The sequence below is a fragment of the Camelus bactrianus genome, chromosome 11, assembly GCF_048773025.1.
Source record: "Camelus bactrianus isolate YW-2024 breed Bactrian camel chromosome 11, ASM4877302v1, whole genome shotgun sequence".
NCBI lineage: Eukaryota > Metazoa > Chordata > Mammalia > Artiodactyla > Camelidae > Camelus > Camelus bactrianus.
This window is the reverse complement of record NC_133549.1, coordinates 87,371,748-87,443,836: the sequence shown is the minus strand read 5'-3', so window position 1 is coordinate 87,443,836 and position 72,089 is coordinate 87,371,748.

Here is a 72,089-nt window from a genome sequence, read left to right as displayed (position 1 = left end):
ACTCTGTTTCCTAGTTCCTGTTTGAAGTTCCTGCAGTTTTCACTGTAAAATGGAGTTGGAGCTAGTACCTCCACATATAAATGTATGGATTGTAGTTTGCAACTGAAAAGGAATTTTGTGTTCCTAACAAACTAGGTGAAGGACGGCTTTCACACTCACTTATCTCTCAGAACAGAGCATGTGGAGAAACGTTCGTTCATCTAGCACAAGAGGAACGGTTTGCAGGAGAATCTTTTACTCTGGTTTCTCTGTATGTTTCCTAGTGTTGGTAAGAATTTCCTGCATTTTTCACTGTAAAACCGAGTTGGAGCTAGTACCAACCCATATATATGTATGGATTGTAGATTGCAACTGAAAAGGAAATTTGTGTTCCCAACAATCTAGGTGAAGGACGGCTTTCACACACACTTATCTCTCAGAAATGAGCAGGTGGAGAGACATTCGTTCATCTAGCACAAAGGGACCTGGTTGCAGGAGAAACTTTTACTCTGGTTTCTCAGTTTGTTTCCTAGTGCCGATTTTAAGTTCCTGCAGTTTTCACTGTAAAGCCGATTTGGAGTTTGTACCCCTCATATATATGTATGGAGTGTAGTTTGCAACTGAAAATGTATTTTGTTTTCCATACAAACTATGTGAAGGACGGCTTTCACACACACTTATCACTCAGAACAGAGCATGTGGAGAGACGTTCGTTCATCTAGCACAAAGGGACCTGGTTGCAGGAGAATCTTTTACTGTGGTTTCTCAGTTTGTTTCCTAGTGCTGTTAGAAGTTCCGGCAGTTTTCACTGTAAAACCGAATTTTAGCTAGTACCACCAGATATATATTTATGGAGTGTAGATTGCAAATGAAAAGGAACATTGTGTTCCCAACAAGTTAGTTGAACAACGGCTTTCACACACAGTTATCTCTCAGAACTGAGCATGTGGAGAGACGTTCGTTCATCTAGCACAAAAGGAAAGGTTTGGAGAAGAAACTTTTACTGTGTTTTCTCAGTCTGTTTCTAAGTACCGGTTTGAAGTTCCTGCAGTTTTCACTTTAAAACCGAGTTGGAGCTAGTACCTACCAATATAAATGTATGGAGTGTAGTTTGCAACTGAAAATGAACTTAGTGTTTCCAATAAGCTAGGTGAAAGACAGCTTTCAAACACAATTATCTCTCAGAAATCAGCATGTGGAGAGAAGTTCTTTCATACAGCACAAAGGGAAAAGTATGAAGGAGAAACTTTTACTCTGGTTTCTCAGTCTGTTTCCTAGTGCCGGTATGGATTTCCTGCTGTTTTCACTGTAAAACCGAGTTGGAGCTAGTACCTCCCCATAAAAATATATGGACTGATGTTTGCAACTGAAAAGGAACTTTGTGTTCCCAACAAGCTGGGTGAAGGACGGCTTTCACACACACTTATCTCTCTGAACTGAGCGTGTGGAGAGTCGTTCGTTCATCTAGCACAAAAGGAACGGGTTGCAGGAGAATTTTTACTCTGGATTCTCAGTCTGATTCCTAGTGCCTGTTTGAAGTTCCTGCACTTTTCACTGTAAAACAGAGTTGGAGCTAGTACCTCCCCATATATATTTATGGAGTGTAGTTTGCAAATGAAAAGTAATTTTGGGTTCCCAACTAGCTAGGTGAAGAACGGCTCTCACACACAATTATCGCTGAGAACTGAGCATGTGGAGAGACGATCGTTCATCTAGCACAAAAGAACGGTTTGCAGGGGAATATTTACTCTGGTTTCCCAGGCTGTTTCCTAGTTCCGGTTACAAGTTCCTGCAGTTTTCACTGTAAAACCGAGTTGGAGCTAGTACCAAGCCATATATATGTATGGAGTGTCGATTGCAACTGAAAAGGAACTTTGTGTTCCCAACAATCTAGGTGAAGGACGGCTTTCACACACACTTATCTCTCAGAAATGAGCATGTGGAGAGACGTTCTTTCATCTAGCACAAATGGAACTGGTTGCAGGAGAAACTTTTACTCTGGTTTCTCAGTTTGTTTCCTAGTGCCGATTTGAAGTTCCTGCAGTTTTCACTGTAAAACCGATTTGGAGCTAGTACCTCCCCATATATATGTATGGAGTGCAGTTTGCAACAGAAAATGAATTTTGTGTTCCATACAAACTATGTGAAGGACGGCTTTCACACACACTTATCTCTCAGAATAGTGCATGTGGAGAGATGTTTGTTCATCTACCACAAATGGAAAGGGTTGCAGGAGAAAATTTTACCCTGGTTTCTCAGTTTGTTTCCTAGTGCCTGTTAGAAGTTCCTGCAGTTTTCACTGTAAAACCGAATTTTAGCTAGTACCACCAGATATATATTTATGGCGTGTAGATTGCAAATGAAAAGGAACTTTGTTTTCCCAACAAACTAGTTGAACAACGGCTTTCACACACACTTATCTCTCAGAACTGAGCATGTGGAGAGACGTTCGTTCATCTAGCACAAAGGGAAAGGGTTGCAGAAGAAACTTTTACTGTGTTTTCTCAGTCTGTTTCCTAGTGCCGGTTTGGATTTCCTGCTGTTTTCACTGTAAAATCGAGTTGGAGCTTGTACCTACCAATATAAATATATGGAGTTTAGTTTGCAACTGAAAAGGAACTTAGTGTTCCCAATAAGCTATGTGAAAGACAGCTTTCACACACAGTTATCTCTCAGAAATCAGCATGTGGAGAGAAGTTCTTTCATCCAGCACAAATGGAACGGTATGCAGGAGAAACTTTTACTCTGGTTTCTCAGTCTGTTTCCTAGTGCCGGTTTGGATTTCCTGCTGTTTTCACTGTAAAACCGAGTTGGAGCTAGTACCTCCCCATATAAATGTATGGACTGTTGTTTGCAACTGAAAAGGAACTTTGTGTTCCCAACAAGCTGGGTGAAGAACGGCTTTCACACACACTTTTCTCTCTGAACTGAGCGTGTGGAGAGACGTTCGTTCATCTAGCACAAAAGGAACTGTTTGCAGGAGAATTTTTACTCTGGATTCTCAGTCTGTTTCCTAGTGCCTGTTTGAAGTTCCTGCACTTTTCACTGTAAAAACGAGTTGGAGCTATTACCTCCCCATATATATATATGGAGTGTAGTTTGCAAATGAAAAGTAATTTTGGGTTCCCAACAACCTTGGTGAAGGACGGCTTTCACACACAATTATCGCTCAGAACTGAGCATGGGGAGAGACGTTCGTTCATCTAGCACAAAAGAACTGTTTGCAGGGGAATCTTTTACACTGATTTCCCAGTCTGTTTCCTAGTGCCGGTTTGAAATTCATGCTTTTTTCACTTTAAAACAGAGTTGGAGGTAGTACCTACACATATATATGTATGGAATTTAGTTTGAACTGAGAAGGAACTTTGTGTTCCCAACAAGCTAGATGAAGGACGGCTTTCACACACACTTATCTCTCAGAACTGAGCATGTGTAGAGACATTTGTTCATCTTGCAGAAAGGGAACTGGTTGCAGGAGAATCTATTTCTCTGGATTCTAGTCTGTTTCCTAGTGCCTGTTTGAAGTTCCTGCACTTTTCACTGTAAAATGGATTTGGAGCTAGTACCTCCCCATATATATGTATGGATTGTAGTTTGCAACTGAAAAGGAACTTTGTGTTCCTAACAAACTAGGTGAAAGACGGCTTTCACACACACTTATCTCTCAGAACAGAGCATGTGGAGAGACGTTCGTTCATTTAGCACAAGAGGAACGGTTTGCAGGATGATCTTTTACTCTGGTTTCTCTGTATGTTTCCTAGTGCCGGTTAGAAGTTCCTGCAATTTTCACTGTAATACCGAGTTGAAGCTAGTACCAACCCATATATATATATGGAGTGTAGATTGCAACTGAAAAGGAACTTTGTGTTCCCAACAATCTAGGTTAAGCACGGCTTCCACACACACTTATTTCTCAGAAATGAGCATGTGGATTGACATTCGTTCATCTAGCACAAAGGGACCTGGTTACAGGAAAGCTTTTACTCTGGTTTCTCAGTTTGTTTCCTAGTGCCTGTTAGAAGTTCCTGCAGTTTCACTGTAAAACCGAATTTTAGCTAGTACCACCAGGTATATATTTATGGAGTGTTGATTGCAAATGAAAAGGAACTTTGTTTTCCCAACAAGCTAGTTGAACAACGGCTTTCACACACACTTATCTCTCAGAACTGAGCATGTGGAGAGACGTTCGTTCATCTAGCACAAAGGGAAAGGGTTGCAGAAGAAACTTTTACTGTGATTTCTCAGTCTGTTTCTAAGTGCCGGTTTGAAGTTCCTGCAGTTTTCACTTTAAAACCGAGTTGGAGCTAGTACCTACCAATATAAATGTATGGAGTGTAGTTTGCAACTGAAAAGGATCTTAGTGTTCCCAATAAGCTAGGTGAAAGACAGCTTTCACACACACTTATCTCTCAGAAATCAGCATGTGGAGAGAAGTTCTTTCATCCAGCACAAAGGGAACGTTATGCAGGGAAACTTTTACTCTGGTTTCTCAGTCTGTTTCCTAGGGCCGGTTTGGATTTCATGCTGTTTTCACTGTAAAACCGAGTTGGAGCTAGTACTTCCCCATATAAATGTATGGACTGTTGTTTGCAACTGAAAAGGAACTTTGTGTTCCCAACAAGCTGGGTGAAGGACGGCTTTCACACACACATATCTCTCTGAACTGATCGTGTGGAGAGACTTTCGTTCATCTAGCACAAAAGGAACGGGTTGCAGGAGAATATTTACTCTGGATTCTCAGTCTGTTTCCTAGTGCCTGTTTGAAGTTCTTGCACTTTTCACTGTAAAAACGAGTTGGAGCTATTACCTCCCCATATATATGTATGGAGTGTAGTTTGCAAATGAAAAGTAATTTTGGGTTCCCAACAAGCTAGGTGAAGGACGGCTTTCACACACAATTATCGCTCAGAAATGAGCATGTGGAGAGACGTTCGTTCATCTAGCACAAAAGAACTGTTTGCAATAGAATCTTTTACTCTGGTTTCCCAGTCTGTTTCCTAGTGCCGGTTTGAAATTCATGCTTTTTTCACTTTAAAACAGAGTTGGAGCTAGTACCTACCCATATATATGTATGGAGTTTAGTTTGCAACTGAGAAGGAACTTTGTGTTCCCAACAAGTTAGATGAAGTACGGCTTTCACACACACTTATCTCTCAGAATTGAGCATGTGGAGAGAAAATCGTTCATCTTGCAGAAAGGGAAATGGTTGTAGGAGAAACTATTTCTCTGGTTTCTAGTCTGTTTCCTAGTGCCTGTTTGAAGTTCCTGCAGTTTTCACTGTAAAACAGATTTGGAGCTAGTACCTCCCCATATATATGTATGGAGTGTAGTTTGCAACTGAAAATGAATTTTGTGTTCCAAATAAGCTACGTGAAATACGGCTTTCACACACACTTATCTCTCAGAAATCAGCATGTGGAGAGATGTTCATTCATCTAGCACAAATGGAAAGGGTAGCCGGAGAAAATTTTACTCTGATTTCTCATTTTGTTTCCTAGTGCCTGTTAGAAGTTCCTGCAGTTTTCACTGTAAAACCGAATTTTTGCTAGTACCACCAGATATATATTTATGGTTTGTAGATTGCAAATGAAAAGGAACTTTGTTTTCCCAACAAGCTAGTTGAACAACGGCTTTCACACACACTTATCTCTCAGAACTGAGCATGTGGAGAGACGTTCGTTCATCTAGCACAAAGGGAAAGGGTTGCAGAAGAAACTTTTACTGTGTTTTCTCAGTCTGTTTCTAAGTGCCGGTTTGAAGTTCCTGCAGTTTTCACTTTAAAACCGAGTTGGAGCTAGTACCTACCAATATAAATGTATGGAGTGTAGTTTGCAACTGAAAAGGAACTTAGTATTCCCAATAAGCTAAGTGAAAGACAGCTTTCACACACACTTAACTCTCAGAAATCAGCATGTGGAGAGAAGTTCTTTCATCCAGCACAAAGGGAACGGTATGCAGGAGAAACTTTTACTCTGGTTTCTCAGTCTGTTTCCTAGTGCCTATTTGGATTTCCTGCTGTTTTCACTGTAAAATTGAGTTGGAGCTACTACCACCCCATATAATTGTATGGACTGTTGTTTGCAACTGAAAAGGAACTTTTTGTTCCCAAAAGCTGGGTGAAGTAAGGCTTTCACACACACTTATCTCACTGAACTGAGCGTGTGGAGAGACGTTCGTTCATCTAGCACAAAAGGAACGGGTTGCAGGAGAATTTTTACTCTGGATTCTCAGTCTGTTTCCTAGTGCCTGTTTGAAGTTCTTGCACTTTTCACTGTAAAAACGAGTTGGAGCTATTACCTCCCCATATATATGTATGGAGTGTAGTTTGCAAATGAAAAGTAATTTTGGGTTATCAACAAGCTAGGTGAAGGACGGCTTTCACACACAATTATCGATCTGAACTGAGCATGTGGAGAGACGTTCGTTCATCTAGCACAAGAGGAAAGGTTTGCAGGAGGATCTTTTACTCTGGTTTCTCTGTATGTTTCCTAGTGCCGGTTAGAAGTTCCTGCAATTTTCACTCTAAAACCGAGTTGGAGCTTGTACCAACCCATATATATTTATGGAGTGTAGATTGCAACTGAAAAGGAAGTTAGTGTTCCCAACAATCTAGGTGAAGGACGGCTTTCACACACACTTTTCTCTCAGAAATGAGCATGTGGAGAGACGTTCGTTCATCTTGCAGAAAAGGAACTGTTTGCAGGGAAACTATTTCTCTGTTTCCTAGTCTGTTTCCTAGTGCCTGTATGAAGTTCCTGCAGTTTTCACTGTAAAATGGAGTTGGAGGTAGTACCTCCCCATATAAATGTATGGATTGTAGTTTGCAACTAAAAATGAATTTTGTGTTCCTAACAAACTAGGTGAAGAACGGCTTTCACACACACTTTTCTCTCAGAACAGAGCATGTGGAGAGACGTTCGTTCATCTAGCACAAGAGGAACGGTTTGCAAGAGAATCTTTTACTCTGGTTTCTCTGTATGTTTCCTAGTGCCGGTTAGAAGTTCCTGCAGTTTTCACTGTAAAACAGATTTTGAGCTAGTACATCCCCATATATATGTATGGACTGTAGTTTGCAAATGAAAAGTAATTTTTTTTCCCAACAATCTTGGTGAATGACGGCTTTCACACATAAATATCGCTCAGAACAGAGCATATGGAGAGACGTTCGTTCATCTTGCAAAAAGGGAACTGGTTGCAGGAGAAACTATTTCTCTGTTTTCTAGTCTGATTCCTAGTGCCTTTATGAACTTCCTGCAGTTTTCACTGTAAAATGGAGTTGGAGCTAGTACCTCCCCATATAAATATATGGATTGTATTTTGCAACTAAAAAGGAATTTTGTGTTTCTAACAAACTAGGTGAAGAATGGCTTTCACACACACTTCTCTCTCAGAACAGAGCAAGTGGAGAGACGTTCGTTCATCTAGCACAATGGGAACTTGTTTAGGAGAAACTTTTACTCTGGTTTCTCTGTGTGTTTCCTAGTGCCGGTTTGAAGTTCCTGCATTTTTCACTTTGAAACAGATTTGGAGCAGGTACTTCCACATATATATGTATGGAGTGCAGTTTGCAACTGAAAAGGAACTTTGTGTTCCCAACAATCTAAGTGAAGGACGGCTTTCACACACAATTATCTCTCAGAACTGATCATGTGGAGAGACGTTCGTTCATCTAGCACAAAGGGAACGGTTTGCAGGAGAAATTTTACTCCAGTTTCTCAGTCTTTTTCCTAGTGCCGTGTTGAAGTTCCTGCAGTTTTCACTTTAAAACAGATTTGGATGTCTTACCTCCCCATATATATATACGGATTGTAGTTTGCAACTGAAATGGAAGTTTGTGTTCCCAACAATCTAGGTGAAGGACGGAATTCACACACACTTATCTCTCAGAAATGAGCATGTGGAGAGACGTTCGTTCATCTAGCACAAAGGGAAAGGTTTGCAGAAGAAACTTTTCTGTGTTTTCTCAGTCTCTTTCTAAGTGCCGGTTTGAAGTTCCTGCAGTTTTCACTTTAAAACAGAGTTGGAGCTAGTACCTCGCCATATATATGTATGGAGTGTAGTTTGCAACTGAAAGGAACGTTGTGTTCCCAACAAGCTAGGTGAAGGACAGCTTTCACACAAAATTATGTCCCAGTAATGAGCATGTGGTGATAAGTTCTTTCATCTAGCACAAACTGAAAGGATTGCAGGAGATACTTTTACTCTGGTTTCTCAGTATGTTTCCTAGTGCTGGTTTGAATTTCCTGCATTTTTCACTGTAAACCGAGTTGGAGCTAGTACCTCCCCATATATATGTATGGAGTGTAGTTAGACACTGAAAAAGAACTTTGTGTTCCCAAAAAGCTAGGTTAAGGACGGCTTTCACACACAATTATTTCTCAGAACAGAGCATGTGGAGAGAGGTTCGTTCATCTAGCACAAAGGGAACGGTTTGCAGGAGAAACTTTTACTATGTTTTCTCTGTCTGTTTCCTAGTGCTGGTTTGAAGTTCCTGCAGTTATCACTGTAAAACCGAGTTGGAGCTTGTACCACCACATATATATGTATGGAGTGTAGTTTGCCACTGAAAAGGTTCTTTGTGTTCCCAAACAGCTAGGTGAAAGACGGCATTCACACACACTTATCTCTCAGAACTGAGCATGTGGAGAGGCGTTCGTTCAACTTGCAGAAAGGGAACTGGTTGCAGGAGAAGCTATTTCTCTGGTTTCTAGTCTGTTTCCTAGTGCCTGTTTGAAGTTCCTGCAGTTTTCACTGTAAAATGGATTTGGAGTTAGTACCTCCCCATATAAATGTATGGATTGTAGTTTGCAACTAAAAAGGAATTTTGTGTTCCTAACAAACTAGGTGAAGAACGGCTTTCACACACACTTATCTCTCAGAACAGAGCATGTGGAGAGACGTTCGTTCATCTAGCACAAGAGGAAATGTTTGCAGGAGAAACTTTTACTCTGGTTTCTCAGTCTGTTTCCTAGTGCCGAGTTGAAGTTCCTGCAGTTTTCACTGTAAAACCGAGTTGGAGCTAGAACTTCCCCATATATATGTATGGAGTGTAGTTTGCAACTGAAAAGGAACTTTGTGTTCCCAACAATCTAGGGGAAGGACGGCTTTTACACACACATATCACTCAGAACTGAGCATGTGGAGAGACGTTCGTTCATCTAGCACAAGAGGAACTTGTTTAGGAGAAACTTTTACTCTGGTTTCTCTGTGTGTTTCCTAGTGCCGGTTTGAAGTTCCTGCATTTTTCACTTTGAAACAGATTTGGAGCAGGTACTTCCACATATATATGTATGGAGTGCAGTTTGCAACTGAAAAGGAACTTTGTGTTCCCAACAATCTAAGTGAAGGACGGCTTTCACACACACTTATCTCTCAGAACTGATCATGTGGAGAGACGTTCGTTCATCTAGCACAAAGGGAACGGTTTGCAGGAGAAATTTTACTCCAGTTTCTCAGTCTTTTTCCTAGTGCCGTGTTGAAGTTCCTGCAGTTTTCACTTTAAAACAGATTTGGATGTCTTACCTCCCCATATATATGTACGGATTGTAGTTTGCAACTGAAATGGAAGTTTGTGTTCCCAACAATCTAGTTGAAGGACGGAATTCACACACACTTATCTCTCAGAAATGAGCATGTGGAGAGACGTTCGTTCATCTAGCACAAAGGGAAAGGTTTGCAGAAGAAACTTTTCTGTGTTTTCTCAGTCTCTTTCTAAGTGCCGGTTTGAAGTTCCTGCAGTTTTCACTTTAAAACAGAGTTGGAGCTAGTACCTCGCCATATATATGTATGGAGTGTAGTTTGCAACTGAAAGGAACGTTGTGTTCCCAACAATGTAGGTGAAGGTCGGCTTTCACACACACTTATCTCTCAGAAATGAGCATGTGGAGAGACGTTCGTTTATCTAGCACAAAGGAAACGGGTTGCAGGAGGATCTTTTACTCTGATTTCTCTGTATGTTTCCTAGTGCCGGTTAGAAGTTCCTGCAATTTTCACTCTAAAACCGAGTTGGAGCTTGTACCAACCCATATATATTTATGGAGTGTAGATTGCAACTGAAAAGGAAGTTAGTGTTCCCAACAATCTAGGTGAAGGACGGCTTTCACACACACTTTTCTCTCAGAAATGAGCATGTGGAGAGACGTTCGTTCATCTTGCAGAAAAGGAACTGTTTGCAGGGAAACTATTTCTCTGTTTTCTAGTCTGTTTCCTAGTGCCTGTATGAAGTTCCTGCAGTTTTCACTGTAAAATGGAGTTGGAGGTAGTACCTCCACATAAAGATGTAAGGATTGTAGTTTGCAACTAAAAATGAATTTTGTGTTCCTAACAAACTAGGTGAAGAACGGCTTTCACACACACTTTTCTCTCAGAACAGAGCATGTGGAGAGACGTTCGTTCATCTAGCACAAGAGGAACGGTTTGCAAGAGAATCTTTTACTCTGGTTTCTCTGTATGTTTCCTAGTGCCGGTTAGAAGTTCCTGCAGTTTTCACTGTAAAACAGATTTTGAGCTAGTACATCCCCATATATATGTATGGACTGTAGTTTGCAAATGAAAAGTAATTTTGTGTTCCCAACAATCTTGGTGAATGACGGCTTTCACACATAAATATCGCTCAGAACAGAGCATATGGAGAGACGTTCGTTCATCTTGCAAAAAGGGAACTGGTTGCAGGAGAAACTATTTCTCTGTTTTCTAGTCTGTTTCCTAGTGCCTGTATGAAGTTCCTGCAGTTTTCACTGTAAAATGGAGTTGGAGCTAGTACCTCCCCATATAAATATATGGATTGTATTTTGCAACTAAAAAGGAATTTTGTGTTTCTAACAAACTAGGTGAAGAATGGCTTTCACACACACTTATCTCTCAGAACAGAGCAAGTGGAGAGACGTTCGTTCATCTAGCACAAAGGGAACTTGTTTAGGAGAAACTTTTACTCTGGTTTCTCTGTGTGTTTCCTAGTGCCGGTTTGAAGTTCCTGCATTTTTCACTTTGAAACAGATTTGGAGCAGGTACTTCCACATATATATGTATGGAGTGCAGTTTGCAACTGAAAAGGAACTTTGTGTTCCCAACAATCTAAGTGAAGGACGGCTTTCACACACACTTATCTCTCAGAACTGATCATGTGGAGAGACGTTCGTTCATCTAGCACAAAGGGAACGGTTTGCAGGAGAAATTTTACTCCAGTTTCTCAGTCTTTTTCCTAGTGCCGTGTTGAAGTTCCTGCAGTTTTCACTGTAAAACAGATTTGGAGGTCTTACCTCCCCATATATATGTACGGATTGTAGTTTGCAACTGAAATGGAACTTTGTGTTCCCAACAATGTAGGTGAAGGGCGGCTTTCACACACACTTATCTCTCAGAAATGAGCATGTGGAGAGACGTTCGTTTATCTAGCACAAAGGAAACGGGTTGCAGGAGAAACTTTTATCTGGTTTCTCAGTCTGTTTCCTAATGCCGGTTTGAACTTTCTGCAGTTTTTACTGTAAAACAGAGTTGGAGTTCTTACATCGCTATATATATATATGGAGTGTAGTTTGTAACTGAAAAGGAACTTTGTGTTCCCAACAATCTAGGTGAAGGACGGCTTTCACACACATTTATCTCTCAGAAATGAGCATGTGGAGAGACGTTCGTTCATCTAGCACACAGGGAACGGGTTGCAGGAGAAACTTTTACTCTGGTTTCTCAGTCTGTTTCCTAGTGCCGTGTTGAAGTTCCTGCAGTTTTTACTGTAAAACAGAGTTGGAGGTCTTACATCGCTATATATATATATGGAGTGTAGTTTGTAACTGAAAAGGAACTTTGTGTTCCCAACAATCTAGGTGAAGGACGGCTTTCACACACATTTATCTCTCAGAAATGAGCATGTGGAGAGACGTTCGTTTATCTAGCACAAAGGGAACGGGTTGCAGGAGAAACATATACTCTGGATTCTCAGTCTGTTTCCTAGTGCCGATTTGGTGTTCCTACAGTTTTCACTGTAAAACTGAGTTGGAGCTAGTACATCCCCATATATATATATGGAGTGTAGTTTGCATCTGAAAAGAAACTATGTGTTCCCAACAATCTAGGTGAAGGACGGCTTTCACACACACTTATCTCTCAGAATTGAGCATGTGGAGAGACTTTCGTTCATCTAGCACAAAGGGAACGGGTTGCAGGTGAAACTTTTACTCAGGTATCTCAGTCTGTTTCCTAGTGCCGGTTTGAAATTCCTGCAGTATTCACTGTAAAACCGAGTTGGAGCTTGTACCTCCCCATAAATATGTATGGAGTGTAGTTTTCAACTGAAAAATAACTTTGTGTTTCCAACGATCTAGGTGAAGGACGGCTTTCACACACACTTATCTCTCAGAACTGAACATGTGGAGAGACGTTCGTTTATCTAGCACAACGGGAACGTTTTGCAGGAGAAACTTTTACTCTGGTTTCTCAGTGTGTTTCCTAGTGCAAGTTTGAAATTTCTGCATTTTTCACTGTAAAATAAGTTGGTGCTTGTATATCCCCATATGTATGTATGGAGTGCAGTTTGCAACTGAAAAGGAACTTTGTGTTCCCAACGATCTAGGTGAAGAACGGCTTTCACACACACTTATCTCTCACAACTGAGTATGTGGAGAAACCTTCGTTCATCTAGCAAAAATGGAAAGGCTGCCAGGAGAAACTTTTACTCTGGTTTCTCAGTGTTTTTCCTAGTGGCGGTTAGAAAATCTTGCAGTTTTCACTGTAAAACCAAATTGGAGCTATTACCTCCCCATATATATGTATGGAGTGTAGTTTGCAACTGAAAAGGAACTTTCTGTTCCCAACAATCTAGGTGAAGGACGGCATTCACACACATATATTTCTCAGAATTGAGCATGTGGGGAGTCGTTCGTTCATCTAGCACTAAAGGAACGGGTTCCAGGAGAAACTTTTACTCTGTTGTCTCAGTCGGTTTCGTACTGCCGGGATGAAGTTACTGCAGTTTTCACTGTAAAACCGATTTGGAGCTACTATCTCCCCATATATATGTATGGATTGTAGTTTGCAACTGAAAAGGAACTTTGTGTTCCCAACAATCTAGGTGAAGGACGGCTTTAACACACACTTATCTCTCAGAACTGAGCATGTGGATAGACGTTCCTTCATCCAGCACAAAGGGAAAGGGTTTCAGGGGAAACTTTTACTCCGGTTTCTCAGTCTGTTTCCTAGTGCCGGTTTGAAGTTCCTGCAGTTTTCACTGCAAAACACTGTTGGAGGTCTTTCCTCCCCATTTATATGTATATATTGTAGTTTGCAACTGAAAAGGAACTTTGTGTTACCAACAATCTAAGTGAAGGACGGCTTTCACACACACTTATCTCTCAGAAATGAGCATGTGGTGAGACGTTCGTTCATCTAGCACAAAGGGAACGGTTTGCAGGAGAAACTTTTACTGTGGTTTCTCAGTCTGTTTCCTAGTGCCGGTTTGAAGTTCCTGCAGTTTTCACTGTAAATCCGAATTGGAGCTAGTACCTCCCCATATATATGTATGGAGTGTAGTTTGCAACTGAAAAGGAACTTTGTGTTCCCAGAAATCAAGGTGAAGGACGGCTTTAACACACACTTATCTCTCAGAACTGAACAGGTGGAGAGACGTTCGTTCATGTAGCAGAAATGGAACGGTTTTCAGGAGAAACTTTTCTCTGTTTTCTCAGTTTGTTTCCTACTGCCGGGTTGAATGTACTGCAGTTTTCACTGTAAAACCGAGTTGGAGCTTGTACCTCCACATATATATGTATAGAGTGTAGTTTGCAACTGAAAAGGAACTTTGTGTTCCCAACAATCTAGGTGAAGGTCGGCTTTAACACACACTTATCTCTCAGAACTGAGCATGTGGATAGACGTTCGTTCATCCAGCACAAAGGGAAAGGGTTTCAGGGGAAACTTTTACTCCGGTTTCTCAGTCTGTTTCCTAGTGCCGTGTTGAAGTTCCTGCAGTTTTCACTGCAAAACAGTGTTGGAGGTCTTTCCTTCCCATTTATATGTATATATTGTAGTTTGCAACTGAAAAGGAACTTTGTGTTACCAACAATCTAAGTGAAGGACGGCTTTCACACACACTTATCTCTCAGAACTGAGCATGTGGAGAGACGTTCGTTCATCTAGCACAAGAGGAAAGGTTTGCAGGAGGATCTTTTACTCTGATTTCTCTGTAAGTTTCCTAGTGCCGGTTAGAAGTTCCTGCAATTTTCACTCTAAAACCGAGTTGGAGCTTGTACCAACCCATATATATTTATGGAGTGTAGATTGCAACTGAAAAGGAAGTTAGTGTTCCCAACAATCTAGGTGAAGGACGGCTTTCACACACAATTTTCTCTCAGAAATGAGCATGTGGAGAGACGTTCGTTCATCTTGCAGAAAAGGAACTGTTTGCAGGGAAACTATTTCTCTGTTTTCTTGTCTGTTTCCTAGTGCCTGTATGAAGTTCCTGCAGTTTTCACTGTAAAATGGAGTTGGAGGTAGTACCTCCCCATATAAATGTATGGATTGTAGTTTGCAACTAAAAATGAATTTTGTGTTCCTAACAAACTAGGTGAAGAACGGCTTTCACACACACTTTTCTCTCAGAACAGAGCATGTGGAGAGACGTTCGTTCATCTAGCACAAGAGGAACGGTTTGCAAGAGAATCTTTTACTCTGGTTTCTCTGTATGTTTCCTAGTGCCGGTTAGAAGTTCCTGCAGTTTTCACTGTAAAACAGATTTTGAGATAGTACATCCCCATATATATGTATTTACTGTAGTTTGCAAATGAAAAGTAATTTTGTGTTCCCAACAATCTTGGTGAATGACGGCTTTCACACATAAATATCGCTCAGAACAGAGCATATGGAGAGACGTTCGTTCATCTTGCAAAAAGGGAACTGGTTGCAGGAGAAACTATTTCTCTGTTTTCTAGTCTGTTTCCTAGTGCCTGTATGAAGTTCCTGCAGTTTTCACTGTAAAATGGAGTTGGAGCTAGTACCTCCCCATATAAATATATGGATTGTATTTTGCAACTAAAAAGGAATTTTGTGTTTCTAACAAACTAGGTGAAGAATGGCTTTCACACACTCTTATCTCTCGGAACAGAGCAAGTGGAGAGACGTTCGTTCATCTAGCACAATGGGAACTTGTTTAGGAGAAACTTTTACTCTGGTTTCTCTGTGTGTTTCCTAGTGCCGGTTTGAAGTTCCTGCATTTTCACTTTGAAACAGATTTGGAGCAGGTACTTCCACATATATATGTATGGAGTGCAGTTTGCAACTGAAAAGGAACTTTGTGTTCCCAACAATCTAAGTGAAGGACGGCTTTCACACACACTTATCTCTCAGAACTGATCATGTGGAGAGACGTTCGTTCATCTAGCACAAAGGGAACGGTTTGCAGGAGAAATTTTACTCCAGTTTCTCAGTCTTTTTCCTAGTGCCGTGTTGAAGTTCCTGCAGTTTTCACTGTAAAACAGATTTGGAGGTCTTACCTCCCCATATATATGTACGGATTGTAGTTTGCAACTGAAAAGGAACTTTGTGTTCCCAACAATCTAGGTGAAGGACGGCTTTCACACACATTTATATCTCAGAAATGAGCATGTGGAGAGACGTTCGTTTATCTAGCACAAAGGGAACGGGTTGCAGGAGAAACATATACTCTGGATTCTCAGTCTGTTTCCTAGTGCCGATTTGATGTTCCTACAGTTTTCACTGTAAAACTGAGTTGGAGCTAGTACATCCCCATATATATATATGGAGTGTAGTTTGCATCTGAAAAGAAACTATGTGTTCCCAACAATCTAGGTGAAGGACGGCTTTCACACACACTTATCTCTCAGAATTGAGCATGTGGAGAGACTTTCGTTCATCTAGCACAAAGGGAACGGGTTGCAGGTGAAACTTTTACTCAGGTATCTCAGTCTGTTTCCTAGTGCCGGTTTGAAATTCCTGCAGTATTCACTGTAAATCCGAGTTGGAGCTTGTACCTCCCCATAAATATGTATGGAGTGTAGTTTTCAACTGAAAAATAACTTTGTGTTTCCAACGATCTAGGTGAAGGACGGCTTTCACACACACTTATCTCTCAGAACTGAACATGTGGAGAGACGTTCGTTTATCTAGCACAACGGGAACGTTTTGCAGGAGAAACTTTTACTCTGGTTTCTCAGTGTGTTTCCTAGTGCAAGTTTGAAATTGCTGCATTTTTCACTGTAAAATAAGTTGGTGCTTGTATATCCCCATATGTATGTATGGAGTGCAGTTTGCAACTGAAAAGGAACTTTGAGTTCCCAACAATCTAGGTGAAGGACGGAATTCACACACACTTATCTCTCAGAAATGAGCATGTGGAGAGACGTTCGTTCATCTAGCACAAAGGGAAAGGTTTGCAGAAGAAACTTTTCTGTGTTTTCTCAGTCTCTTTCTAAGTGCCGGTTTGAAGTTCCTGCAGTTTTCACTTTAAAACAGAGTTGGAGCTAGTACCTCGCCATATATATGTATGGAGTGTAGTTTGCAACTGAAAGGAACGTTGTGTTCCCAACAAGCTAGGTGAAGGACAGCTTTCACACAAACTTATGTCCCAGTAATGAGCATGTGGAGAGAAGTTCTTTCATCTAGCACAAACTGAAAGGATTGCAGGAGATACTTTTACTCTGGTTTCTCAGTATGTTTCCTAGTGCTGGTTTGAATTTCCTGCATTTTTCACTGTAAACCGAGTTGGAGCTAGTACCTCCCCATATATATGTATGGAGTGTAGTTAGACACTGAAAAAGAACTTTGTGTTCCCAGAAAGCTAGGTTAAGGACGGCTTTCACACACAATTATTTCTCAGAATAGAGCATGTGGAGAGAGGTTCGTTCATCAAGCACAAAGGGAACGGTTTGCAGGAGAAACTTTTACTATGTTTTCTCTGCCTGTTTCCTAGTGCTGGTTTGAAGTTCCTGCAGTTATCACTGTAAAACCGAGTTGGAGCTTGTACCACCACATATATATGTATGGAGTGTAGTTTGCCACTGAAAAGGTTCTTTGTGTTCCCAACCAGCTAGGTGAAAGACGGCATTCACACACACTTATCTCTCAGAACTGAGCATGTGGAGAGGCGTTCGTTCAACTTGCAGAAAGGGAACTGGTTGCAGGAGAAGCTATTTCTCTGGTTTCTAGTCTGTTTCCTAGTGCCTGTTTGAAGTTCCTGCAGTTTTCACTGTAAAATGGATTTGGAGTTAGTACCTCCCCATATAAATGTATGGATTGTAGTTAGCAACTAAAAAGGAATTTTGTGTTCCTAACAAACTAGGTGAAGAACGGCTTTCACACACACTTATCTCTCAGAACAGAGCATGTGGAGAGACGTTCGTTCATCTAGCACAAGAGGAAATGTTTGCAGGAGAAACTTTTACTCTGGTTTCTCAGTCTGTTTCCTAGTGCCGAGTTGAAGTTCCTGCAGTTTTCACTGTAAAACCGAGTTGGAGCTAGAACTTCCCCATATATATGTATGGAGTGTAGTTTGCAACTGAAAAGGAACTTTGTGTTCCCAACAATCTAGGTGAAGGACGCCTATTACACACATATATCACTCAGAACTGAGCATGTGGTGAGACGTTCGTTCATCTAGCACAACGGGAACTTGTTTAGGAGAAACTTTTACTCTGGTTTCTCTGTGCGTTTCCTAGTGCCGGTTTGAAGTTCCTGCATTTTTCACTTTGAAACAGATTTGGAGCAGGTACTTCCACATATATATGTATGGAGTGCAGTTTGCAACTGAAAAGGAACTTTGTGTTCCCAACAATCTAAGTGAAGGACGGCTTTCACACACACTTATCTCTCAGAACTGATCATGTGGAGAGACGTTCGTTCATCTAGCACAAAGGGAACGGTTTGCAGGAGAAATTTTACTCCAGTTTCTCAGTCTTTTTCCTAGTGCCGTGTTGAAGTTCCTGCAGTTTTCACTTTAAAACAGATTTGGATGTCTTACCTCCCCATATATATGTACGGATTGTAGTTTGCAACTGAAATGGAAGTTTGTGTTCCCAACAATCTAGGTGAAGGACGGAATTCACACACACTTATCTCTCAGAAATGAGCATGTGGAGAGACTTTCGTTCATCTAGCACAAAGGGAAAGGTTTGCAGAAGAAACTTTTCTGTGTTTTCTCAGTCTCTTTCTAAGTGCCGGTTTGAAGTTCCTGCAGTTTTCACTTTAAAACAGAGTTGGAGCTAGTACCTCGCCATATATATGTATGGAGTGTAGTTTGCAACTGAAAGGAACGTTGTGTTCCCAACAAGCTAGGTGAAGGACAGCTTTCACACAAACTTATGTCTCAGTAATGAGCATGTGTAGAGAAGTTCTTTCATCTAGCACAAACTGAAAGGATTGCAGGAGATACTTTTACTCTGGTTTCTCAATATGTTTCCTAGTGCTGGTTTGAATTTCCTGCATTTTTCACTGTAAACCGAGTTGGAGCTAGTACCTCCCCATATATATGTATGGAGTGTAGTTAGACACTGAAAAAGAACTTTGTGTTCCCAAAAAGCTAGGTTAAGGACGGCTTTCACACACAATTATTTCTCAGAATAGAGCATGTGGGGAGAGGTTCGTTCATCTAGCACAAAGGGAACGGTTTGCAGGAGAAACTTTTACTATGTTTTCTCTGTCTGTTTCCTAGTGCTGGTTTGAAGTTCCTGCAGTTATCACTGTAAAACCGAGTTGGAGCTTGTACCTCCACATATATATGTATGGAGTGTAGTTTGCCACTGAAAAGGTTCTTTGTGTTCCCAACCAGCTAGGTGAAAGACGGCATTCACACACACTTATCTCTCAGAACTGAGCATGTGGAGAGGCGTTCGTTCAACTTGCAGAAAGGGAACTGGTTGCAGGAGAAGCTATTTCTCTGGTTTCTAGTCTGTTTCCTAGTGCCTGTTTGAAGTTCCTGCAGTTTTCACTGTAAAATGGATTTGGAGTTAGTACCTCCCCATATAAATGTATGGACTGTAGTTTGCAACTAAAAAGGAATTTTGTGTTCCTAACAAACTAGGTGAAGAACGGCTTTCACACACACTTATCTCTCAGAACAGAGCATGTGGAGAGACGTTCGTTCATCTAGCACAAGAGGAAATGTTTGCAGGAGAAACTTTTACTCTGGTTTCTCTGTGTGTTTCCTAGTGCCGGTTTGAAGTTCCTGCATTTTTCACTTTGAAACAGATTTGGAGCAGGTACTTCCACATATATATGTATGGAGTGCAGTTTGCAACTGAAAAGGAACTTTGTGTTCCCAACAATCTAAGTGAAGGACGGCTTTCACACACACTTATCTCTCAGAACTGATCATGTGGAGAGACGTTCGTTCATCTAGCACAAAGGGAACGGTTTGCAGGAGAAATTTTACTCCAGTTTCTCAGTCTTTTTCCTAGTGCCGTGTTGAAGTTCCTGCAGTTTTCACTTTAAAACAGATTTGGATGTCTTACCTCCCCATATATATGTACGGATTGTAGTTTGCAACTGAAATGGAAGTTTGTGTTCCCAACAATCTAGGTGAAGGACGGAATTCACACACTCTTATCTCTCAGAAATGAGCATGTGGAGAGACGTTCGTTCATCTAGCACAAAGGGAAAGGTTTGCAGAAGAAACTTTTCTGTGTTTTCTCAGTCTCTTTCTAAGTGCCGGTTTGAAGTTCCTGCAGTTTTCACTTTAAAACAGAGTTGGAGCTAGTACCTCGCCATATATATGTATGGAGTGTAGTTTGCAACTGAAAGGAACGTTGTGTTCCCAACAAGCTAGGTGAAGGACAGCTTTCACACAAACTTATGTCTCAGTAATGAGCATGTGGAGAGAAGTTCTTTCATCTAGCACAAACTGAAAGGATTGCAGGAGATACTTTTACTCTGGTTTCTCAGTATGTTTCCTAGTGCTGGTTTGAATTTCCTGCATTTTTCACTGTAAACCGAGTTGGAGCTAGTACCTCCCCATATATATGTATGGAGTGTAGTTAGACACTGAAAAAGAACTTTGTGTTCCCAAAAAGCTATGTTAAGGACGGCTTTCACACACAATTATTTCTCAGAATAGAGCATGTGGAGAGAGGTTCGTTCATCTAGCACAAAGGGAAAGTTTTGCAGGAGAAACTTTTACTATGTTTTCTCTGTCTGTTTCCTAGTGCTGGTTTGAAGTTCCTGCAGTTATCACTGTAAAACCGAGTTGGAGCTTGTACCACCACATATATATGTATGGAGTGTAGTTTGCCACTGAAAAGGTTCTTTGTGTTCCCAACCAGCTAGGTGAAAGACGGCATTCACACACACTTATCTCTCAGAACTGAGCATGTGGAGAGGCGTTCGTTCAACTTGCAGAAAGGGAACTGGTTGCAGGAGAAGCTATTTCTCTGGTTTCTAGTCTGTTTCCTAGTGCCTGTTTGAAGTTCCTGCAGTTTTCACTGTAAAATGGATTTGGAGTTAGTACCTCCCCATATAAATGTATGGATTGTAGTTTGCAACTAAAAAGGAATTTTGTGTTCCTAACAAACTAGGTGAAGAACGGCTTTCACACACACTTATCTCTCAGAACAGAGCATGTGGAGAGACGTTCGTTCATCTAGCACAAGAGGAAATGTTTGCAGGAGAAACTTTTACTCTGGTTTCTCAGTCTGTTTCCTAGTGCCCAGTTGAAGTTCCTGCAGTTTTCACTGTAAAACCGAGTTGGAGCTAGAACTTCCCCATATATATGTATGGAGTGTAGTTTGCAACTGAAAAGGAACTTTGTGTTCCCAACAATCTAGGTGAAGGACGGCTATTACACACACATATCACTCAGAACTGAGCATGTGGAGAGACGTTCGTTCATCTAGCACAACGGGAACTTGTTTAGGAGAAACTTTTACTCTGGTTTCTCTGTGTGTTTCCTAGTGCCGGTTTGAAGTTCCTGCATTTTTCACTTTGAAACAGATTTGGAGCAGGTACTTCCACATATATATGTATGGAGTGCAGTTTGCAACTGAAAAGGAACTTTGTGTTCCCAACAATCTAAGTGAAGGACGGCTTTCACACACACTTATCTCTCAGAACTGATCATGTGGAGAGACGTTCGTTCATCTAGCACAAAGGGAACGGTTTGCAGGAGAAATTTTACTCCAGTTTCTCAGTCTTTTTCCTAGTGCCGTGTTGAATTTCCTGCAGTTTTCACTGTAAAACAGATTTGGAGGTCTTACCTCCCCATATATATGTACGGATTGTAGTTTGCAACTGAAATGGAACTTTGTGTTCCCAACAATGTAGGTGAAGGGCGGCTTTCACACACACTTATCTCTCAGAAATGAGCATGTGGAGAGACGTTCGTTTATCTAGCACAAAGGAAACGGGTTGCAGGAGAAACTTTTATCTGGTTTCTCAGTCTGTTTCCTAATGCCGGTTTGAACTTTCTGCAGTTTTTACTGTAAAACAGAGTTGGATTTCTTACATCGCTATGTATATATATGGAGTGTAGTTTGTAACTGAAAAGGAACTTTGTGTTCCCAACAATCTAGGTGAAGGACGGCTTTCACACACATTTATCTCTCTGAAATGAGCATGTGGAGAGACGTTCGTTCATCTAGCACACAGGGAACGGGTTGCAGGAGAAACTTTTACTCTGGTTTCTCAGTCTGTTTCCTAGTGCCGTGTTGAAGTTCCTGCAGTTTTTACTGTAAAACAGAGTTGGAGGTCTTACATCGCTATATATATATATGGAGTGTAGTTTGTAACTGAAAAGGAACTTTGTGTTCCCAACAATCTAGGTGAAGGACGGCTTTCACACACACTTATCTCTCAGAATTGAGCATGTGGAGAGAATTTCGTTCATCTAGCACAACGGGAACGTTTTGCAGGAGAAACTTTTACTCTGGTTTCTCAGTGTGTTTCCTAGTGCAAGTTTGAAATTGCTGTATTTTTCACTGTAAAATAAGTTGGTGCTTGTATATCCCCATATGTATGTATGGAGTGCAGTTTGCAACTGAAAAGGAACTTTGTGTTCCCAACAATCTAGGTGAAGAACGGCTTTCACACACACTTATCTCTCACAACTGAGTATGTGGAGAAACCTTCGTTCATCTAGCAAAAATGGAAAGGCTGCCAGGAGAAACTTTTACTCTGGTTTCTCAGTGTTTTTCCTAGTGGCGGTTAGAAAATCTTGCAGTTTTCACTGTAAAACCAAATTGGAGCTATTACCTCCCCATATATATGCAAGGAGTGTAGTTTGCAACTGAAAAGGAACTTTGTGTTCCCAACAATCTAATTGAAGGACGGCTTTCACACACACATATCTCTCAGTACTGAGTATGTGGAGATACGTTCGTTCATCTAGCACAAAGGGAATGGGTAGCAGGAGAAACTTTTACTCCGGTTTCTCAGTCTGTTTCCTAGTGCCGTGTTGAATTTCCTGCAGTTTTCACTGCAAAACAGATTTGGAGGACTTACCTCCCCATATATATGTATGGATTGTAGTTTGCAACTGAAAAGGAACGTTGTGTTCCCAACAATCTAGGTGAAGGACGGCTTTCACTCACACTTATCTCTCAGAACTGAGCATGTGGAGAGACTTTCGTTCATCTAGCACAAAGGGAACGGGTTGCAGGAGAAACTTTTACTCTGGTTTCTCAGTTTGTTTCCTAGTGCCTGTTAGAAGTTCCTGCAGTTTTCACTGTAATACCGAATTGGAGCTAGTACCACCAGATATATATTTATGGAGTGTAGATTGCAAATGAAAAGGAACTTTGTGTTCCCAACAAGCTAGTTGAACGACGGCTTTCACACACACTTATCTCTCAGAACTGATCATGTGGAGAGACTTTCGTTCATCTAGCCCAAATGGAAAGTTTTGCAGAAGAAACTTTTCTGTGTTTTCTCAGTCTCTTTCTAAGTTCCGGTTTGAAGTTCCTGCAGTTTTCACTTTAAAATAGAGTTGGAGCTAGTACCTCCCCATATATATGTAGGGAGTGTAGTTTGCAACTGAAAGGAACGTTGTGTTCCCAACAAGCTAGGTGAAGGACAGCTTTCACACACACTTATATCTCAGTAATGAGCATGTGGTGAGAAGTTCTTTCATCTAGCACAAACAGAAAGGATTGCAGGAGAAACTTTTACTCTGGTTTCTCAGTATGTTTCCTAGTGCTGGTTTGAAATTCCTGCATTTTTCACTGTAAACCCGAGTTGGAGCTAGTATCTCCCCATATAAATGTATGGAGTGTAGTTAGACACTGAAAAGGATCTTTGTGTTCCCAAAAAGCTAGGTTAAGGACGGCTTTCACACACAATTATTTCTCAGAATAGAGCATGTGGAGAGAGGTTCGTTCATCTAGCACAAAGGGAACGGTTTGCAGGAGAAACTTTTACTATGGTTTCTCAGTCTGTTTCCTAGTGCCGGTTTGAAGTTCCTGCAGTTTTCACTGTAAAACCGAGTTGGAGCTTGTACCTCCACATATATATGTATGGAGTGTAGTTTGCCACTGAAAAGGATCTTTGTGTTCCCAACCAGCTAGGTGAAATACGGCATTCACACACACTTATCTCTCAGATCTGAGCATGTGGGGAGACGTTCGTTCATCTTGCAGAAAGGGAACTGGTTGCAGGGGAAACTAATTCTCTGGTTTCTACTCTGTTTCCTAGTTCCTGTTTGAAGTTCCTGCAGTTTTCACTGTAAAATGGAGTTGGATCTAGTACCTCCACATATAAATGTATGGATTGTAGTTTGCAATTGAAAAGGAATTTTGTGTTCCTAACAAACTAGGTGAAGGACGGCTTTCACACTCACTTATCTCTCAGAACAGAGCATGTGGAGAAACGTTCGTTCATCTAGCAGAAGAGGAACGGTTTGCAGGAGAATCTTTTACTCTGGTTTCTCTGTATGTTTCCTAGTGTTGGTAAGAATTTCCTGCATTTTTCACTGTAAAACCGGGTTGGAGCTAGTACCAACCCATATATATGTATGGATTGTAGATTGCAACTGAAAAGGAAATTTGTGTTCCCAACAATCTAGGTGAAGGACGGCTTTCACACACACTTATCTCTCAGAAATGAGCAGGTGGAGAGACATTCGTTCATCTAGCACAAAGGGACCTGGTTGCAGAAGAAACTTTTACTCTGGTTTCTCAGTTTGTTTCCTAGTGCCGATTTTAAGTTCCTGCAGTTTTCACTGTAAAGCCGATTTGGAGTTTGTACCCCTCATATATATGTATGGAGTGTAGTTTGCAACTGAAAATGTATTTTGTTTTCCATACAAACTATGTGAAGGACGGCTTTCACACACACTTATCACTCAGAACAGAGCATGTGGAGAGACGTTCGTTCATCTAGCACAAAGGGACCTGGTTGCAGGAGAATCTTTTACTGTGGTTTCTCAGTTTGTTTCCTAGTGCTGTTAGAAGTTCCGGCAGTTTTCACTGTAAAACCGAATTTTAGCTAGTACCACCAGATATATATTTATGGAGTGTAGATTGCAATTGAAAAGGAACATTGTGTTCCCAACAAGTTAGTTGAACAACGGCTTTCACACACAGTTATCTCTCAGAACTGAGCATGTGGAGAGACGTTCGTTCATCTAGCACAAAAGGAAAGGGTTGCAGAAGAAACTTTTACTGTGTTTTCTCAGTCTGTTTCTAAGTACCGGTTTGAAGTTCCTGCAGTTTTCACTTTAAAACCGAGTTGGAGCTAGTACCTACCAATATAAATGTATGGAGTGTAGTTTGCAACTGAAAATGAACTTAGTGTTTCAAAATAAGCTAGGTGAAAGACAGCTTTCAAACACAATTATCTCTCAGAAATCAGCATGTGGAGAGAAGTTCTTTCATACAGCACAAAGGGAAAAGTATGAAGGAGAAACTTTTACTCTGGTTTCTCAGTCTGTTTCCTACTGCTGGTATGGATTTCCTGCTGTTTTCACTGTAAAACCGAGTTGAAGCTAGTACTTCCCCATAAAAATATATGGACTGATGTTTGCAACTGAAAAGGAACTTTGTGTTCCCAACAAGCTGGGTGAAGGACGGCTTTCACACACACTTATCTCTCTGAACTGAGCGTGTGGAGAGTCGTTCATTCATCTAGCACAAAAAGAACGGGTTGCAGGAGAATTTTTACTCTGGATTCTCAGTCAGATTCCTAGTGCCTGTTTGAAGTTCCTGCAGTTTTCACTGTAAAACAGAGTTGGAGCTAGTACCTCCCCATATATATTTATGGAGTGTAGTTTGCAAATGAAAAGTAATTTTGGGTTCCCAACTAGCTAGGTGAAGAACGGCTCTCACACACAATTATCGCTGAGAACTGAGCATGTGGAGAGACGATCGTTCATCTAGCACAAAAGAACGGTTTGCAGGGGAATATTTACTCTGGTTTCCCAGGCTGTTTCCTAGTTCCGGTTACAAGTTCCTGCAGTTTTCACTGTAAAACCGAGTTGGAGCTAGTACCAAGCCATATATATGTATGGAGTGTCGATTGCAACTGAAAAGGAACTTTGTGTTCCCAACAATCTAGGTGAAGGACGGCTTTCACACACACTTATCTCTCAGAAATGAGCATGTGGAGAGACGTTCTTTCATCTAGCACAAATGGAACTGGTTGCAGGAGAAACTTTTACTCTGGTTTCTCAGTTTGTTTCCTAGTGCCGATTTGAAGTTCCTGCAGTTATCACTGTAAAGCCGATTTGGAGCTAATACCTCCCCATATATATGTATGGAGTGCAGTTTGCAACAGAAAATGAATTTTGTGTTCCATACAAACTATGTGAAGGACGGCTTTCACACACACTTATCTCTCAGAATAGTGCATGTGGAGAGATGTTTGTTCATCTACCACAAATGGAAAGGGTTGCAGGAGAAAATTTTACCCTGGTTTCTCAGTTTGTTTCCTAGTGCCTGTTAGAAGTTCCTGCAGTTTTCACTGTAAAACCGAATTTTAGCTAGTACCACCAGATATATATTTATGGAGTGTAGATTGCAAATGAAAAGGAACTTTGTTTTCCCAACAAACTAGTTGAACAACGGCTTTCACACACACTTATCTCTCAGAACTGAGCATGTGGAGAGACGTTCGTTCATCTAGCACAAAGGGAAAGGGTTGCAGAAGAAACTTTTACTGTGTTTTCTCAGTCTGTTTCCTAGTGCCGGTTTGGATTTCCTGCTGTTTTCACTGTAAAATCGAGTTGGAGCTAGTACCTACCAATATAAATATATGGAGTTTAGTTTGCAACTGAAAAGGAACTTAGTGTTCCCAATAAGCTATGTGAAAGACAGCTTTCACACACAGTTATCTCTCAGAAATCAGCATGTGGAGAGAAGTTCTTTCATCCTGCACAAATGGAACGGTATGCAGGAGAAACTTTTACTCTGGTTTCTCAGTCTGTTTCCTAGTGCCGGTTTGGATTTCCTGCTGTTTTCACTGTAAAACCGAGTTGGAGCTAGTACCTCCCCATATAAATGTATGGACTGTTGTTTGCAACTGAAAAGGAACTTTGTGTTCCCAACAAGCTGGGTGAAGAACGGCTTTCACACACACTTTTCTCTCTGAACTGAGCGTGTGGAGAGACGTTCGTTCATCTAGCACAAAAGGAACTGTTTGCAGGAGAATTTTTACTCTGGATTCTCAGTCTGTTTCCTAGTGCCTGTTTGAAGTTCCTGCACTTTTCACTGTAAAAACGAGTTGGAGCTATTACCTCCCCATATATATATATGGAGTGTAGTTTGCAAATGAAAAGTAATTTTGGGTTCCCAACAAGCTTTGTGAAGGACGGCTTTCACACACAATTATCGCTCAGAAATGAGCATGGGGAGAGACGTTCGTTCATCTAGCACAAAAGAACTGTTTGCAGGGGAATCTTTTACACTGATTTCCCAGTCTGTTTCCTAGTGCCGGTTTGAAATTCATGCTTTTTTCACTTTAAAACAGAGTTGGAGGTAGTACCTACACATATATATGTATGGAATTTAGTTTGAACTGAGAAGGAACTTTGTGTTCCCAACAAGCAAGATGAAGGACGGCTTTCACACACACTTATCTCTCAGAACTGAGCATGTGTAGAGACATTTGTTCATCTTGCAGAAAGGGAACTGGTTGCAGGAGAAACTATTTCTCTGGATTCTAGTCTGTTTCCTAGTGCCTGTTTGAAGTTCCTGCTGTTTTCACTGTAAAATGGATTTGGAGCTAGTACCTCCCCATATATATGTATGGATTGTAGTTTGCAACTGAAAAGGAACTTTGTGTTCCTAACAAACTAGGTGAAAGACGGCTTTCACACACACTTATCTCTCAGAACAGAGCATGTGGAGAGACGTTCATTCATCTAGCACATGAGGAACGGTTTGCAGGGTGATCTTTTACTCTGGTTTCTCTGTATGTTTCCTAGTGCCGGTTAGAAGTTCCTGCAATTTTCACTGTAATACCGAGTTGAAGCTAGTACCAGCCCATATATATATATGGAGTGTAGATTGCAACTGAAAAGGAACTTTGTGTTCCCAACAATCTAGGTTAAGCACGGCTTTCACACACACTTCTTTCTCAGAAATGAGCATGTGGATAGACATTCGTTCATCTAGCACAAAGGGACCTGGTTGCAGGAAAACTTTTACTCTGGTTTCTCAGTTTGTTTCCTAGTGCCTGTTAGAAGTTCCTGCAATTTCACTGTAAAACCGAATTTTAGCTAGTACCACCAGGTATATATTTATGGAGTGTTGATTGCAAATGAAAAGGAACTTTGTTTTCCCAACAAGCTAGTTGAACAACGGCTTCCACACACACTTATCTCTCAGAACTGAGCATGTGGAGAGACGTTCGTTCATCTAGCACAAAGGGAAAGGTTTGCAGAAGAAACTTTTACTGTGTATTCTCAGTCTGTTTCTAAGTGCCGGTTTGAAGTTCCTGCAGTTTTCACTTTAAAACCGAGTTGGAGCTAGTACCTACCAATATAAATATATGGAGTGTAGTTTGCAACTGAAAAGGATCTTAGTGTTCCCAATAAGCTAGGTGAAAGACAGCTTTCACACACACTTATCTCTCAGAAATCAGCATGTGGAGAGAATTTCTTTCATCCAGCACAAAGGGAACGTTATGCAGGGAAACTTTTACTCTGGTTTCTCAGTCTGTTTCCTAGGGCCGGTTTGGATTTCCTGCTGTTTTCACTGTAAAACCGAGTTGGAGCTAGTACTTCCCCATATAAATGTATGGACTGTTGTTTGCAACTGAAAAGGAACTTTGTGTTCCCAACAAGCTGGGTGAAGGACGGCTTTCAAACACACATATCTCTCTGAACTAAGCGTGTGGAGAGACTTTCGTTCATCTAGCACAAAAGGAATGGGTTGCAGGAGAATATTTACTCTGGATTCTCAGTCTGTTTCCTAGTGCCTGTTTGAAGTTCCTGCACTTTTCACTGTAACAACGAGTTGGAGCTATTACCTCCACATATATATGTATGGAGTGTAGTTTGCAAATGAAAAGTAATTTTGGGTTCCCAACAAGCTAGGTGAAGGACGGCTTTCACACACAATTATCGCTCAGAAATGAGCATGTGGAGAGACGTTCGTTCATCTAGCACAAAAGAACTGTTTGCAAGGGAATCTTTTACTCTGGTTTCCCAGTCTGTTTCCTTGTGCCGGTTTGAAATTCATGCTTTTTTCACTTTAAAACAGAGTTGGAGCTAGTACCTACCCATATATATGTATGGATTTTAGTTTGCAACTGAGAAGGAACTTTGTGTTCCCAACAAGTTAGATGAAGGACGGCTTTCACACACACTTATCTCTCAGAATTGAGCATGTGGAGAGAAAATCGTTCATCTTGCAGAAAGGGAAATGGTTGTAGGAGAAACTATTTCTCTGGTTTCTAGTCTGTTTCCTAGTGCCTGTTTGAAGTTCCTGCAGTTTTCACTGTAAAACCGATTTGGAGCTAGTACCTCCCCATATATATGTATGGAGTGTAGTTTGCAACTGAAAATGAATTTTGTGTTCCAAATAAGCTACGTGAAAGACGGCTTTCACACACACTTTTCTCTCAGAAATCAGCATGTGGAGAGATGTTCGTTCATCTAGCACAAATGGAAAGGGTTGCCGGAGAAAATTTTACTCTGATTTCTCAGTTTGTTTAATAGTGCCTGTTAGAAGTTCCTGCAGTTTTCACTGTAAAACCGAATTTTTGCTAGTACCACCAGATATATATTTATGGAGTGTAGATTGCAAATGAAAAGGAACTTTGTTTTCCCAACAAGCTAGTTGAACAACGGCTTTCACACACACTTATCTCTCAGAACTGAGCATGTGGAGAGACGTTCGTTCATCTAGCACAAAGGGAAAGGGTTGCAGAAGAAACTATTACTGTGTTTTCTCAGTCTGTTTCTAAGTGCCGGTTTGAAGTTCCTGCAGTTTTCACTTTAAAACCGAGTTGGAGCTAGTACCTACCAATATAAATGTATGGAGTGTAGTTTGCAACTGAAAAGGAACTTAGTATTCCCAATAAGCTAAGTGAAAGACAGCTTTCACACACACTTATCTCTCAGAAATCAGCATGTGGGGAGAAGTTCTTTCATCCAGCACAAAGGGAACGGTATGCAGGAGAAACTTTTACTCTGGTTTCTCGGTCTGTTTCCTAGTGCCGATTTGGATTTCCTGCTGTTTTCACTGTAAAATTGAGTTGGAGCTAGTACCACCCCATATAATTGTATGGACTGTTGTTTGCAACTGAAAAGGAACTTTTTGTTCCCAACAAGCTGGGTGAAGTAAGGCTTTCACACACACTTATCTCACTGAACTGAGCGTGTGGAGAGACGTTCGTTCATCTAGCACAAAAGGAATGGGTTGCAGGAGAATTTTTACTCTAGATTCTCAGTCTGTTTCCTAGTGCCTGTTTGAAATTCCTGCACTTGTCACTGTAAAAACGAGTTGGAGCTATTACCTCCCCATATATATGTATGGAGTGTAGTTTGCAAATGAAAAGTAATTTTGGGTTATCAACAAGCTAGGTGAAGGACGGCTTTCACACACAATAATCGATCTGAACTGAGCATGTGGAGAGACGTTCGTTCATCTAGCACAAGAGGAAAGGTTTGCAGGAGGATCTTTTACTCTGGTTTCTCTGTATGTTTCCTAGTGCCGGTTAGAAGTTCCTGCAATTTTCACTCTAAAACCGAGTTGGAGCTTGTACCAACCCATATATATTTATGGAGTGTAGATTGCAACTGAAAAGGAAGTTAGTGTTCCCAACAATCTAGGTGAAGGACGGCTTTCACACACACTTTTCTCTCAGAAATGAGCATGTGGAGAGACGTTCGTTCATCTTGCAGAAAGGGAACTTGTTGCAGGGAAACTATTTCTCTGTTTTCTAGTCTGTTTCCTAGTGCCTGTATGAAGTTCCTGCAGTTTTCACTGTAAAATGGAGTTGGAGGTAGTACCTCCCCATATAAATGTATGGATTGTAGTTTGCAACTAAAAATGAATTTTGTGTTCCTAACAAACTAGGTGAAGAACGGCTTTCACACACACTTTCTCTCAGAACAGAGCATGTGGAGAGACGTTCGTTCATCTAGCACAAGAGGAACGGTTTGCAAGAGAATCTTTTACTCTGGTTTCTCTGTATGTTTCCTAGTGCCGGTTAGAAGTTCCTGCAGTTTTCACTGTAAAACAGATTTTGAGATAGTACATCCCCATATATATGTATGGACTGTAGTTTGCAAATGAAAAGTAATTTTGTGTTCCCAACAATCTTGGTGAATGACGGCTTTCACACATAAATATCGCTCAGAACAGAGCATATGGAGAGACGTTCGTTCATCTTGCAAAAAGGGAACTGGTTGCAGGAGAAACTATTTCTCTTTTTTCTAGTCTGTTTCCTAGTGCCTGTATGAAGTTCCTGCAGTTTTCACTGTAAAATGGAGTTGGAGCTAGTACCTCCCCATATAAATATATGGATTGTAGTTTGCAACTAAAAAGGAATTTTGTGTTTCTAACAAACTAGGTGAAGAATGGCTTTCACACACACTTATCTCTCAGAACAAAGCAAGTGGAGTGACGTTCGTTCATCTAGCACAATGGGAACTTGTTTAGGAGAAACTTTTACTCTGGTTTCTCTGTGTGTTTCCTAGTGCCGGTTTGAAGTTCCTGCATTTTTCACTTTGAAACAGATTTGGAGCAGGTACGTCCACATATATATGTATGGAGTGCAGTTTGCAACTGAAAAGGAACTTTGTGTTCCCAACAATCTAGTTGAAGGACGGCTTTCACACACACTTATCTCTCAGAACTGATCATGTGGAGAGACGTTCGTTCATCTAGCACAAAGGGAACGGTTTGCAGGAGGAATTTTACTCCAGTTTCTCAGTCTTTTTCCTAGTGCCGTGTTGAAGTTCCTGCAGTTTTCACTTTAAAACAGATTTGGATGTCTTACCTCCCCATATATATGTATGGATTGTAGTTTGCAACTGAAATGGAAGTTTGTGTTCCCAACAATCTAGGTGAAGGACGGAATTCACACACACTTATCTCTCAGAAATGAGCATGTGGAGAGACGTTCGTTCATCTAGCACAAAGGGAAAGGTTTGCAGAAGAAACTTTTCTGTGTTTTCTTAGTCTCTTTCTAAGTGCCGGTTTGAAGTTCCTGCAGTTTTCACTTTAAAACAGAGTTGGAGCTAGTACCTCGCCATATATATGTATGGAGTGTAGTTTGCAAGTGAAAGGAACGTTGTGTTCCCAACAAGCTAGGTGAAGGACAGCTTTCACACAAACTTATGTCTCAGTAATGAGCATGTGGAGAGAAGTTCTTTCATCTAGCACAAACTGAAAGGATTGCAGGAGATACTTTTACTCCGGTTTCTCAGTATGTTTCCTAGTGCTGGTTTGAATTTCCTGCATTTTTCACTGTAAACCGAGTTGGAGCTAGTACCTCCCCATATATATGTATGGAGTGTAGTTAGACACTGAAAAAGAACTTTGTGTTCCCAAAAAGCTAGGTTAAGGACGGCTTTCACACACAATTATTTCTCAGAACTGATCATGTGGAGAGACGTTCGTTCATCTAGCACAACGGGAACGTTTTGCAGGAGAAACTTTTACTCTGGTTTCTCAGTGTGTTTCCTAGTGCAAGTTTGAAATTGCTGCATTTTTCACTGTAAAATAAGTTGGTGCTTGTATATCCCCATATGTATGTATGGAGTGCAGTTTGCAACTGAAAAGGAACTTTGTGTTCCCAACAATCTAGGTGAAGAACGGCTTTTACACACACATATCTCTCTCAACTGAGTATGTGGAGAAACCTTCGTTCATCTAGCAAAAATGCAAAGGCTGCCAGGAGAAACTTTTACTCTGGTTTCTCAGTGTTTTTCCTAGTGGCGGTTAGAAAATCTTGCAGTTTTCACTGTAAAACCGAATTGGTGCTATTACCTCCCCATATATATGTATGGAGTGTAGTTTGCAACTGAAAAGGAACTTTCTGTTCCCAACAATCTAGGTGAAGGACGGCATTCACACACATATATTTCTCAGAATTGAGCATGTGGGGAGTCGTTCGTTCATCTAGCACTAAAGGAACGGGTTCCAGGAGAAACTTTTACTCTGTTGTCTCAGTCGGTTTCGTACTGCCGGGATGAAGTTACTGCAGTTTTCACTGTAAAACCGATTTGGAGCTAGTACCTCCCCATATATATGTATGGAGTGCAGTTTGCAACAGAAAATGAATTTTGTGTTCCATACAAACTATGTGAAGGACGGCTTTCACACACACTTATCTCTCAGAATAGTGCATGTGGAGAGATGTTTGTTCATCTACCACAAATGGAAAGGGTTGCAGGAGAAAATTTTACCCTGGTTTCTCAGTTTGTTTCCTAGTGCCTGTTAGAAGTTCCTGCAGTTTTCACTGTAAAACCGAATTTTAGCTAGTACCACCAGATATATATTTATGGAGTGTAGATTGCAAATGAAAAGGAACTTTGTTTTCCCAACAAACTAGTTGAACAACGGCTTTCACACACACTTATCTCTTAGAACTGAGCATGTGGAGAGACGTTCGTTCATCTAGCACAAAGGGAAAGGGTTGCAGAAGAAACTTTTACTGTGTTTTCTCAGTCTGTTTCCTAGTGCCGGTTTGGATTTCCTGCTGTTTTCACTGTAAAATCGAGTTGGAGCTAGTACCTACCAATATAAATATATGGAGTTTAGTTTGCAACTGAAAAGGATCTTAGTGTTCCCAATAAGCTTTGTGAAAGACAGCTTTCACACACAGTTATCTCTCAGAAATCAGCATGTGGAGAGAAGTTCTTTCATCCAGCACAAATGGAACGGTATGCAGGAGAAACTTTTACTCTGGTTTCTCAGTCTGTTTCCTAGTGCCGGTTTGGATTTCCTGCTGTTTTCACTGTAAAACCGAGTTGGAGCTAGTACCTCCCCATATAAATGTATGGACTGTTGTTTGCAACTGAAAAGGAACTTTGTGTTCCCAACAAGCTGGGTGAAGAACGGCTTTCACACACACTTTTCTCTCTGAACTGAGCGTGTGGAGAGACGTTCGTTCATCTAGCACAAAAGGAACTGTTTGCAGGAGAATTTTTACTCTGGATTCTCAGTCTGTTTCCTAGTGCCTGTTTGAAGTTCCTGCACTTTTCACTGTAAAAACGAGTTGGAGCTATTACCTCCCCATATATATATATGGAGTGTAGTTTGCAAATGAAAAGTAATTTTGGGTTCCCAACAAGCTTGGTGAAGGACGGCTTTCACACACAATTATCGCTCAGAAATGAGCATGGGGAGAGACGTTCGTTCATCTAGCACAAAAGAACTGTTTGCAGGGGAATCTTTTACACTGATTTCCCAGTCTGTTTCCTAGTGCCGGTTTGAAATTCATGCTTTTTTCACTTTAAAACAGAGTTGGAGGTAGTACCTACACATATATATGTATGGAATTTAGTTTGAACTGAGAAGGAACTTTGTGTTCCCAACAAGCTAGATGAAGGACGGCTTTCACACACACTTATCTCTCAGAACTGAGCATGTGTAGAGACATTTGTTCATCTTGCAGAAAGGGAACTGGTTGCAGGAGAAACTATTTCTCTGGATTCTAGTCTGTTTCCTAGTGCCTGTTTGAAGTTCCTGCAGTTTTCACTGTAAAATGGATTTGGAGCTAGTACCTCCCCATATATATGTATGGATTGTAGTTTGCAACTGAAAAGGAACTTTGTGTTCCTAACAAACTAGGTGAAAGACGGCTTTCACACACACTTATCTCTCAGAACAGAGCATGTGGAGAGACGTTCGTTCATCTAGCACAAGAGGAACGGTTTGCAGGATGATCTTTTACTCTGGTTTCTCTGTATGTTTCCTAGTGCCGGTTAGAAGTTCCTGCAATTTTCACTGTAATACCGAGTTGAAGCTAGTACCAGCCCATATATATATATGGAGTGTAGATTGCAACTGAAAAGGAACTTTGTGTTCCCAACAATCTAGGTTAAGCACGGCTTTCACACACACTTATTTCTCAGAAATGAGCATGTGGATAGACATTCGTTCATCTAGCACAAAGGGACCTGGTTGCAGGAAAACTTTTACTCTGGTTTCTCAGTTTGTTTCCTAGTGCCTGTTAGAAGTTCCTGCAATTTCACTGTAAAACCGAATTTTAGCTAGTACCACCAGGTATATATTTATGGAGTGTTGATTGCAAATGAAAAGGAACTTTGTTTTCCCAACAAGCTAGTTGAACAACGGCTTTCACACACACTTATCTCTCAGAACTGAGCATGTGGAGAGACGTTCGTTCATCTAGCACAAAGGGAAAGGTTTGCAGAAGAAACTTTTACTGTGTATTCTCAGTCTGTTTCTAAGTGCCGGTTTGAAGTTCCTGCAGTTTTCACTTTAAAACCGAGTTGGAGCTAGTACCTACCAATATAAATGTATGGAGTGTAGTTTGCAACTGAAAAGGATCTTAGTGTTCCCAATAAGCTAGGTGAAAGACAGCTTTCACACACACTTATCTCTCAGAAATCAGCATGTGGAAAGAAGTTCTTTCATCCAGCACAAAGGGAACGTTATGCAGGGAAACTTTTACTCTGGTTTCTCAGTCTGTTTCCTAGGGCCGGTTTGGATTTCCTGCTGTTTTCACTGTAAAACCGAGTTGGAGCTAGTACTTCCCCATATAAATGTATGGACTGTTGTTTGCAACTGAAAAGGAACTTTGTGTTCCCAACAAGCTGGGTGAAGGACGGCTTTCAAACACACATATCTCTCTGAACTGAGCGTGTGGAGAGACTTTCGTTCATCTAGCACAAAAGGAACGGGTTGCAGGAGAACATTTACTCTAGAATTCTCAGTCTGTTTCCTAGTGCCTGTTTGAAGTTCCTGCACTTTTCACTGTAACAACGAGTTGGAGCTATTACCTCCACATATATATGTATGGAGTGTAGTTTGCAAATGAAAAGTAATTTTGGTTTCCCAACAAGCTAGGTGAAGGACGGCTTTCACACACAATTATCGCTCAGAAATGAGCATGTGGAGAGACGTTCGTTCATCTAGCACAAAAGAACTGTTTGCAAGGGAATCTTTTACTCTGGTTTCCCAGTCTGTTTCCTAGTGCCGGTTTGAAATTCATGCTTTTTTCACTTTAAAACAGAGTTGGAGCTAGTACCTACCCATATATATGTATGGAGTTTAGTTTGCAACTGAGAAGGAACTTTGTGTTCCCAACAAGTTAGATGAAGGACGGCTTTCACACACACTTATCTCTCAGAATTGAGCATGTGGAGAGAAAATCGTTCATCTTGCAGAAAGGGAAATGGTTGTAGGAGAAACTATTTCTCTGGTTTCTAGTCTGTTTCCTAGTGCCTGTTTGAAGTTCCTGCAGTTTTCACTGTAAAACAGATTTGGAGCTAGTACCTCCCCATATATATGTATGGAGTGTAGTTTGCAACTGAAAATGAATTTTGTGTTCCAAATAAGCTACGTGAAATACGGCTTTCACACACACTTATCTCTCAGAAATCAGCATGTGGAGAGATGTTCGTTCATCTAGCACAAATGGAAAGGGTTGCCGGAGAAAATTTTACTCTGATTTCTCAGTTTGTTTCCTAGTGCCTGTTAGAAGTTCCTGCAGTTTTCACTGTAAAACCGAATTTTACTAGTACCACCAGATATATATTTATGGAGTGTAGATTGCAAATGAAAAGGAACTTTGTTTTGCCAACAAGCTAGTTGAACAACGGCTTTCACACACACTTATCTCTCAGAACTGAGCATGTGGAGAGACGTTCGTTCATCTAGCACAAAGGGAAAGGGTTGCAGAAGAAACTTTTACTGTGTTTTCTCAGTCTGTTTCTAAGTGCCGGTTTGAAGTTCCTGCAGTTTTCACTTTAAAACCGAGTTGGAGCTAGTACCTACCAATATAAATGTATGGAGTGTAGTTTGCAACTGAAAAGGAACTTAGTATTCCCAATAAGCTAAGTGAAAGACAGCTTTCACACACACTTATCTCTCAGAAATCAGCATGTGGAGAGAAGTTCTTTCATCCAGCACAAAGGGAACGGTATGCAGGAGAAACTTTTACTCTGGTTTCTCAGTCTGTTTCCTAGTGCCGATTTGGATTTCCTGCTGTTTTCACTGTAAAATTGAGTTGGAGCTAGTACCACCCCATATAATTGTATGGACTGTTGTTTGCAACTGAAAAGGAACTTTTTGTTCCCAACAAGCTGGGTGAAGTAAGGCTTTCACACACACTTATCTCACTGAACTGAGCGTGTGGAGAGACGTTCGTTCATCTAGCACAAAAGGAACGGGTTGCAGGAGAATTTTTACTCTAGATTCTCAGTCTGTTTCCTAGTGCCTGTTTGAAATTCCTGCACTTTTCACTGTAAAAACGAGTTGGAGCTATTACCTCCCCATATATATGTATGGAGTGTAGTTTGCAAATGAAAAGTAATTTTGGGTTATCAACAAGCTAGGTGAAGGACGGCTTTCACACACAATTATCGATCTGAACTGAGCATGTGGAGAGACGTTCGTTCATCTAGCACAAGAGGAAAGGTTTGCAGGAGGATCTTTTACTCTGGTTTCTCTGTATGTTTCCTAGTGCCGGTTAGAAGTTCCTGCAATTTTCACTCTAAAACCGAGTTGGAGCTTGTACCAACCCATATATATTTATGGAGTGTAGATTGCAACTGAAAAGGAAGTTAGTGTTCCCAACAATCTAGGTGAAGGACGGCTTTCACACACACTTTTCTCTCAGAAATGAGCATGTGGAGAGACGTTCGTTCATCTTGCAGAAAGGGAACTTGTTGCAGGGAAACTATTTCTCTGTTTTCTAGTCTGTTTCCTAGTGCCTGTATGAAGTTCCTGCAGTTTTCACTGTAAAATGGAGTTGGAGGTAGTACCTCCCCATATAAATGTATGGATTGTAGTTTGCAACTAAAAATGAATTTTGTGTTCCTAACAAACTAGGTGAAGAACGGCTTTCACACACACTTTTCTCTCAGAACAGAGCATGTGGAGAGACGTTCGTTCATCTAGCACAAGAGGAACGGTTTGCAAGAGAATCTTTTACTCTGGTTTCTCTGTATGTTTCCTAGTGCCGGTTAGAAGTTCCTGCAGTTTTCACTGTAAAACAGATTTTGAGATAGTACATCCCCATATATATGTATGGACTGTAGTTTGCAAATGAAAAGTAATTTTGTGTTCCCAACAATCTTGGTGAATGACGGCTTTCACACATAAATACCGCTGAGAACATAGCATATGGAGAGACGTTCGTTCATCTTGCAAAAAGGGAACTGGTTGCAGGAGAAACTATTTCTCTGTTTTCTAGTCTGTTTCCTAGTGCCTGTATGAAGTTCCTGCAGTTTTCACTGTAAAATGGAGTTGGAGCTAGTACCTCCCCATATAAATATATGGATTGTAGTTTGCAACTAAAAAGGAATTTTGTGTTTCTAACAAACTAGGTGAAGAATGGCTTTCACACACACTTATCTCTCAGAACAAAGCAAGTGGAGAGACGTTCGTTCATCTAGCACAATGGGAACTTGTTTAGGAGAAACTTTTACTCTGGTTTCTCTGTGTGTTTCCTAGTGCCGGTTTGAAGTTCCTGCATTTTTCACTTTGAAACAGATTTGGAGCAGGTACGTCCACATATATATGTATGGAGTGCAGTTTGCAACTGAAAAGGAACTTTGTGTTCCCAACAATCTAAGTGAAGGACGGCTTTCACACACACTTATCTCTCAGAACTGATCATGTGGAGAGACGTTCGTTCATCTAGCACAAAGGGAACGGTTTGCAGGAGGAATTTTACTCCAGTTTCTCAGTCTTTTTCCTAGTGCCGTGTTGAAGTTCCTGCAGTTTTCACTTTAAAACAGATTTGGATGTCTTACCTCCCCATATATATGTACGGATTGTAGTTTGCAACTGAAATGGAAGTTTGTGTTCCCAACAATCTAGGTGAAGGACGGAATTCACACACACTTATCTCTCAGAAATGAGCATGTGGAGAGACGTTCGTTCATCTAGCACAAAGGGAAAGGTTTGCAGAAGAAACTTTTCTGTGTTTTCTTAGTCTCTTTCTAAGTACCGGTTTGAAGTTCCTGCAGTTTTCACTTTAAAACAGAGTTGGATCTAGTACCTCGCCATATATATGTATGGAGTGTAGTTTGCAACTGAAAGGAACGTTGTGTTCCCAACAAGCTAGGTGAAGGACAGCTTTCACACAAACTTATGTCTCAGTAATGATCATGTGGAGAGAAGTTCTTTCATCTAGCACAAACTGAAAGGATTGCAGGAGATACTTTTACTCTGGTTTCTCAGTATGTTTCCTAGTGCTGGTTTGAATTTCCTGCATTTTTCACTGTAAACCGAGTTGGAGCTAGTACCTCCCCATATATATGTATGGAGTGTAGTTAGACACTGAAAAAGAACTTTGTGTTCCCAAAAAGCTAGGTTAAGGACGGCTTTCACACACAATTATTTCTCAGAACTGATCATGTGGAGAGACGTTCGTTCATCTAGCACAACGGGAACGTTTTGCAGGAGAAACTTTTACTCTGGTTTCTCAGTGTGTTTCCTAGTGCAAGTTTGAAATTGCTGCATTTTTCACTGTAAAATAAGTTGGTGCTTGTATATCCCCATATGTATGTATGGAGTGCAGTTTGCAACTGAAAAGGAACTTTGTGTTCCCAACAATCTAGTTGAAGGACGGCTTTCACACACACTTATCTCTCACAACTGAGTATGTGGAGAAACCTTCGTTCATCTAGCAAAAATGCAAAGGCTGCCAGGAGAAACTTTTACTCTGGTTTCTCAGTGTTTTTCCTAGTGGCGGTTAGAAAATCTTGCAGTTTTCACTGTAAAACCGAATTGGAGCTATTACCTCCCCATATATATGTATGGAGTGTAGTTTGCATCTGAAAAGGAACTTTGTGTTCCCAACAATCTAGGTGAAGTACGGCATTCACACACACTTATCTCTCAGAACTGAGTATGTGGAGAGACGTTCGTTCATCCAGCACAAAGGGAACGATTTGCATGAAAAATTTTTCTCCGGTTTCTCAGTCTGTTTCCTAGTGCCGTGTTGAAGTTCCTGCAGTTTTCACTGCAAAACAGTGTTGGAGGTCGTACCTCCCCACATATATGTATGGATTGTAGTTTGCAACTGAAAAAGAACTTTGTGTTCCCAACATTCTATGTGAAGGACGGCTTTCACACACACATACCTCTCAGATCTGAGCATGTGGAGAGACGATCGTTCATGTAGCACAACGGGAACGGGTTGCAGCAGAAACTTTTACTCTGGTTTCTCAGTGTGTTTCTTGTGCCAGTTTGAATTTCCTGCAGTTTTCAATGTAAAACAGACTTGAATCTAGTACCTCCCCATATATATGTATGGAGTGTAGCTTGCAAATTAAAGGAAATTTGTGTTCCCAACAATCTAGTTGAAGGGCGGCTTTCACACACACTTAGTTCTCAGAACTTAACAGGGGGAGAGACGTTCTTTCATCTAGCATAAAGGGAATGGTATGCAGGAGAAACTTTTACTCTGTTTTCTCAGTCTGTTTCCTAATGCCGGGTTGAAGTTACTGCAGTTTTCTCTGTAAAACCGAGTTGGAGCTAGGACCTCCCCATATATATGTATGGAGTGAAGTTTGCAACTGAAAAGGAAGTTTGTGTTCTGAACAATCTAGGTGAAGGACGGCTTTCACACACACTTATCTCTCAGAAATCAGCATGTGGAGAGACGTTCGTTCATCTAGCTCAAATGGACCTCGTTGCAGGAGAAACTTTTACTCTGGTTTCTCAGTCTGTTTCCTACTGCCGGTTTGAAGATCCTGCAGTTTTCACTGTAAAACCGAGTTGGTGCTAGTACTTATGCATATATATATATGGAGTGTCGTTTGCAACTGAAAAGGAACTTTGTGTTCCCAAAAAGCTAGGTGAAGGACGGCTTTCACACACACATATTTCTCAGAACTGAGCATGTGGAGAGACGTTCGTTCATCAAGCACACCCGGAACGGGTTGCAGGGGAAATTTTTACTCTGTTTTGTCAGTGTGTTTCCTAGTGCGAGTTTGAAGTTCCTACAGTTTTCACTGTAAAACAGAGTAGGAGCTTGTACCTCCACATATATATATATGTATGGAGTACAGTTTGCAACTAAATAGGAACTTTGTGTTCCCAGCAATCTAAGTGAAGGCGGCTTTCACACTCACATATCTCTCAGAACTCACCATGTGGAGAGACTTTCGTTCATCTAGCAGAAAGGGAACGAGTTGCAGGAGAAACTTTTACTCAGGTTTCTCAGTCTGTTTCCTAGTGCCGGGTTGAAGTTCCTGCAATTTTCACTGTAAAACAGAGTTGGAGGTCTTACCTCCCCATATATATATAAGGATTGTAGTTTGCAACTGAAAAGGAACTTTGTGTTCCCAACAATCTAGGTGAAGGACGGCTTTCACACAAACTTATCTCTCAGAACTGAGCATGTGGAGAGACTTTCGTTCATCTAGCACAAAGGGAACGGTTTGCAGGAGAAACTTTTACTCTGGTTTCTCAGTCTGTTTCCTAGTGCCGTGTTTCAGTCCCTGCAGTTTTCACTGTAAAACCGATTTGGGGGTCTAACCTCCCCATATATATGTATGGATTGTAGTATGCAACTGAAAAGGGACTTTTTGTTCCCAAAATTCTAGGTGAAGGACGGCTTCTCAAACAATTATCTCTCAGAAATGAGCATGTGGAGAGACGTTCGTTCATCTAGCAAAAAAGGAACGGTTTGCAGGAGAAACTTTTACTCTGGTTTCTCAGTCTGTTTCCTAGTGCCGGTTTGAAGTTCCTGCAGTTTTCACTTTAAAAACGAGTTGGAGATAGTACCTCCCCATATATATGAATGGAGTGTAGTTTGCAAAATAAAAGGAAATTTGTGTTCCCAAGAATCTAGGTAATGGTCGGCTTTCACACACACATATCTCACAGAAGTGAGCATGTGGAGAGACGTTCGTTCATCTAGCACAACGGGAACGGGTTGCAGGAGAAACTTTTACTCTTGTTTCTCAGTGTGTTTCCTAGTGCCAGTTTGAAGTTCCTGCAGTTTTCACTGTAAAACCGTGTTGGATCTGGTACCTCCCCATATATATATGTATAGAATGCAGTTTGCAACTGAATAGGAACTTTGTGTTCCCAGCAATCTAAGTGAAGGACGGCTTTCACACACACATATCTCTCATAACTCAGCATGTGGAGAGACTTTCGTTCATCTAGCACAAATGGAACGAGTTGCAGGAGAAACTTTTACTCCGGTTTCTCAGTCTGTTTCCTAGTGCCGGGTTGAAGTTCCTGCAATTTTCACTGTAAAACAGAGTTGGAGGTCTTACCTCCCCATATATATGTAAGGATTGTAGTTTGCAACTGAAAAGGAACTTTGTGTTCCCAACATTCTAGGTGAAGGACGGCTTACACACACACATACCTCTCAGAACTTAGCAGGTGGAGAGACGTTCGTTCATCTAGCACAACGGGAACGGGTTGCAGGGGAAACTTTTACTCTGGTTTCTCAGTCTGTTTCCTAGTGCCAGTTTGAAGTTCCTGCAATTTTCACTGTAAAACAGAGTTGGAGGTCTTACCTCCCATATATATGTAAGGATTGTAGTTTGCAACTGAAAAGGAACTTTGTGTTCCCAACATTCTAGGTGAAGGACGGCTTACACACACACATACCTCTCAGAACTGAGCAGGTGGAGAGACGTTCGTTCATCTAGCACAAATGGAACGAGTTGCAGGAGAAACTTTTACTCCGGTTTCTCAGTGTGTTTCCTAGTGCCAGTTTGAAGTTCCTGCAATTTTCAATGTAAAACAGGCTTGGAGCTTGTTCCTCCCCATATATATTTATGGAGTGTATTTTGCAACTTAAAAGGAACTTTGTGTTCCCAACAATCTAGGTGAAGGACGGCTTTAACACACACATATTTCTCAGAACTTAACAGGGGGAGAGACGTTCGTTCATCTAGCATAAAGGGAACGGTTTGCAGGAGAAACTTTTACTCTGTTTTCTCAGTCTGTTTCCTACTGTCGGGGTGAAGTTACTGCAGTTTTCACTGTAAAACCGAGTTGGAGCTAGGACTTCCCCATATATATGTATGGAGTGTAGTTTGCAACTGAAAAGGAAGTTTGTGTTCCGAACAATGTAGGTGAAGGACGGCTTTCACACACACTTATCTCTCAGAAATCAGCATGTGGAGAGATGTTCTTTCATCTAGCTCAAATGGACCTGTTTGCAGGAGAAACTTTTACACTGGTTTCTCAGTCTGTTTCCTATTGCCGGTTTGAAGATCCTGCAGTTTTCACTGTAAAACCGAGTTGGAGCTTGTACAAACCCATATATATGTATGGAGTGTAGTTTGCAACTGAAAAGGAAATTTGTGTTCCCAACAAGCTAGTTGAAGGACGGCTTTCACACACATATATCTCTCAGAACTGAGCATGTGGAGAGACGTTCGTTCATCAAGCACAACGGGAACGGGTTGCAGGGGAAACTTTTACACTGTTTTCTCAGTGTGTTTCCTAGTGCCGATTTGAAGTTCCTGCAGTTTTCTCTGTAAAACCGAGTTGAAGCTAATACCACCCTTATATATGTATGGAGTGTAGTTTGCAACTGAAAAGGAAGTTTGTGTTCCGAACAATCTAGGTGAAGGACGGCTTTCACACACACTTATCTCTCAGAACTGAACAGGTGGAGAGACGTTCGTTCATCTAGCAAAAATGTAACGGTTTGTAGGAGAAACTTTTACTCTGTTTTCTCAGTCTGTTTCCTACTGCCGGGTTGAAGTTACGTCAGTATTCACTGTAAAACCGAGTTGGAGCTTGTACTTCCCCATATATATGTATGGAGTGTAGTATGCATCTGAAAAGGAACTTTGTATTCCCAACAATCTAGGTGAAGTACGGCTTTCACACACACTTATCTCTCAGAACTGAGTATGTGGAGAGACGTTCGTTCATCCAGCACAAAGGGAACGATTTGCATGAAAAATTTTTCTCCGGTTTCTCAGTCTGTTTCCTAGTGCCGTGTTGAAGTTCCTGCAGTTTTCACTGCAAAACAGTTTTGGAGGTCTTACCTCCCCACATATATGTATGGATTGTAGTTTGCAACTGAAAAGGAACTTTGTGTTCCCAACATTCTAGGTGAAGGACGGCTTTCACACACACATACCTCTCAGATCTGAGCATGTGGAGAGACGATCGTTCATGTAGCACAACGGGAACGGGTTGCAGGAGAAACTTTTACTCTGGTTTCTCAGTGTGTTTCTTGTGCCAGTTTGAATTTCCTGCAGTTTTCAATGTAAAACAGACTTGAATCTTGTACCTCCCCATATATATGTATGGAGTGAAGTTTGCAACTGAAAAGGAAGTTTGTGTTCTGAACAATCTAGGTGAAGGACGGCTTTAACACAAAATTATCTCTCAGAAATCAGCATGTGGAGAGACGTTCGTTAATCTAGCTCAAATGGACCTCGTTGCAGGAGAAACTTTTACTCTGGTTTCTCAGTCTGTTTCCTATTGCCGGTTTGAAGATCCTGCAGTTTTCACTGTAAAACCGAGTTGGTGCTAGTACCTATGCATATATATATATGGAGTGTCGTTTGCAACTGAAAAGGAACTTTGTGTTCCCAACAAGCTAGGTGAAGGACGGCTTTCACACACACATATTTCTCAGAACTGAGCATGTGGAGTGACGTTCGTTCATCAAGCACAACCGGAACGGGTTGCAGGGGAAATTTTTACTCTGTTTTGTCAGTGTGTTTCCTAGTGCGAGTTTGAAGTTCCTACAGTTTTCACTGTAAAACAGAGTAGGAGCTTGTACCTCCACATATATATATATGTATGGAGTACAGTTTGCAACTAAATAGGAACTTTGTGTTCCCAGCAATCTAAGTGAAGGCGGCTTTCACACTCACATATCTCTCAGAACTCACCATGTGGAGAGACTTTCGTTCATCTAGCAGAAAGGGAACGAGTTGCAGGAGAAACTTTTACTCAGGTTTCTCAGTCTGTTTCCTAGTGCCGGGTTGAAGTTCCTGCAATTTTCACTGTAAAACAGAGTTGGAGGTCTTACCTCCCCATATATATGTAAGGATTGTAGTTTGCAACTGAAAAGGAACTTTGTGTTCCCAACAATCTAGGTGAAGGACGGCTTTCACACAAACTTATCTCTCAGAACTGAGCATGTGGAGAGACGTTCGTTCATCTAGCACAAAGGGAACGGGTTGCAGGAGAAACTTTTACTCTGGTTTCTCAGTCTGTTTCCTAGTGCCGTGTTTCAGTCCCTGCAGTTTTCACTGTAAAACCGATTTGGGGGTCTAACCTCCCCATATATATGTATGGATTGTAGTATGCAACTGAAAAGGGACTTTTTGTTCCCAAAATTCTAGGTGAAGGACGGCTTCTCAAACAATTATCTCTCAGAAATGAGCATGTGGAGAGACGTTCGTTCATCTAGCAAAAAAGGAACGGTTTGCAGGAGAAACTTTTACTCTGGTTTCTCAGTCTGTTTCCTAGTGCCGGTTTGAAGTTCCTGCAGTTTTCACTTTAAAAACGAGTTGGAGATAGTACCTCCCCATATATATGAATGGAGTGTAGTTTGCAAAATAAAAGGAAATTTGTGTTCCCAAGAATCTAGGAAATGGTCGGCTTTCACACACACATATCTCACAGAAGTGAGCATGTGGAGAGACGTTCGTTCATCTAGCACAACGGGAACGGGTTGCAGGAGAAACTTTTACTCTTGTTTCTCAGTGTGTTTCCTAGTGCCAGTTTGAAGTTCCTGCAGTTTTCACTGTAAAACCGTGTTGGATCTGGTACTTCCCCATATATATATGTATAGAATGCAGTTTGCAACTGAATAGGAACTTTGTGTTCCCAGCAATCTAAGTGAAGGACGGCTTTCACACACACATATCTCTCATAACTCAGCATGTGGAGAGACTTTCGTTCATCTAGCACTAATGGAACGAGTTGCAGGAGAAACTTTTACTCCGGTTTCTCAGTCTGTTTCCTAGTGCCGGGTTGAAGTTCCTGCAATTTTCACTGTAAAACAGAGTTGGAAGTCTTACCTCCCCATATATATGTAAGGATTGTAGTTTGCAACTGAAAAGGAACTTTGTGTTCCCAACATTCTAGGTGAAGGACGGCTTACACACACACATACCTCTCAGAACTGAGCAGGTGGAGAGACGTTCGTTCATCTAGCACAACGGGAACGGGTTGCAGGGGAAAATTTACTCTGGTTTCTCAGTCTGTTTCCTAGTGCCAGTTTGAAGTTCCTGCAATTTTCACTGTAAAAAAGAGTTGGAGGTCTTACCTCCCCATATATATGTAAGGATTGTAGTTTGCAACTGAAAAGGAACTTTGTGTTCCCAACATTCTAGGTGAAGGACGGCTTACACACACACATACCTCTCAGAACTGAGCAGGTGGAGAGACGTTCGTTCATCTAGCACAAATGGAACGAGTTGCAGGAGAAACTTTTACTCCGGTTTCTCAGTGTGTTTCCTAGTGCCAGTTTGAAGTTCCTGCAATTTTCAATGTAAAACAGGCTTGGAGCTTGTTCCTCCCCATATATATTTATGGAGTGTATTTTGCAACTTAAAAGGAACTTTGTGTTCCCAACAATCTAGGTGAAGGACGGCTTTAACACACACATATTTCTCAGAACTTAACAGGGGGAGAGACGTTCGTTCATCTAGCATAAAGGGAACGGTTTGCAGGAGAAACTTTTACTCTGTTTTCTCAGTCTGTTTCCTACTGTCGGGGTGAAGTTACTGCAGTTTTCACTGTAAAACCGAGTTGGAGCTAGGACTTCCCCATATATATGTATGGAGTGTAGTTTGCAACTGAAAAGGAAGTTTGTGTTCCGAACAATCTAGGTGAAGGACGGCTTTCACACACACTTACCTCTCAGAAATCAGCATGTGGAGAGATGTTCTTTCATCTAGCTCAAATGGACCTGTTTGCAGGAGAAACTTTCACACTGGTTTCTCAGTCTGTTTCCTATTGCCGGTTTGAAGATCCTGCAGTTTTCACTGTAAAACCGAGTTTGAGCTTGTACAAACCCATATATATGTATGGAGTGTAGTTTGCAACTGAAAAGGAACTTTGTGTTCCCAACAAGCTAGGTGAAGGACGGCTTTCACACACACATATCTCTCAGAACTGAGCATGTGGAGAGACATTCGTTCATCAAGCACAACGGGAACGGGTTGCAGGGGAAACTTTTACTCTTTTTTCTCAGTGTGTTTCCTAGTGCCAGTTTATAATTCCTGCAGTTTTCACTGTAAACCAGAGTTGGAGCTAGTACCTCCCCATATATATGTATGGAGTGTAGTTGGCAACTTAAAAGGAACTTTGTGATCCCAACAATCTAGGTGAAGGACGGCTTTCACACACAATTATCTCTCAGAACTGAACAGGTGGAGAGACGTTCGTTCATCTAGCATAAAGGGAACGGTTTGCAGGAGAAACTTTTACTCTGATTTCTCAGTCTGTTTCCTACTGCCGGATTGAAGTTCCTGCAGTTTCCACTGTAAAACCGAGTTGGAGCTAGAACCTCACCATATATATGTATGGAGTGTAGTAAGCAACTGAAAAAGAACATTGTGTTCCCAACAATCTAAGTGAAGGACGGCTTTCACACACAATTATCTCTCAAAACTGAGCATGTGGAGAGACGTTCGTTCATCTAGCACAAAGGGAACGGGTAGCAGGTGAAAATTTTACTCCGGTTTCTCAGTCTGTTTCCTAGTGCCGTGTTGAATTTCCTGCAGTTTTCACTGCAAAACAGTGTTGGAGGTCTTACCTCCCCATATATATGTATGGATTGTAGTTTGCAACTGAAAAGGTTCTTTGTGTTCCCAAAAATCTAGGTGAAGGACGGCTTTCACACACACTTAAATCTCAGAAATGAGCATGTGGAGAGACGTTCGTTCATCTAGCACAAAGGGAAAGGGTTGCAGGAGAAACTTTTACTCTGGTTTCTCAGTCTGTTTCCTAGTGCCTGTATGAAGTTCCTGCAGTTTTCACTGTAAAACCGAGTTGGAGCTAGTATCTCCCCATATATATGTATGGAGTGCAGTTTGCAACTGAAAAGGAACTTTGTGTTCCCAACAATCTAGGTGAAGGACGGCTTTCACACACACTTATCTCTCAGAACTGAACATGTGGAGAGACGTTCGTTCATCTAGCACAAAGGGAACGGGTTGCAGGAGAAACTTTTTCTCTGGTTTCTCAGACTGTTTCCTAGTGCCGATTTGAAGTTCCTGCAATTTTCACTGTAAAACAGTGTTGGAGCTTGTACCTCCCCATATATATGCATGGAGTGCTGTTTGCAACTGAAAAGGAACTATGTTTTCCAAACAATCTAAGTGAATGACGGCATTCACACACACTTATCTCTCAGAACTGAGCATGTGGAGAGATGTTCGTTCATCTAGCACAAAGGGAACGGGTAGCAGGAGAATCTATTTCTCTGGTTTCTCAGTCTGTTTCCAAGTGCCGGTTAGAAGTTCCTGCAGTTTTCACTTCAAAACCGAGGTGGAGGTAGTACCTCCCCATATATATGTATGGAGTGTAGTTTGCAACTGAAAAGGAACTTTGTGTTCCCAACAATTTAGGTGAAGGACAGCTTTCACACACACACATCTGTCAGAACTGAGCATGTGGAGAGACGTTCATTCATCTAGCAAAAATGGAACGGTTTGCAGGAGAAACTTTACTCTGGTTTCTCAGTCTGTTTCCAAGTGCCGGTTTGAATTTCTTGCAGTTTTCACTGCAAAACCGAGTTGGAGCTAGTACCTCCCTATATATATGTAAGGATTGTAGATTGCAACTGAAAAGGAATTTTGTGTTCCCAACAAACTATGGGAAGGACGGCTTTCACACACACATATCTCTCAGAACAGAGCATGTGGAGAGACGTTCGTTCATCTAGCAAAAAGGGAAATGGTTGCAGGAGAAACTTTTACACTGGTTTCTCAGTTTGTTTCCTAGTGCCTCTTAGAAGTTCCTGCAGTTTTCACTTTAAAACCGAATTGGAGCTTGTACTACCAGATATATATTTATGGATTGTAGATTTCAAATAAAAAGGAACTTTGTGTTCCCAACAAGCTAGTTGAACGACGGCTTTCACAAACACTTATCTCTCAGAACTGATCATGTTGAGAGACTTTCGTTCATCTAGCACAAAGGAAAGTTTTGCAGAAGAAACTTTTCTGTGTTTTCTCAGCCTCTTTCTAAGTGCCGGTTTTAAGTTTCTGCAGTTTTCACTTTAAAACAGAGTTGGAGCTAGTACCTCCCCATATATATGTATGGAGTGTAGTTTACAACTGAAAGGAACTTTGTGTTCCCAACAAGCTAGGTGAAGGACAGCTTTCACACACACTTATGTCTCAGAAATGAGCATGTGTAGAGAAGTTCTTTCATCTAGCAAAAAGGGAACTGATTGCAGGAGAAAATTTTACTCTAGTTTCTAAGTATGTTTCCTAGTGCTGGTTTGAAATTCCTGCATTTTTCACTGTAAACCCGAGTTGGAGTTTGTACTTCCCCATATATATGTATGGAGTGTAGTTTGCAACTGAAAAGGAACTTTGTGTTCCCAACAATCAACATGAAGGACGGCTTTAACACACAATTATCTCTCAGAACTGAACAGGTGGAGAGACGTTCGTTCATCTAGCAGAAATGGAACGGGTTGCAGGGGAAACTATTACTCTGTTTTCTCAGTTTGTTTCCTACTGCCGGGATGAAGGTACTGCAGTTTTCACTGTAAAACAGAGTTGGAGCTAGTACCTCCCCATATATATGCATGGATTGCTGTTGGCAACTGAAAAAGAACTTTGTGTTCCGAACAATCTAAGTGAAGGACGGTTTTCACACACAATTATCTCTCAGAAATGAGCATGTCGAGAGACATTCGTTCATCTAACACAAATGGAACGGGTTGCAGGAGAAATTTTTGTCTGATTTCTCAGTCTGTTTCCTATTGCCTGTTAGAAGTTCCAGCAGTTTTCACTGTAAAACCGAGTTGGATCTAGTACATACCAATATATATGTATGGAGTGTAGTATGCCACTGAAAGGAACTTTGTATTCCCAACAAGCTAGGTGAAGGACGGCTTTAACACACAATTATCTCTCAGAACTGAGCATGTGGAGGGACGTTCGTTTATCTAGCACAAAGGGAAAGGTTTGCAGGAGAAACTTTTACACTGGTTTCTCAGTATGTTTCCTATTGCCGGTTTGAACTTTCTGCAGTTTTCACTGTAAAACAGTTTTGGAGCTACTACCTCCCCATATATATGTAAGGAGTGTAGTTTGCAACTGAAAAGGAACTTTGTGTTCCCACCAATCTAGGTGAAGGACGGCTTTCACACACACTTAACTCTCAGAACTGAGCATGTGGAGAGACGTCCGTTCATCTAGCACAAAAGGAATGGGTTGCAGGGGAAACATTTACACTGGTTTCTCAGTTTGTTTCCTAGTGCCGATTTGAAGTTCCTGCAGTTTTCACTGTAAATCCGAGTTGGAGCTAGTACCTCCCCATATATATGCATGGATTGCAGTTTGCAACTGAAAAAGAACTTTGTGTTCCCAACAATCTAAGTGAAGGACGGCTTTCACACACACTTATCACTCAGAAATGACCATGTCGAGAGACATTCGTTCATCTAACACAAATGGAACGGGTTGCAGGAGAAATTTTTGTCTGATTTCTCAGTCTGTTTCCTATTGCCTGTTAGAAGTTCCAGCAGTTTTCACTGTAAAACCGAGTTGGATCTAGTACATACCAATATATATGTATGGAGTGTAGTATGCCACTGAAAGGAACTTTGTATTCCCAACAAGCTAGGTGAAGGACGGCTTTAACAAACAATTATCTCTCAGAACTGAGCATGTGGAGAGACGTTCGTTTATCTAGCACAAAAGGAAAGGTTTGCAGGAGAAACTTTTACTCTGGTTTCTCAGTCTGTTTCCTATTGCCGGTTTGAACTTTCTGCAGTTTTCACTGTAAAACAGATTTGGAGCTACTACCTCCCCATATATATGTAAGGAGTGTAGTTTGCAACTAAAAAGGAACTTTGTGTTCCCAAAAAGCTAGGTGAAGGACGGCTTTCAAACACACTATTCTCTCAGAAATGAGCATGTGTAGAGACATTCGTTCATCTAGCAAAAATGGCACGGGTTGAAGGAGAAACTTTTACTCTGGTTTCTCAGTTTGTTTCCTAGTGCCGGTTTGAAGTTCTTGCAGTTTTAACAGTAAAACCGATTTGGAGCTTGTATATCCCAATATATATGTATGGATTGTAGTATGCAACTGAAAGGAACTTTGTATTCCCAACAAGTTATGTGAAGGACGGCTTTCACACACACGTATCTCTCAGAATTGAGCATGTGGAGAGACGTTCATTCATCTAACTGAAATGGAATGTGTTGCAGTAGAAATTTTTTTCTGGTTTCTCAGTCTGTTTCCTAATTCCTTTTAGTAGTTCCAACATTTTTCACTGTAAAACCGATTTGGAACTAGTACATCCCCATATATATGTATGGAGTGTAGTTTGCAACTGAAAAGGAACTTTGTGTTCCCAACAAGCTAGGTGAAGGCCGGCTTCACACACACTTTTCTCTCAGAACTGAGCATGTGGAGGGTGGTTCGTTCATCTAGCCAAAAGAAATGGGTTGCATTAGAAACTTTAGCTCTGGTTTCTCAGTGTGTTTCCTAGTGCCGGTTTGAAGTTCCTGCAGATTTCACTGTAAAACAGATTTGGAGCTCGTACCACCCCATATATATGTATGGAGTGTAGTTTGCAACTGGAAAGGAACTTTGTGTTCCCAACAAGCTAGTTGAAGGACGGCTTTCACACACACTTATCTCTCAGATCTGAGCATGTGGAGAGTCTTTCGTTCATCTAGCACAAATTGAACGGGTTGCAGTGGAAATTTTTACTCTGGTTTCTCTGTCCGTTTCCTAGTGCCGGTTTGAAGTTCTTACAGTTTTCACTGTAATACAGAGTTGGAGCTAGTACATCCCAATATATATGTATGGAGTGTAGTTTGCTACTGGAAAGGAACTTTGTGTTCCCAACAAGCTAGTTGAAGGACGGCATTCACACACACTTATCTCTCAGAAATCAGCATGTGGAGAGTATTTCGTTCATCTAGCACAAATGGAACGGTTTGAAGGAGAAATTTTTACTCTGGTTTCTCAGTCTGTTTCCTAGTGCCGGTTTGAAGTTCTTGCAGTTTTCACTGTAATACCGAGTTGGAGGTAGTACATCCCAATATATATGTATGGAGTGTAGTATGCAACTGAAAGGAACTTTGTATTCCCAACAAGCTACGTGAAGGACGGCTTTCACACACAATTATCTCTCAGACATGAGCATGTGGAGAGACGTTCGTTCATCTAGCACAAAGGGAACGGGTTGCTTGAGAAACTTTTTCTCTGGTTTCTCAGTCTGTTTCCTAGTGCCGTTTTGAAGTTCTTGCATTTTTCACTGTAAAACCGAGTTGGAGCTAGTACATCCCAATATATATGTATTGAGTGTAGAATGCAACTGAAAGGAACTTTGTATTCCCAACAAGCTAGGTGAAGGCGGCTTTCACACACAATTTTCTCTCAGAACTGAGCATGTGGAGAGACGTTCGTTCATCTAGAACAAGTGGAACGGGTTGCAGGAGAAACTTTTACTCTGGTTTCTCAGTCTGTTTCCTAGTACCGGTTTGAATTTCCTGCAGTTTTCACTGTAAAACGGATTTGGAACTAGTACCTCCCCATATATATGTAAGGAGTGTAGTTTGTAACTGAAAAGGAACTTTGTGTTCCCAACAAGGTAGGTGAAACTCGGCTTTCACACTCACTTATCTCTCAGAACTGAGCATGTGGAGAGACTTTCTTTCATCTAGCACCAAGGGAACGGGTTGCAGGGGAAACTATTACTCTGGTTTCTCAGTCTGCTTCCTAGTGCCGGTTTGAAGTTCTTGCAGTTTTCACAGTAAAACCGAGTTGGAGCTAGTACATCCCAATATATATGTATGGAATGTAGTATGCAACTGAAAGGAACTTTGTATTCCCAACAAGCTAGGTGAAGGCGGCTTTCACACACACTTATCTCTCAGAACTGAGCATGTGGAGAGACGTTCGTTCATCTAGCACAAAGGGAACGGGTTGCAGGAGAAACTTTTTCTCTGGTTTCTCAGTCTGTTTCCTAGTGCCGGTAGGAAGTTCCTGCAGTTTTCAGTGTAAAACAGAGTTGGAGCTTGTACCTCCCCATATATATGTATGGATTGTAGTTTGCAATTTGAATGGAACTTTGTGTTCCCTTCAAGCTTGGTGAAGTGCGGCTTTCTCACACATTTATCTCTCAGAACAGAGCATGTGGAGAGACGTTCTTTCATTTAGCACAAAGGGAACGGGATGCAAGAGAATCTTTTACTGTGGTTTCTCAGTCTGTTTCCTAGTTCCGGAATGAATTTCCTGGAGTTTTCACTGTAAAACCGATTGGAGCTTGTACCACCCCATATATATTTATGGAGTGTAGTTTGCAACTGGAAAGGAACTATGTGTTCCCAACAAGCTAGTTGAAGGACGGCTTTCACACACACTTATCTCTCAGAAATGATCATGTGGAGAGACATTCGTTCATCTAACACAAATGAACGGGTTGCAGGAGAAATTTTTGTCTGATTTCTCAGTCTGTTTCCTAATGCCTGTTAGAAGTTCCAGCAGTTTTCACTGTAAAACCGATTTGGAACTAGTACATCCCCATATATATGTATGGAGTGTAGGTTGCAAATGAAAAGGAACTTTGTGTTCCCAACAAGCTATATGAAAGGCGGCTTTCACACACACTTATCTCAGAACTGAGCATGTGGAGAGACGTTCGTTCATCTAGCACAAAGGGAACGGTTTGCCGGAGAAATTTTTCTCCGGTTTCTCAGTCTGTTTCCTAGTTCCGGTTTGAAGTTCTTGCAGTTTTCACTGTAAAACCGAGTTGGAGCTAGTACATACCAATATATATGTATGGAGTGTATTATGCCACTGAAAGGAACTTTGTATTCCCAACAAGCTAGGTGAAGGACGGCTTTCACACACAATTATCTCTCAGAACTGAGCATGTGGAGAGACGTTCGTTTATCTAGTACAAAGGGAAAGGTTTGCAGGAGAAAATTTTACTCTGGTTTCTCAGTCTGTTTCCTATTGCCGGTTTGAACTTTCTGCAGTTTTCACTGTAAAACAGAGTTGGAGCTAGTACCTCCCCATATATATGTAAGGAGTGTAGTTTGCAACTGAAAAGGAACTTTGTGTTCCCAACAAGCTAGTTGAAGGACGGCTTTCACACACACTTATCTCTCAGATATGAGCATGTGGAGAGTCTTTCGTTCGTCTAGCACAAATGGAACGGGTTGCAGTGGAAATTTTTACTCTGGTTTCTCTGTCCGTTTCCTAGTGCCGGTTTGAAGTTCTTACAGTTTTCACTGTAATACAGAGTTGGTGCTAGTACATCCCAATATATATGTATGGAGTGTAGTTTTCAACTGAAAAGGAACTTTGTGTTCCCAACAAGCTAGGTGAAGTCCGGCTTCACACACACTTTTCTCTCAGAACTGAGCTTGTGGAGAGAGGTTCGTTCATCTAGCCAAAGGGAACGGGTTGCAGGAGAAACATTAGCTTTTGTTTCTCAGTGTGTTTCCTAGTGCCGGGTTGAAGTTCCTGCAGAATTCACTGTAAAAAAGTTTTGGAGCTAGTACCACCCCATATATATGTATGGAGTGTAGTTTGATACTGGAAAGGAACTTTGTGTTCCCAACAAGCTAGTTGAAGGACGGCTTTCACACACACTTATCTCTCAGAAATCAGCATGTGGAGAGTATTTCGTTCATCTAGCACAAATGGAACGGTTTGAAGGAAAAATTTTTACTCTGGTTTCTCAGTCTGTTTCCTAGTGCCGGTTTGAAGTTCTTGCAGTTTTCACTGTAATACCGAGTTGGAGGTAGTACATCCCAATATATATGTATGGAGTGTAGTATGCAACTGAAAGGAACTTTGTATTCCCAACAAGCTACGTGAAGGACGGCTTTCACACACAATTATCTCTCAGACATGAGCATGTGGAGAGACGTTCGTTCATCTAGCACAAAGGGAACGGGTTGCTTGAGAAACTTTTTCTCTGGTTTCTCAGTCTGTTTCCTAGTGCCGTTTTGAAGTTCTTGCATTTTTCACTGTAAAACCGAGTTGGAGCTAGTACATCCCAATATATATGTATTGAGTGTAGAATGCAACTGAAAGGAACTTTGTATTCCCAACAAGCTAGGTGAAGGCGGCTTTCACACACAATTATCTCTCAGAACTGAGCATGTGGAGAGACGTTCGTTCATCTAGAACAAGTGGAACGGGTTGCAGGAGAAACTTTTACTCTGGTTTCTCAGTCTGTTTCCTAGTACCGGTTTGAATTTCCTGCAGTTTTCACTGTAAAACGGATTTGGAACTAGTACCTCCCCATATATATGTAAGGAGTGTAGTTTGTAACTGAAAAGGAACTTTGTGTTCCCAACAAGGTAGGTGAAAGTCGGCTTTCACACACACTTATCTCTCAGAACTGAGCATGTGGGGAGACTTTCTTTCATCTAGCACCAAGGGAACGGGTTGCAGGTGAAACTATTACTCTGGTTTCTCAGTCTGCTTCCTAGTGCCGGTTTGAAGTTCTTGCAGTTTTCACAGTAAAACCGAGTTGGAGCTAGTACATCCCAATATATATGTATGGAATGTAGTATGCAACTGAAAGGAACTTTGTATTCCCAACAAGCTAGGTGAAGGCGGCTTTCACACACACTTATCTCTCAGAACTGAGCATGTGGAGAGACGTTCGTTCATCTAGCACAAAGGGAACGGGTTGCAGGAGAAACTTTTTCTCTGGTTTCTCAGTCTGTTTCCTAGTGCCGGTAGGAAGTTCCTGCAGTTTTCAGTGTAAAACAGAGTTGGAGCTTGTACCTCCCCATATATATGTATGGATTGTAGTTTGCAATTTGAATGGAACTTTGTGTTCCCTTCAAGCTTGGTGAAGTGCGGCTTTCTCACACATTTATCTCTCAGAACAGAGCATGTGGAGAGACGTTCTTTCATTTAGCACAAAGGGAACGGGATGCAAGAGAATCTTTTACTGTGGTTTCTCAGTCTGTTTCCTAGTTCCGGAATGAATTTCCTGGAGTTTTCACTGTAAAACCGATTGGAGCTTGTACCACCCCATATATATTTATGGAGTGTAGTTTGCAACTGGAAAGGAACTATGTGTTCCCAACAAGCTAGTTGAAGGACGGCTTTCACACACACTTATCTCTCAGAAATGATCATGTGGAGAGACATTCGTTCATCTAACACAAATGAACGGGTTGCAGGAGAAATTTTTGTCTGATTTCTCAGTCTGTTTCCTAATGCCTGTTAGAAGTTCCAGCAGTTTTCACTGTAAAACCGATTTGGAACTAGTACATCCCCATATATATGTATGGAGTGTAGGTTGCAAATGAAAAGGAACTTTGTGTTCCCAACAAGCTATGTGAAAGGCGGCTTTCACACACACTTATCTCAGAACTGAGCATGTGGAGAGACGTTCGTTCATCTAGCACAAAGGGAACGGTTTGCAGGAGAAATTTTTCTCCGGTTTCTCAGTCTGTTTCCTAGTTCCGGTTTGAAGTTCTTGCAGTTTTCACTGTAAAACCGAGTTGGAGCTAGTACATACCAATATATATGTATGGAGTGTAGTATGCCACTGAAAGGAACTTTGTATTCCCAACAAGCTAGGTGAAGGACGGCTTTCACACACAATTATCTCTCAGAACTGAGCATGTGGAGAGACGTTCGTTTATCTAGTACAAAGGGAAAGGTTTGCAGGAGAAACTTTTACTCTGGTTTCTCAGTCTGTTTCCTATTGCCGGTTTGAAATTTCTGCAGTTTTCACTGTAAAACAGAGTTGGAGCTAGTACCTCCCCATATATATGTAAGGAGTGTAGTTTGCAACTGAAAAGGAACTTTGTGTTCCCAACAAGCTAGTTGAAGGACGGCTTTCACACACACTTATCTCTCAGATCTGAGCATGTGGAGAGTCTTTCGTTCGTCTAGCACAAATGGAACGGGTTGCAGTGGAAATTTTTACTCTGGTTTCTCTGTCCGTTTCCTAGTGCCGGTTTGAAGTTCTTACAGTTTTCACTGTAATACAGAGTTGGTGCTAGTACATCCCAATATATATGTATGGAGTGTAGTTTTCAACTGAAAAGGAACTTTGTGTTCCCAACAAGCTAGGTGAAGTCCGGCTTCACACACACTTTTCTCTCAGAACTGAGCTTGTGGAGAGAGGTTCGTTCATCTAGCCAAAGGGAACGGGTTGCAGGAGAAACATTAGCTTTTGTTTCTCAGTGTGTTTCCTAGTGCCGGGTTGAAGTTCCTGCAGAATTCACTGTAAAAAAGATTTGGAGCTAGTACCACCCCATATATATGTATGGAGTGTAGTTTGCTACTGGAAAGGAACTTTGTGTTCCCAACAAGCTAGTTGAAGGACGGCTTTCACACACACTTATCTCTCAGAAATCAGCATGTGGAGAGTATTTCGTTCATCTAGCACAAATGGAACGGTTTGAAGGAAAAATTTTTACTCTGGTTTCTCAGTCTGTTTCCTAGTGCCGGTTTGAAGTTCTTGCAGTTTTCACTGTAATACCGAGTTGGAGGTAGTACATCCCAATATATATGTATGGAGTGTAGTATGCAACTGAAAGGAACTTTGTATTCCCAACAAGCTACGTGAAGGACGGCTTTCACACACAATTATCTCTCAGACATGAGCATGTGGAGAGACGTTCGTTCATCTAGCACAAAGGGAACGGGTTGCTTGAGAAACTTTTTCTCTGGTTTCTCAGTCTGTTTCCTAGTGCCGTTTTGAAGTTCTTGCATTTTTCACTGTAAAACCGAGTTGGAGCTAGTACATCCCAATATATATGTATTGAGTGTAGAATGCAACTGAAAGGAACTTTGTATTCCCAACAAGCTAGGTGAAGGCGGCTTTCACACACAATTATCTCTCAGAACTGAGCATGTGGAGAGACGTTCGTTCATCTAGAACAAGTGGAACGGGTTGCAGGAGAAACTTTTACTCTGGTTTCTCAGTCTGTTTCCTAGTACCGGTTTGAATTTCCTGCAGTTTTCACTGTAAAACGGATTTGGAACTAGTACCTCCCCATATATATGTAAGGAGTGTAGTTTGTAACTGAAAAGGAACTTTGTGTTCCCAACAAGGTAGGTGAAAGTCGGCTTTCACACACACTTATCTCTCAGAACTGAGCATGTGGGGAGACTTTCTTTCATCTAGCACCAAGGGAACGGGTTGCAGGGGAAACTATTACTCTGGTTTCTCAGTCTGCTTCCTAGTGCCGGTTTGAAGTTCTTGCAGTTTTCACAGTAAAACCGAGTTGGAGCTAGTACATCCCAATATATATGTATGGAATGTAGTATGCAACTGAAAGGAACTTTGTATTCCCAACAAGCTAGGTGAAGGCGGCTTTCACACACACTTATCTCTCAGAACTGAGCATGTGGAGAGACGTTCGTTCATCTAGCACAAAGGGAACGGGTTGCAGGAGAAACTTTTTCTCTGGTTTCTCAGTCTGTTTCCTAGTGCCGGTAGGAAGTTCCTGCAGTTTTCAGTGTAAAACAGAGTTGGAGCTTGTACCTCCCCATATATATGTATGGATTGTAGTTTGCAATTTGAATGGAACTTTGTGTTCCCTTCAAGCTTGGTGAAGTGCGGCTTTCTCACACATTTATCTCTCAGAACAGAGCATGTGGAGAGACGTTCTTTCATTTAGCACAAAGGGAACGGGATGCAAGAGAACCTTTTACTGTGGTTTCTCAGTCTGTTTCCTAGTTCCGGAATGAATTTCCTGGAGTTTTCACTGTAAAACCGATTGGAGCTTGTACCACCCCATATATATTTATGGAGTGTAGTTTGCAACTGGAAAGGAACTATGTGTTCCCAACAAGCTAGTTGAAGGACGGCTTTCACACACACTTATCTCTCAGAAATGATCATGTGGAGAGACATTCGTTCATCTAACACAAATGAACGGGTTGCAGGAGAAATTTTTGTCTGATTTCTCAGTCTGTTTCCTAATGCCTGTTAGAAGTTCCAGCAGTTTTCACTGTAAAACCGATTTGGAACTAGTACATCCCCATATATATGTATGGAGTGTAGGTTGCAAATGAAAAGGAACTTTGTGTTCCCAACAAGCTATGTGAAAGGCGGCTTTCACACACACTTATCTCAGAACTGAGCATGTGGAGAGACGTTCGTTCATCTAGCACAAAGGGAACGGTTTGCAGGAGAAATTTTTCTCCGGTTTCTCAGTCTGTTTCCTAGTTCCGGTTTGAAGTTCTTGCAGTTTTCACTGTAAAACCGAGTTGGAGCTAGTACATACCAATATATATGTATGGAGTGTAGTATGCCACTGAAAGGAACTTTGTATTCCCAACAAGCTAGGTGAAGGACGGCTTTCACACACAATTATCTCTCAGAACTGAGCATGTGGAGAGACGTTCGTTTATCTAGTACAAAGGGAAAGTTTTGCAGGAGAAACTTTTACTCTGGTTTCTCAGTCTGTTTCCTATTGCCGGTTTGAACTTTCTGCAGTTTTCACTGTAAAACAGAGTTGGAGCTAGTACCTCCCCATATATATGTAAGGAGTGTAGTTTGCAACTGAAAAGGAACTTTGTGTTCCCAACAAGCTAGGTGAAAGACGGCTTTGACACACAATTATCTCTCAGAACTGAGCATGTGGAGAGACGTTCGTTCATCTAGCACAAAGGGAACGGGTTGCAGGAGAAACTTTTACTCTGCTTTCTCAGTCTGTTTCCTAGTGCTGGTTTGAAATTCCTGCAGTTTTCACTGTAAAACCGAGTTGAAGCTAGTACATCCCTATATATATGTAAGGAGTGTTGTATGCAACTTAAAGGAACTTTGTATTCCCAACAAGCTAGGTGAAGGACGGCTTTCAAACACACTATTCTCTCAGAAATGAGCATGTGTAGTGACTTTCGTTCATCTAGCACCAATGGCACGGGTTGCAGGAGAAACTATTACTCTGGTTACTAAGTCTGTTTCCTAGTGCAGGATTGAAGATCCTACCGTTTTCACTGTAAAACCGAGGTGGAGAAAGTACTTCCCCATATATTTGTATGGAGTGTAGTTTGCAACTGAAAAGGAACTTTGTGTTCCCAACAAGCTAGGTGAAAGGCGGCTTTCACACACACTTATCTCTCAGAACTGAGCATGTGGAGAGACGTTCGTTCATCTAGCACAAATGGAATGGGTTGCAGGAGAAACTTTTTCTCTGTTTTCTAAGTCTGTTTCCTAGGGCCGGTTTGAAGTTCCTGCAATTTTCACTGTAAAACAGATTTGGAGCTAGTACCTCCCCATATATATGTAAGGAGTGTATTTTGCAACTGAAAAGGAACATTGTTTTCCCAACAAGCTATGTGAAAGACAGCTTTCACACACACTTATATCTCAGAACTGAGCATTTGGAGAGACTTCCGTTCATCTAGCACAAAGGGAACGGGTTGCAGGAGAAACTTTTACACTGGTTTCTCAATCTGTTTCCTAGTTCCGGTTTGAAGTCCTTGCAGTTTTAACAGTAAAACCGACTTGGAGCTAGTATATCCCAATATATATGTATGGAGATAGTATGCCACTGAAAATAACTTTGTATTCCCAACAAGCTAGGTGAAGGACGGCTTTCACTCACAATTATCTCTCAGAAATGAGCATGTGGAGAGACGTTCGTTCATTTAGCACAAAGGGAACGGGTTGCAGGGGAAAATTTTTCTCTGGTTTCTCAGTCTGTTTACTAGTGCCGGTTGGAAGTTCCTGCAGTTTTCACTGTAAAACCGATTGGAGCTTGTACCACCCCATATATATTTATGGAGTGTAGTTTGCAACTGGAAAGGAACTATGTGTTCCCAACAAGCTAGTTGAAGGACGGCTTTCACACACACTTATCTCTCAGAAATGATCATGTGGAGAGACATTCGTTCATCTAACACAAATGAACGGGTTGCAGGAGAAATTTTTGTCTGATTTCTCAGTCTGTTTCCTAATGCCTGTTAGAAGTTCCAGCAGTTTTCACTGTAAAACCGATTTGGAACTAGTACATCCCCATATATATGTATGGAGTGTAGGTTGCAAATGAAAAGGAATTTTGTGTTCCCAACAAGCTATGTGAAAGGCGGCTTTCACACACACTTATCTCAGAACTGAGCATGTGGAGAGACGTTCGTTCATCTAGCACAAAGGGAACGGTTTGCAGGAGAAATTTTTCTCCGGTTTCTCAGTCTGTTTCCTAGTTCCGTTTTGAAGTTCTTGCAGTTTTCACTGTAAATCGAGTTGGAGCTAGTACATACCAATATATATGTATGGACTAGTATGCCACTGAAAGGAACTTTGTATTCCCAACAAGCTAGGGGAAGGACGGCTTTCACACACAATTATCTCTCAGAACTGAGCATGTGGAGAGACGTTCGTTCATCTAGCACAAAGGGAACGGGTTGCTTGAGAAACTTTTTCTCTGGTTTCTCAGTCTGTTTCCTAGTGCCGTTTTGAAGTTCTTGCATTTTTTAACTGTAAAACCGAGTTGGAGCTAGTACATCCCAATATATATGTATTGAGTGTAGAATGCAACTGAAAGGAACTTTGTATTCCCAACAAGCTAGGTGAAGGCGGCTTTCACACACACTTATCTCTCAGAACTGAGCATGTGGAGAGACGTTCGTTCATCTAGAACAAGTGGAACGGGTTGTAGGAGAAACTTTTACTCTGGTTTCTCAGTCTGTTTCCTAGTACCGGTTTGAATTTCCTGCAGTTTTCACTGTAAAACGGATTTGGAACTAGTACCTCCCCATATATATGTAAGGAGTGTAGTTTGTAACTGAAAAGGAACTTTGTGTTCCCAACAAGGTAGGTGAAAGTCGGCTTTCACACACACTTATCTCTCAGAACTGAGCAGGTGTAGAGACTTTCTTTCATCTAGCACCAAGGGAACGGGTTGCAGGGGAAACTATTACTCTGGTTTCTCAGTCTGCTTCCTAGTGCCGGTTTGAAGTTCTTGCAGTTTTCACAGTAAAACCGAGTTGGAGCTAGTACATCCCAATATATATGTATGGAATGTAGTATGCAACTGAAAGGAACTTTGTATTCCCAACAAGCTAGGTGAAGGCGGCTTTCACACACACTTATCTCTCAGAACTGAGCATGTGGAGAGACGTTCGTTCATCTAGCACAAAGGGAACGGGTTGCAGGAGAAACTTTTTCTCTGGTTTCTCAGTCTGTTTCCTAGTGCCGGTAGGAAGTTCCTGCAGTTTTCAGTGTAAAACAGGGTTGGAGCTTGTATCTCCCCATATATATGTATGGATTGTAGTTTGCAATTTGAATGGAACTTTGTGTTCCCTTCAAGCTTGGTTAAGTGCGGCTTTCTCACACATTTATCTCTCAGAACAGAGCATGTGGAGAGACGTTCTTTCATTTAGCACAAAGGGAACGGGATGCAAGAGAATCTTTTACTGTGGTTTCTCAGTCTGTTTCCTAGTTCCGGAATGAATTTCCTGGAGTTTTCACTGTAAAACCGATTGGAGCTTGTACCACCCCATATATATTTATGGAGTGTAGTTTGCAACTGGAAAGGAACTATGTGTTCCCAACAAGCTAGTTGAAGGACGGCTTTCACACACACTTATCTCTCAGAAATGATCATGTGGAGAGACATTTGTTCATCTAACACAAATGAACGGGTTGCAGGAGAAATTTTTGTCTGATTTCTCAGTCTGTTTCCTAATGCCTGTTAGAAGTTCCAGCAGTTTTCACTGTAAAACCGATTTGGAACTAGTACATCCCCATATATATGTATGGAGTGTAGGTTGCAAATGAAAAGGAACTTTGTGTTCCCAACAAGCTATGTGAAAGGCGGCTTTCACACACACTTATCTCAGAACTGAGCATGTGGAGAGACGTTCGTTCATCTAGCACAAAGGGAACGGTTTGCAGGAGAAATTTTTCTCCGGTTTCTCAGTCTGTTTCCTAGTTCCGTTTTGAAGTTCTTGCAGTTTTCACTGTAAAACCGAGTTGGAGCTAGTACATAACAATATATATGTATGGACTAGTATGCCACTGAAAGGAACTTTGTATTCCCAACAAGCTAGGGGAAGGACGGCTTTCACACACAATTATCTCTCAGAACTGAGCATGTGGAGAGACGTTCGTTCATCTAGCACAAAGGGAACGGGTTGCTTGAGAAACTTTTTCTCTGGTTTCTCAGTCTGTTTCCTAGTGCCGTTTTGAAGTTCTTGCATTTTTCACTGTAAAACCGAGTTGGAGCTAGTACATCCCAATATATATGTATTGAGTGTAGAATGCAACTGAAAGGAACTTTGTATTCCCAACAAGCTAGGTGAAGGCGGCTTTCACACACACTTATCTCTCAGAACTGAGCATGTGGAGAGACGTTCGTTCATCTAGAACAAGTGGAACGGGTTGCAGGAGAAACTTTTACTCTGGTTTCTCAGTCTGTTTCCTAGTACCGGTTTGAATTTCCTGCAGTTTTCACTGTAAAACGGATTTGGAACTAGTACCTCCCCATATATATGTAAGGAGTGTAGTTTGTAACTGAAAAGGAACTTTGTGTTCCCAACAAGGTAGGTGAAAGTCGGCTTTCACACACACTTATCTCTCAGAACTGAGCATGTGTAGAGACTTTCTTTCATCTAGCACCAAGGGAACGGGTTGCAGGGGAAACTATTACTCTGGTTTCTCAGTCTGCTTCCTAGTGCCGGTTTGAAGTTCTTGCAGTTTTCACAGTAAAACCGAGTTGGAGCTAGTACATCCCAATATATATGTATGGAATGTAGTATGCAACTGAAAGGAACTTTGTATTCCCAACAAGCTAGGTGAAGGCGGCTTTCACACACACTTATCTCTCAGAACTGAGCATGTGGAGAGACGTTCGTTCATCTAGCACAAAGGGAACGGGTTGCAGGAGAAACTTTTTCTCTGGTTTCTCAGTCTGTTTCCTAGTGCCGGTAGGAAGTTCCTGCAGTTTTCAGTGTAAAACAGAGTTGGAGCTTGTACCTCCCCATATATATGTATGGATTGTAGTTTGCAATTTGAATGGAACTTTGTGTTCCCTTCAAGCTTGGTGAAGTGCGGCTTTCTCACACATTTATCTCTCAGAACAGAGCATGTGGAGAGACGTTCTTTCATTTAGCACAAAGGGAACGGGATGCAAGAGAATCTTTTACTGTGGTTTCTCAGTCTGTTTCCTAGTTCCGGAATGAATATCCTGGAGTTTTCACTGTAAAACCGATTGGAGCTTGTACCACCCCATATATATTTATGGATTGTAGTTTGCAACTGGAAAGGAACTATGTGTTCCCAACAAGCTAGTTGAAGGACGGCTTTCACACACACTAATCTCTCAGAAATGATCATGTGGAGAGACATTCGTTCATCTAACACAAATGAACGGGTTGCAGGAGAAATTTTTGTCTGATTTCTCAGTCTGTTTCCTAATGCCTGTTAGAAGTTCCAGCAGTTTTCACTGTAAAACCGATTTGGAACTAGTACATCCCCATATATATGTATGGAGTGTAGGTTGCAAATTAAAAGGAACTTTGAGTTCCCAACAAGCTATGTGAAAGGCGGCTTTCACACACACTTATCTCAGAACTGAGCATGTGGAGAGACGTTCGTTCATCTAGCACAAAGGGAACGGTTTGCAGGAGAAATTTTTCTCCAGTTTCTCAGTCTGTTTCCTAGTTCCGGTTTGAAGTTCTTGCAGTTTTCACTGTAAAACCGAGTTGGAGCTAGTACATACCAATATATATGTATGGAGTGTAGTATGCCACTGAAAGGAACTTTGTATTCCCAACAAGCTAGGTGAAGGACGGCTTTCACACACAATTATCTCTCAGAACTGAGCATGTGGAGAGACGTTCGTTTATCTAGTAAAAAGGGAAAGGTTTGCAGGAGAAACTTTTACTCTGGTTTCTCAGTCTGTTTCCTATTTCCGGTTTGAACTTTCTGCAGTTTTCACTGTAAAACAGAGTCGGAGCTTGTACCTCCCCATATATATGTAAGGAGTGTAGTTTGCAACTGAAAAGGAACTTTGTGTTCCCAACAAGCTAGGTGAAAGACGGCTTTGACACACAATTATCTCTCAGAACTGAGCATGTGGAGAGACGTTCGTTCATCTAGCACAAAGGGAACGGGTTGCAGGAGAAACTTTTACTCTGCTTTCTCAGTCTGTTTCCTAGTGCTGGTTTGAAATTCCTGCAGTTTTCACTGTAAAACCGAGTTGAAGCTAGTACATCCCTATATATATGTAAGGAGTGTTGTATGCAACTTAAAGGAACTTTGTATTCCCAACAAGCTAGGTGAAGGACAGCTTTCAAACACACTATTCTCTCAGAAATGAGCATGTGTAGTGACTTTCGTTCATCTAGCACAAATGGCACGGGTTGCAGGAGAAACTTTTACTCTGGTTAGTAAGGCTGTTTCCTAGAGCAGGATTGAAGATCCTACCGTTTTCACTGTAAAACCGAGGTGGAGAAAGTACTTCCCCATATATTTGTATGGAGTGTAGTTTGCAACTGAAAAGGAACATTGTTTTCCCAACAAGCTATGTGAAAGACAGCTTTCACACACACTTATATCTCAGAACTGAGCATTTGGAGATACTTTCGTTCATCTAGCACAAAGGGAACGGGTTGCAGGAGAAACTTTTACTCTGGTTTCTCAGTCTGTTTCCTAGTGCCGTTTTGAATTTCCTGCAGTTTTCACTGTAAAACGGATTTGGAACTAGTACCTCCCCATATATATGTAAGGATTGTTGTTTGTAACTGAAAAGGAACTTTGTTTTCCCAACAAGCTAGGTGAAAGGCGGCTTTCACACACACTTATCTCTCAGAACTGAGCATGTGGAGAGACGTTCGTTCATCTAGCACAAATGGAATGGGTTGCAGGAGAAACTTTTTTTCTGGTTTCTAAGTCTGTTTCCTAGGGCCGGTTTGAAGTTCCTGCAATTTTCACTGTAAAACAGATTTGGAGCTAGTACCTCCCCATATATATGTAAGGAGTGTATTTTGCAACTGAAAAGGAACATTGTTTTCCCAACAAGCTATGTGAAAGACAGCTTTCACACACACTTATATCTCAGAACTGAGCATTTGGAGAGACTTCCGTTCATCTAGCACAAAGGGAACGGGTTGCAGGAGAAACTTTTACACTGGTTTCTCAATCTGTTTCCTAGTTCCGGTTTGAAGTTCTTGCAGTTTTAACAGTAAAACCGACTTGGAGCTAGTATATCCCAATATATATGTATGGAGATAGTATGCCACTGAAAATAACTTTGTATTCCCAACAAGCTAGGTGAAGGACGGCTTTCACTCACAATTATCTCTCAGAAATGAGCATGTGGAGAGACGTTCGTTCATTTAGCACAAAGGGAACGGGTTGCAGGAGAAACTTTTTCTCTGGTTTCTCAGTCTGTTTACTAGTGCCGGTTGGAAGTTCCTGCAGTTTTCACTGTAAAACCGATTGGAGCTTGTACCACCCCATATATATTTATGGAGTGTAGTTTGCAACTGGAAAGGAACTATGTGTTCCCAACAAGCTAGTTGAAGGACGGCTTTCACACACTCTTATCTCTCAGAAATGATCATGTGGAGAGACATTCGTTCATCTAACACAAATGAACGGGTTGCAGGAGAAATTTTTGTCTGATTTCTCAGTCTGTTTCCTAATGCCTGTTAGAAGTTCCAGCACTTTTCACAGTAAAACCGATTTGGAACTAGTACATCCCCATATATATGTATGGAGTGTAGGTTGCAAATGAAAAGGAACTTTGTGTTAACAACAAGCTATGTGAAAGGCGGCTTTCACACACACTTATCTCAGAACTGAGCATGTGGAGAGACGTTCGTTCATCTAGCACAAAGGGAACGGTTTGCAGGAGAAATTTTTCTCCGGTTTCTCAGTCTGTTTCCTAGTTCTGGTTTGAAGTTCTTGCAGTTTTCACTGTAAAACCGAGTTGGAGCTAGTACATACCATTATATATGTATGGACTAGTATGCCACTGAAAGGAACTTTGTATTCCCAACAAGCTAGGGGAAGGACGGCTTTCACACACAATTATCTCTCAGAACTGAGCATGTGGAGAGACGTTCGTTCATCTAGCACAAAGGGAACGGGTTGCTTGAGAAACTTTTTCTCTGGTTTCTCAGTCTGTTTCCTAGTGCCGTTTTGAAGTTCTTGCATTTTTCACTGTAAAACCGAGTTGGAGCTAGTACATCCCAATATATATGTATTGAGTGTAGAATGCAACTGAAAGGAACTTTGTATTCCCAACAAGCTAGGTGAAGGCGGCTTTCACACACAATTATCTCTCAGAACTGAGCATGTGGAGAGACGTTCGTTCATCTAGAACAAGTGGAACGGGTTGCAGGAGAAACTTTTACTCTGGTTTCTCAGTCTGTTTCCTAGTACCGGTTTGAATTTCCTGCAGTTTTCACTGTAAAACGGATTTGGAACTAGTAACTCCCCATATATATGTAAGGAGTGTAGTTTGTAACTGAAAAGGAACTTTGTGTTCCCAACAAGGTAGGTGAAAGTCGGCTTTCACACACACTTATCTCTCAGAACTGAGCAGGTGTAGAGACTTTCTTTCATCTAGCACCAAGGGAACGGGTTGCAGGGGAAACTATTACTCTGGTTTCTCAGTCTGCTTCCTAGTGCCGGTTTGAAGTTCTTGCAGTTTTCACAGTAAAACCGAGTTGGAGCTAGTACATCCCAATATATATGTATGGAATGTAGTATGCAACTGAAAGGAACTTTGTATTCCCAACAAGCTAGGTGAAGGCGGCTTTCACACACACTTATCTCTCAGAACTGAGCATGTGGAGAGACGTTCGTTCATCTAGCACAAAGGGAACGGGTTGCAGGAGAAACTTTTTCTCTGGTTTCTCAGTCTGTTTCCTAGTGCCGGTAGGAAGTTCCTGCAGTTTTCAGTGTAAAACAGAGTTGGAGCTTGTACCTCCCCATATATATGTATGGATTGTAGTTTGCAATTTGAATGGAACTTTGTGTTCCCTTCAAGCTTGGTGAAGTGCGGCTTTCTCACACATTTATCTCTCAGAACAGAGCATGTGGAGAGACGTTCTTTCATTTAGCACAAAGGGAACGGGATGCAAGAGAATCTTTTACTGTGGTTTCTCAGTCTGTTTCCTAGTTCCGGAATGAATTTCCTGGAGTTTTCACTGTAAAACCGATTGGAGCTTGTACCACCCCATATATATTTATGGAGTGTAGTTTGCAACTGGAAAGGAACTATGTGTTCCCAACAAGCTAGTTGAAGGACGGCTTTCACACACACTTATCTCTCAGAAATGATCATGTGGAGAGACATTCGTTCATCTAACACAAATGAACGGGTTTCAGGAGAAATTTTTGTCTGATTTCTCAGTCTGTTTCCTAATGCCTGTTAGAAGTTCCAGCAGTTTTCACTGTAAAACCGATTTGGAACTAGTACATCCCCATATATATGTATGGAGTGTAGGTTGCAAATGAAAAGGAACTTTGTGTTCCCAACAAGCTATGTGAAAGGCGGCTTTCACACACACTTATCTCAGAACTGAGCATGTGGAGAGACGTTCGTTCATCTAGCACAAAGGGAACGGTTTGCAGGAGAAATTTTTCTCCAGTTTCTCAGTCTGTTTCCTAGTTCCGGTTTGAAGTTCTTGCAGTTTTCACTGTAAAACCGAGTTGGAGCTAGTACATACCAATATATATGTATGGAGTGTAGTATGCCACTGAAAGGAACTTTGTATTCCCAACAAGCTAGGTGAAGGACGGCTTTCACACACAATTATCTCTCAGAACTGAGCATGTGGAGAGACGTTCGTTTATCTAGTACAAAGGGAAAGGTTTGCAGGAGAAACTTTTACTCTGGTTTCTCAGTCTGTTTCCTATTGCCGGTTTGAACTTTCTGCAGATTTCACTGTAAAACAGAGTTGGAGCTAGTACCTCCCCATATATATGTAAGGAGTGTAGTTTGCAACTGAAAAGGAACTTTGTGTTCCCAACAAGCTAGGTGAAAGACGGCTTTGACACACAATTATCTCTCAGAACTGAGCATGTGGAGAGACGTTCGTTCATCTAGCACAAAGGGAACGGGTTGCAGGAGAAACTTTTACTCTGCTTTCTCAGTCTGTTTCCTAGTGCTGGTTTGAAATTCCTGCAGTTTTCACTGTAAAACCGAGTTGAAGCTAGTACATCCCTATATATATGTAAGGAGTGTTGTATGCAACTTAAAGGAACTTTGTATTCCCAACAAGCTAGGTGAAGGACGGCTTTCAAACACACTATTCTCTCAGAAATGAGCATGTGTAGTGACTTTCGTTCATCTAGCACAAATGGCACGGGTTGCAGGAGAAACTTTTACTCTGGTTACTAAGTCTGTTTCCTAGTGCAGTATTGAAGATCCTACCGTTTTCACTGTAAAACCGAGGTGGAGAAAGTACTTCCCCATATATTTGTATGGAGTGTAGTTTGCAACTGAAAAGGAACTTTGTGTTCCCAACAAGCTAGGTGAAAGGCGGCTTTCACACACACTTATCTCTCAGAACTGAGCATGTGGAGAGACGTTCGTTCATCTAGCACAAATGGAATGGGTTGCAGGAGAAACTTTTTCTCTGGTTTCTAAGTTTGTTTCCTAGGGCCGGTTTGAAGTTCCTGCAATTTTCACTGTAAAACAGATTTGGAGCTAGTACCTCCCCATATATATGTAAGGAGTGTATTTTGCAACTGAAAAGGAACATTGTTTTCCCAACAAGCTATGTGAAAGACAGCTTTCACACACACTTATATCTCAGAACTGAGCATTTGGAGAGACTTTCGTTCATCTAGCACAAAGGGAACGGGTTGCAGGAGAAACTTTTACACTGGTTTCTCAATCTGTTTCCTAGTTCCGGTTTGAAGTTCTTGCAGTTTTAACAGTAAAACCGACTTGGAGCTAGTATATCCCAATATATATGTATGGAGATAGTATGCCACTGAAAATAACTTTGTATTCCCAACAAGCTAGGTGAAGGACGGCTTTCACTCACAATTATCTCTCAGAAATGAGCATGTGGAGAGACGTTCGTTCATTTAGCACAAAGGGAACGGGTTGCAGGAGAAACTTTTTCTCTGGTTTCTCAGTCTGTTTACTAGTGCCGGTTGGAAGTTCCTGCAGTTTTCACTGTAAAACCGATTGGAGCTTGTACCACCCCATATATATTTATGGAGTGTAGTTTGCAACTGGAAAGGAACTATGTGTTCCCAACAAGCTAGTTGAAGGACGGCTTTCACACACTCTTATCTCTCAGAAATGATCATGTGGAGAGACATTCGTTCATCTAACACAAATGAACGGGTTGCAGGAGAAATTTTTGTCTGATTTCTCAGTCTGTTTCCTAATGCCTGTTAGAAGTTCCAGCAGTTTTCACTGTAAAACCGATTTGGAACTAGTACATCCCCATATATATGTATGGAGTGTAGGTTGCAAATGAAAAGGAACTTTGTGTTCCCAACAAGCTATGTGAAAGGCGGCTTTCACACACACTTATCTCAGAACTGAGCATGTGGAGAGACGTTCGTTCATCTAGCACAAAGGGAACGGTTTGCAGGAGAAATTTTTCTCCGGTTTCTCAGTCTGTTTCCTAGTTCCGGTTTGAAGTTCTTGAAGTTTTCACTGTAAAACCGAGTTGGAGCTAGTACATACCAATATATATGTATGGACTAGTATGCCACTGAAAGGAACTTTGTATTCCCAACAAGCTAGGGGAAGGACGGCTTTCACACACAATTAACTCTCAGAACTGAGCATGTGGAGAGACGTTCGTTTATCTAGTACAAAGGGAAAGGTTTGCTGGAGAAACTTTTACTCTGGTTTCTCAGTCTGTTTCCTATTGCCGGTTTGAAATTTCTGCAGATTTCACTGTAAAACAGAGTTGGAGCTAGTACCTCCCCATATATATGTAAGGATTGTAGTTTGCAACTGAAAAGGAACTTTGTGTTCCCAACAAGCTAGGTGAAAGACGGCTTTGACACACAATTATCTCTCAGAACTGAGCATGTGGAGAGACGTTCGTTCATCTAGCACAAAGGGAACGGGTTGCAGGAGAAACTTTTACTCTGCTTTCTCAGTCTGTTTCCTAGTGCTGGTTTGAAATTCCTGCAGTTTTCACTGTAAAACGGATTTGCAGCTAGTACCTCCCCATATATATGTAAGGAGTGTAGTTTGCAACTGAAAAGGAACTTTGTGTTCTCAACAAGCATGGTGAAAGGCGGATTTCACACACACTTATCTCTCAGAACTGAGCAGGTGGAGAGACGTTCGTTCATCTAGCACAAAGGGAATGGGTTGCAGGAGAAACTTTTACTCTGTTTTCTCAGTCTGTTTCCTAGTGCCGGTTTGAAGTTCTTGCAGTTTTCACTGAAAAACCGAGTTGAAGCTAGTACATCCCTATATATATGTAAGGAGTGTTGTATGCAACTTAAAGGAACATTGAATTCCCAACAAGCTAGGTGAAGGACGGCTTTCAAACACACTATTCTCTCAGAAATGAGCATGTGTAGAGACTTTCGTTCATCTAGCACAAATGGCACGGGTTGCAGGAGAAACTTTTACTCTGGTTACTAAGTCTGTTTCCTAGTGCAGGATTGAAGATCCTACCGTTTTCACTGTAAAACCGAGGTGGAGAAAGTACTTCCCCATATATTTGTATGGAGTGTAGTTTGCAACTGAAAAGGAACTTTGTGTTCCCAACAAGCTAGGTGAAAGGCGGCTTTCACACACACTTATCTCTCAGAACTGAGCATGTGGAGAGACGTTCGTTCATCTAGCACAAATGGAATGGGTTGCAGGAGAAACTTTTACACTGGTTTCTCACTCTGTTTCCTAGTTCCGGTATGAAGTTCTTGCAGTTTTAACAGTAAAACCGACTTGGAGCTAGTATATCCCAATATATATGTATGGAGATAGTATGCCACTGAAAATAACTTTGTATTCCCAACAAGCTAGGTGAAGGACGGCTTTCACTCACAATTATCTCTCAGAAATGAGCATGTGGAGAGACGTTCGTTCATTTAGCACAAAGGGAACGGGTTGCAGGAGAAACTTTTTCTCTGGTTTCTCAGTCTGTTTACTAGTGCCGGTTGGAAGTTCCTGCAGTTTTCACTGTAAAACAGATTGGAGCTTGTACCACCCCATATATATTTATGGAGTGTAGTTTGCAACTGGAAAGGAACTATGTGTTCCCAACAAGCTAGTTGAAGGACGGCTTTCACACACTCTTATCTCTCAGAAATGATCATGTGGAGAGACATTCGTTCATCTAACACAAATGAACGGGTTGCAGGAGAAATTTTTGTCTGATTTCTCAGTCTGTTTCCTAATGCCGGTTAGAAGTTCCAGCAGTTTTCACTGTAAAATCGATTTGGAACTAGTACATCCCCATATATATGTATGGAGTGTAGGTTGCAAATGAAAAGGAACTTTGTGT